Source organism: Quercus robur, chromosome 2, assembly GCF_932294415.1.
Source record: "Quercus robur chromosome 2, dhQueRobu3.1, whole genome shotgun sequence".
In the NCBI taxonomy this organism is placed as follows: Eukaryota; Viridiplantae; Streptophyta; class Magnoliopsida; order Fagales; family Fagaceae; genus Quercus; species Quercus robur.
In genome coordinates, this window is record NC_065535.1 from 81,949,066 (window position 1) to 82,021,154 (window position 72,089).

Genomic DNA, 72,089 nt, shown 5'->3' on the forward strand with positions numbered 1-72,089 from the left:
TTTTATTTCTTTTGGTTGAAGTTCAAATATCGCTTCTTGCCAGCTATCTTTTATTTTTTAATTTTTAATTTTTTTATCTGTATTATTATGTTGCTTGGAAGCAAAAGACTGGTTTAGACGCAAAGGAACACATTGCAAGCTTTTATAAGTTTTAACAACCACATAGCACAAGGCGCGGAGTAGGAATTAGGATCGCAGAATCAAATACGATTAGCAAATATGTACGCGTGATTGATAGGACAATTTCCTTGGCCAAATGGAATATGGAAAGATGCCTAATCCTCTTATTACGTTGCTTCTCATGTACATATATGATGATCTCTCTGACTATTTCGCACCAATATTTCACCTTGTTACATCTTTGTCAGGACCATTGTGGTCTTGTCACAAGTCTTGGGATCTAAGACAATTCACATCTCATTTTTTAAAATTTTGTCAATTTTTGAAAGGAAAAAATAAAATAAAAAATTATTTATTTAAACTACCTACTTTTTAAATATGCCCACACTAGAGAGAATAAAAATCTTAAAAAAATAAAAGAAAAAAAAAATTGATAAAAGATGTTACGATAACTATGATATGAACCAGGATGCTATTGCTAAATGTAAAGATAGTTTAGACTATTCTAGGTGACTAGGTTGGGCCTTTTTCGAACATTAGAAGGAGAAAAGAATTTGAGGACTAATTTTTTGCTTACTTTATCATTATTCATCTTACCCCTTTAAAGTTTAAACACAATTGGAATATAGGCAGATAATAACAATTAAATTTGAAATCAAACCAACTGATAATACCTGTAAGGACCGAGTTTGAATCCCAAACCCAAAGAATGAATAGGCTCGGGCCCAAAATGCCCAAAACAATAAATTTGTAGAGAGTGGGTTAGAAAACTGGGCTAGAATGAGTTGGATGGCAAACAAAATGGATTCAAATGACAAGAGCAGAAAGGTAGATGGATTCCAACTAAAGAAAGTCGTCCTCGGATAGATATGAGGAGATCAATTCTTGTATATTTATCTTAAGTATGGGAAAATAGAGAGAGAAATCTAAAGAGAGACGTTGTAGCAATCAGGAAATAAATATACAAGAACCGATCTCCTCAGATCTGTCCGAGGACGACTTTCTTTAGTTGGAATCCATCTACCTTTCTACTCTTGTCATTTGAATCCATTTTGTTTGCCATCCAACTCATTCTAGCCTAGTTTTCCAACTCACTCTCTACAAATTTATTGTTTTGGGCCTTTTGAGCCCGAGCCTATTCATTCTTTGGGATTGGGATTCAAACTTGGTCCTTACAATACCTATAGGTATTATTAGTTGGTTTGATTTCAAATTGATATATCAATAATCCTATAGCCTAGGCTTTCTTAAGATAGTTCTATTGATGAGAATGCAAATTGTCATATTTTTCTCCCTTAGTGTTTAGTCTTTTATATTTATTTGGTGCCTAAATGTACTCATTATTCTTATATTTTGATTTAGCATACAAATGGAGGCATTAAGTGTAAAACGTAGCTAATTGGGCGATTTTGGACAGCTTTGACATCGCTTCGTAATCTGGGCATAACTCTCTCATCCGGGCATAACTCTCTCATCCGGGCATAACTCTCTCATCCAAGCTCCGATTGAGATTATTCAAGATTCTATGGAACGCTAAGACAAAGCTCTACAACTTTCATGTTTTGAGTTTTGAGAGATACGGGCTGGATCAAGGTCGAAATCGGGCTTGAAGTTGCTGCACCTGCACTGCTGACGTTCTGGAATGTTCCTTTGCCTGCAATTCTAATACGCAGATCTGATGGCGTTTATTTTCAGAAGCTTCCAGATCTGGTGCACGAAATTTCCAGCTGAAAAACACCACTTTCCTAGTTATATTAGGACTTTGTTTTATTTTTAATATTTTTCCTTAATTAGTTAGATTTGGATATTATTATTGAGAATATTTTTAGGAGATTTTGTAGGCTTGGGAAATGGGAAATTAACGTGTCAAAGGGGGAGGAGAAATCAAAATTGGACACACACGCCTCTCTCTCCCCTCTTCTCTGATTTTTTCCTTTGAGTTTTCATCATGGTCCTACTTGGCTAAACTTTTATACTTGGTCGAAGGAAACTAAAGCCTCAGAATCAATAAAACTGTGAGATCTAATTTGTTTTTATTGTTCAATTTATGCTTTGAATATTGGATGTTCTTCTGTGCCTAATTTCATGATTGTCTCGTTTAATTACTAGGAGGCCTACTAGTTTATTGTTCGTTGCAATCTACTGCTAGGTTAGATATCAAATCCGTAATTGTTTGATCTCTCTAACTTGTGAAGCAACCAAGATTTAATGATTTGCTGCGTTAGAAATTATTAGATCTTAGGAAGAATGCTCGACTAAATTAAATGCAACTGCTTGTGTTTATGTTGTTTAGTTTCATCGATCTTTTTAATTCTTAAGGCTGCTACTAGATTAAACCTTTAGCGCTTGTCTTGGGTTGTTTAGTAGTTAGGGTTTATTAGATCGCTTGTTTTCTAATTAACTACGACTAAGGAGAGATAGGAAAATAGTTTCAATGGTGAATATTCAAAGTGTGAATTGATATATACTTGCATCGATGATCAATTGTAAAATTCCGATGGTGGATGTTGACTTAGACCAAGGTTTGTTCTTTTGATTAATTTTGATACTTTAATTTGAATTGTTCTTTAGTTGTTTTTTTTTTTTTCTTAAAATTGTTTTCATTATACTCCACCCCCCCCCCCCTCCTTGTTCACGTAGCATAAAACTAGGCTAGATACTTTCCATGGGAACGATCCTTACTCGCACTACTACATATATTTTTAGGAGTGTAGGTTTTATTTTTAGTTGTCTGCGACAGCACACCATCTATCGCTAAGCCTAAATTCAAATAACAATTCATCCAAATTCAAATAATCTAATTCAAATAATAATTCATCCACCATATCATCCGAGTCATTACGAAAGAAGTTAATATTTTATGGGTATCGGTCGTAACGAGAAAATATAACAAATTAGACATTAAACTAGTATGGTAGTACCAGTACTTCTCTAAAATGTACTGGATAAAATATTAGGTTATATCAACTTGTACCGAGGATATTTCGGATGTTTTAGTTGATATTGGTGTTTTGGTCTGAACAATAAAAAAATTTTAAAAAAATTGTTAAAAAACATGTTATGTAATCTAAATTAGCTATTATATTGGGTTAACGTACTTAGGCTAATATTTAGGCTTATAAAATATGTGGATTTTAAATTTTAAGTTGATAAATATAAAAATTATTTAATTCATACTTATTCAAATAAATACAAACATATATATATAGCGGTAATCTTGAAATATTACCACCGATATCAACCGGTACCAAAATATTTCATTTTCTCTTACTAAACCGCAATAGCCTAAAGTAAAAAATTGACTCCCTTGGTCATAACAAACTAATTATGTAGTAAACGAGTCAATGATTTTTTTATCAATGTGCGGGGTGAAAGCTAGCTGGATGAAGCATAGCTTTTGTATGTTAGCAATAGTTTGGCTAAAAAAATATGATATCAATAATCGGCCCACATTTAGCAGGGTGCCATAGCTTATGCAGTAATGGCACAAATTGTTCAAGAACATGTATGCCATTGTTGATGGTTCATTATCTCAAATTTAAATTTTACATTGGAAAACTTGCTTACCAACTACTACTAGAACAAGAACTTGCTGTAAGGAGAGGCCTTCGTTTTGCTTTGAGTTTCCAAGAAGTAATTTTAGAGAGAGATTCAACTAAGATAACGAAGAAAACTCCATTTGTACAAGTGAACTTTTCCTAAAGTCCCGAGAATCGAGATATTCATGTTTATTATTATAGACCATTATTAATTCTTGAAAAAAATGCAGGCATCAGTTAGTACAAGAATTGGCAGGTTACGACATTTTAGTAACAATTAGCAAAGTACTTTCTTTCTCCCCCTATTCTCTTCAATGCATTGCCTGGACAATCTACAAGTGAGCAAGTCTCTTTTCACATTTGCATTGAAAATCAATACGCAGTTGAGAAACAAGAAGTACATTACTAAACAAGAAGAAACAAAGCAAGAAAGAAGTTATATTTATATTTGAGTTACATAGATCTCATCATTCGACTCATACCTTAGATGACTGGATGGGAAAAAATCCAAAGAATGAAAACACATAGAATCAATACAAGTGGAATAATGTGAATGGCATTCTCTCCTGAGGACTTACGATAGAGAGCAATATCTTTTTTTGTTGCATCAGAAATGGAGTTATACATTGGCAAGTCATTGGAAGTCGCAGCCTTCAAAGGTGGGGAGTCCATAGCAGGAGGCAAAAGGTTGACCAAGAACTCATCCGAAGCTCGAGATGTGCTTGATGACCTGTGCATTATTGAGGAAAAAATATAGAAGGAAGAAGGAAGCAACGCAGCAATGAGAGATATAGAAGAAAAGCCAAGACCTACCTCATCTTATAGGAAGGTCAAGTGGGGAAAAAATTGAGATTTTCTTGTGATCTTTGGAGGATTTTTTTTTAAAGAATCAAAGCCTAAAGTTAAGGAAATACAACCTATCTTGCGGAGCCAATAATGTGTATAGACTAAGGAGAGGATTAAGTGCGTGGGTCTTAGACTTTCCTTGAGTTGACCATTGAATTTATATATATGTTTTGAGCTTGAATGGTAGTACAAGTTAGGCTGTAAGCTTTGATTTGAAGCAGCCTTACAGAGTAGTTAAAGGCGTGCTTGTTCATGTGATGTAGAAGTCTAAAAAAGGAGTTAAGCGTGTTTGGCTAAAAAAGGAATCATCAAAAAATAAATAAATAAATAAATGATTTTATTAATGTGTGTCTTAAAGGCACACATTAATTTTCATTTTTGGAAAAAAAATTTCTTGAGAATTGAAAAAGTGATGATAGTTTTTTCAATTTTCGAGAAAATATTTTCAAAAATAGAAAGCTTAATGTGTGCCATAAGGGCACACATTAACCAGACCCATAAATAAATAAAGGCTGAGTAGGTATGGAGATTGCAAGAGATAGTTATCTATAACAGTAGGCACAAAAGAAGTGTTATTGATTACCCACGATTTATATCAAGTCAAATTGTCAAATAGTTTTTAAGTGTATATATGAATATTTGATACCAGAAAAGAAGGCACTTTTTAATCTGCAGGTCTCCAGTCAATTCCTCTCTCTCTTTTTCCTTTCTTTCTTCTTCTTTTTTTTTTTTTTTTTTAATGCAATGATTTCATTGGAAAATGTGGAAAAGATGGTAGGGAGACCAAAAAGAGCTTTTCCAAACCTAAACTTAAACCTATTTTAAATTGTATGAATTCCATTCCAAACCCATCTCATTTATATTTTAAAAACCCAAATTCATCGGTTTATCTTACCATGAATCGGATCAAACAAATCAGATTAACCTTAAATTGTAGGCCTAAAATATTATTTTACAAAATTTAAGTATTAGTACACACTTTACACTAAATTAGACAACATTTTAAGAGGGAAAGAGAGGAAAACTTACTTATATTAGAAAAGCCCTAGTATTTTTTTTTAAGAAAATTAATAATAGAGATATTTTAGTGATTTAAATATATAATTAAGTCGGGTTCTTACCGTATTAAAAGTAAAAACCAAACACTTCCCAAACCTAGGAGCCTTTCAATATAGTGCTTTAAAAGCACCAAAAATACAAAATAGATCTACAATAACACAAAATCACAACAAAAATCACTCACATCCAATGATGTATTTTGCATTTTCGAATACAACATGCTATAGTAAACTTTCAATCATATATATCCACTATAGTCTGTAACTCATCTATCAAAAAATCATTTTTCATTTATCCCTCTCTCTCTCTCTGTTTGCTTATCATTCTTCCCGTCGATGACGCCAAAGGCCATTACAAGTGAGGTGGAGTAAGCAGCCTCATAGATCTTTGGGAAGGAGTTGATTACGGCGGAAGAGTCAAGATAGGTCACAATGTTGGAAGGTTGCTTGCAGGTCAAGGTGTTAGTAGTCATCAATGCAAGGTGGTGGTGAAAAAGGCTGCAAGATTGATTTTGTATTGTGAACCTTTTCTCTCTCATCAAATCTTGGTTGGGATTGATTTTGTTCTTCTTGTTGTGACTTTTTTTTTTTAGTTTAGTTTGTAGAGAAAATATATAAAAATAATTAATTAAATTATTTTAATATGATATAGTGCAAAATGAAGATGGAATGTAGAGTATGTTGTAAAAGTGGAAATGTAAAATGGATAATCAACTTTTTGAAGAGCTAAAATACTCTTTTTTTTTTGGATGACCAAATAAGAATGCTTTAATGGATTTAAAAATGTGAACCCAGGCCCACCTCAAACCCATTTTAAAAAGGTAAAACTTAAATACAATACATCAGTATTTAGTTACCCTTTTAAATTTTTTGATAAATGTCTACATAAGAAAAGGGTAAAAAAAATTTGAGAAAAAGGACCGATATGAATATTATTAAGATGTTGGTAAATCAATAACAACAAAGTTATCTATACCAAATGGAACAGACTGCATACAAACTAAAAAAATGGGTAAATAATATAAATGGTCTCTATCCTTTACACAATTTTTCAATTTGTTCTCTAACCTTTCAATTTGTTAATTTGGTCTTTAATATTTCAATGTCGTGTTAATTTAGTCTCTGGCTCTCTGCTGTTATCTCTTGAATGAAATTGCTGACATGGCAAACAGTCAAAATAAAAAAAATTAGTCTATTACTACGTCAATAGAAACTGATTTTTTATTTTAGTCGTCAGTCACATAAGCAATTTACATTTAAGAGATAACGGCATAAACTAAATTAACACAATATTAAAAGGTTAGGGACCAAATTGAAATATTATAGACCAAATTAAAATATAGTATAAAAGATAAAGACCAAATACCTATCAATTAATATATTCAGCACACATGGTTAAAACTTACCAGTCTCTTTGTATTTTCTTTTTCTTTTCTTTTTTCTTTTTCCCCCCTGCCTGCGAGAAAACTTAGGTCTCTTTGTATTTTCTTTATCTTTTTCCCCCTGGCTTGCGAGAACCACATCGCATAAGTACTGAAATAAAACTTAGCTCCAGTACGTGTAGGTTGTTTGATGCCTTGTGTGAAGAAGAATTTATGAAACGTTATATCCAATCAAGCTTTGGTCAGCTGAGCGATTTTAAGAAGGAATAGATCCAATAAAGGGTGAATATTCTTGAAGCTTTGGTATCTTCACTCTTGTCCTTTTGCATATTGCAACTCCAATGGTTGAACGCAAACCCAGCTCTTCATCCAAAAACTCCAACCCCTGTAATAAATCGCCATAGAGGCATAAGACTACACCCCAGAAATCTGCAGCCATCGCCCAATCCAACACCATCACCCTTGCCTTTGATCACCACGGCAGTGCTAAGTGGCGCACCACCACTTGCTTCCTCCACGGCACCTTCAGCACCCTCAATCATTGCCCCCTTGGGCTATCAGGTTTCTCTTGGTACAGCAAAAAAAAAAAAAAAAAAAAAAAAAACGGAACAAAAGAAAAAGAAACAGGAGATGGTGTTGTTAACTTCATTTGCTGACATAAGTAATTACACAAGTTGCGGGAGATGCAACTGCAAGTTTCTCCTAGTTTCCATGTGCAAGAGACACTTTATAGTAAAAATAAAAAAATTTTAAAAACTAACATAAAACTAACTGCATTATCGGGGTACTAATTTTACTAAGAGTCTCCCTTTTTCCTCTGAGAAAATAGTAACTGTTGTCACAAGAGCTTGTAAGACTTGCAGCCATGGAAGACAACCATATGTTCACTGTGAATCCAGTATGGCGATTTCTTCCCAACAAAGGTTAGCTGTTGTGCTATAAACATTTGTATACAATTACAAACCCATAATGAGAAGATTGCAGGCTTTGACATAATGCTGTAGAGACAAAATCCTGATGAAGTTGATATCTAACTTATCATTACAAACGCAACATTACAACAAAAAAAGAACATTCCAGAGGAAAAAATGGCTGCCAAACTCCCAGGAACTCAAAAGACATGATAAATAGGACCAGCTAAATCTTAGAAACCATTCAGCACTGAAACATATCTCCTGGAAGTGTTCCTTACATTCAGATTCCAGACACTGGAAACTAGAAAAAATATTGTAGTAACAGAACTACACAGTATCTTCTTATAAAAAAACTACAAAGAAAATCCAAAAGATTGTCATACACGCTCATCTGCAAACAAATCATATATAGATTGTCAGGTTCCAACAAAGAACATTATATTCAGCAAATTATATTATATGCCAAACACATACTAGAGAATTTTGAACCACAAGCTCATGCTCACACACATCCAGAAGCACCCAACCTTTCTCAACAATAATGGGTCTACAACCTATAGAATCAATTTCTGAATTCAGGATGGCTGAATTATTTTCTTAACATTTACTTGTAGTTTCATATGGTCAAGGGGGGGGGGGGGGGGGGGAGAGAGAGAGAATCAGACTAAACCAAACATTTGGGTCAGCTATATTCTTGCATGCAAAAGAGATCATGGCAATATAAACACATTATGTCATGAAACTTGTAACATCAAGGAGGTAATAGATGTACCTTTGATTATGTTAAAACCAAAGTAAGCTATTTATCTTCCTTCTCACTCTATGTAGTACTTCTTATTGAAAGCTGGCAGTACATTGCCAGAACACTGTCTGACCTCACAGCCAAGCTCAACCTCCATGAGTCTATGATTTTCCTTAGAGCGAATCATTAAGAAAGAAAAATTTAAATTATCTCCTTCAGTGACACGAATTGTAGGATTCACAAGGAAAACCTGTCCAATAAACAAGAGGATAGACTTAGAAGATTAATGGAGACTGTAACTAAAGAGGACAAATGCAGCATCATACTGCATTTTCAATGCATGCAATGAACAGGCTGTACATTATGTACTCTGAAGTAAAGCTTTATGAAAAGAAGATACCACAAAATTGTTGGGATCTTTTAAATACCAAATAATGTCCATTATGAAACTTAAAAAATGCATTTGTCCATCATTTGGTTGATAAAGAATGAGCCCTAACATATAGTAAAACACCTGTGAAAGTACAGTATACCATATAGCTCATGATGCATATTTTACTGACTCAAAAGTTTATCTTTTATAGCCTACTACCTGAAAACTAAAAGTAGAGTAGACCATATAACAGTTGAATGTGCAAAGAATGACCCACTAGGGCTTTGTATTGACACCCAAAAAAAAATCCCAAATTTTCCTAAAAGAACTAACTTCATCAAATAATTTTTTTTCATATATTTAAAAAAGAACTAAAATTTAAAGGAAGAAGAATTTTTTTTTTTTTTTTTGCTATTGGTTGCTCATACCTGTTGGCCCCAATGTGTCCCATTATCAAAGCTTGGGGCAGTTGTCAACTCAATCTCTTTCTGAGCTGGGTCCTCCTTCCTTCCCTGGTGCATGACCAAAAGGAGAGAAAACATAGTATTATATTAACCTGCAGATGGTTTGGGGTCCTAGGATGCATAACAAAAAAGGACACTAAAGATCAACTCACCCGAAAATGAACATCAAACCATCCTCCAAAGCCGCAGAACCTTGTGTTCTCTAGAGTTATTGATGATGAAATGTTTGATCTGACTTTCAGGATGTCATCAACAGTGGCAGTTAAACAATCAATTTCCTTTACTAAAGCAGCTGTCCCGATAACTTGATGTGGATGAAGGTTGTTCCACGATGAGGTCTGCAGAAATTTAATGTCATACATTTTAAAATCCACCAAAAAGAATCATATCTTACTCTGACAAAGATGAGCATTGCTTAGATGTCATGCTGCATCCCCAAGTATTAACAGCAACATGATTTATACAGTTCAGATAAGATAGTAATGTTGATTGCTTTTGAAGGATTTGATTCATCATGATTGATGCTTATTAACACCAATTGGTGCTATTAGATAGATCTGATTGCAATTTGAATTGTATTTCCATGTATGATGCAATCTCATTATAATTTTATTTTCTTTCCATGTTTGATATAATTTGGGGACTTTATCTAAAGGGCCCAGTGTTCACTATTGTAAGGAAGCAATTAATCATCAATTAATGAAATGCAAATTCCAAGCAAGCCTAGGTGCCAATTCCTTGGTTCCTATCATGCTTGGTGTTGATTCCTAGGTCCTATCCCTTTGTGTTATTCTTCTTTTGCTTCCCAACAAACACAAGTCTCCATCTCAGAGTTTATGGTCTTGCATAAAGGCTTGGAAGAAACTTTAGCAAGCTATAATAATTCACAATCCAACATACAAAAAGAACCCAAGATCCCATTTGGATGTGTGATTCAGCAAATCCAAATAAAGCCATCAATTTAACCCAAATCTAGAAAAATTATCATTTAAATCAATCATCCATAGAGCAGATAGTTCAATTGTCATAATCTCTAAGTGAAAGAGCAATAGAATAGATTAGAAAGGAAAAACTACACCTTACCACCCTAAACTATACCTCATAATACACTTTGCACTTTATACTTTTCGAATGCACGTTTTGCACCCTAAACTATGGCCCTTGTCACACTATGCACCCCGGTGTTAAGTTTACTATTAACTTGGATAGAAAAATATGGCATCACGTGAAAAAACCTAATTGCCTCTCTTCTCAATCCCTTAAAAACAACGGAGAAATTACACTTTACCACCCTAAATTATACTCGTGATTACACTTTACACCCTAAACTTTGAACTTCCATCCAAGTTAAAAGCAAACATAACATTGGGATGCAAAGTGTAATAAGGGTCATAGTTTAGGGTGAAAATCACGCATTCGAAAATCTTAGGGTGCAAAGTGTAATATGAGATACAGTTTAAGGTGATAAAGTGTAATTTCCCTATATTAGAAAAAAATTGAATGCTTGGGGGGAGGCGGGAGTGTCCAATAATATAGGTATCTTTTGCCTTTGAGTAACTCTGCAAAAGGAGGGTCATGGTAAGTTGACTAACAGCGTAAGATCTAGTAACTATTAGTTTTATTAAGGCGAGTTTAGTCCACATAGACCATCAAATACAACTTTATCCACATTTCACAGTTATGCAACACCATAAGATAGAGAACAGAGAGAGAGAGAGAACCTAGTTGTCAGTTTCTCACAAATGAAAGTTAATAAATAAATAAATAGAGAACTAACCTGCAGATAGTATTTCTTTTGCTCCTCAGAGAAAGGTTTTGTGAGAACACTCATATCAACGCCATAACAAGTTTTTGTCTCGTTTGTGAAATGATGCCAATCATCCATAGCTCCCTCATAGTCACTTATTTTTTTCTCTGACAATCCAGTCCTAATAGGTGCCATCCACATGCGGGCATGACTAGGGTACCTGTGAAATCCCAAATTTTCCAAGGTCAGACAAGAAGTCTCAGAAAAGACCACTTGAAACCATTCAAAAATTAATAGATTCATAGTACTCCCAACAAGGTCAACTAAAACCATGAGCAATAATTCAATCATTTCCATTGTTTAATTCAATTAATTATTTTGGAAAATTCTAAGACAACATACAAGTTATTCCCAACACAAACAAAAGAATAATTCATAAATTGAACCAAAGGGCAAGCAAACAGTATAATAAGAGATTGGCCAAAAGAAAGTCCAGATGGACAAGACAACCATAGCCAATAAATTGTATCACAAGTCTCAATGGCATCATAGCTATGATCTAGCAACTATTGACACGAGTATCCAGTCCCTCAAACACATTTTGACTAATAGAGCAATTCCCCATAATTCGCAAAAGAGGACAAAAGAACATATTTGCATGTACAAATGAAAGTTCAGAAGAGCTTAAGAACTCACCATGGAACTACCTTAATGGTATAAGAAAAGTGTTTGTGTGAATTAAATGTGACAGTTGATAACCAACACCTTATACATGTGAACCATCTTATCTTACAGAAAATAATATCTTCTTGATAATACAAGTCTCACAAGCTTGCTTATTGTGAAACCATGAGTACTCAAAAACAGATGTTCATGTTTGAAATGCTGGTGTCTTGCTAAACTTAAGTGGGGCAAATCATCAAGCTAACTATGATGATAATTGCAGTAGCAGTGCTAGTAGGACAACAACAAAAGATTGGGTAAGGCAGAATTGCAAGTGATTAAACAAAGCAAACAACTATTAAAATGTGTAAACAAATTGCAACAGTTACATGATTCCCGTTGGCTTCAGCCATCGGTCACGCGCACATATCACCGAATCAAACATGGATTCACGAAGAAGAAAGTATCCCATCCACTCTGAGATAATCACATCAACTGCACATTCATGAATACCTATACTTAGACCATTATGATCTTAAATTAAACTATACAGTAACAAGTAATAAGGTCATCACGCTAACCTTTCTCTGGCAATGTAACATCCTCCATAGATCCCTCAATCACTTCAACCACACCTTCCAAGTTATTTGCTTTTACAAGCGCACGCGCATGTTCTGACATCTTAGTTGCTTCCACTGCATAGACCTTTCTCGCACCTGCTTGTGCCGACCAAATTGCGAGAATGCCACTCCCAGTTCCCACATCCAACACAGTCTTTTCCACAAAATTCACCAAATTAATCCCAATTATATCTCAAATACACACACAACAATCAAAACAAGTAACACTTTCAATAATAATAATAAAAACTATTCAGACATTCTATCCCAAAGACTGATTCACAGTGAATAACTAGAACTAATCATAAGAACCCAGATTTCTAAATTCCTTGTCTTGATTGCCAAACAGACACACACATTATTTAATTTGTGCTTTTACTTTGTGTATAGTTTGAATTACATTCAATGCTGATTTAGAATGGGTTAAAACGCTACTAAAGGCATCAACAACACCTAAGTTCCTTAAAAAGGAGGGAAAAAAATTCATTATATTTGGCAAAAGAAAAGCATTAACCCTCAACTTCATAGAAAGTAGAAAACAGAAAACAGGGGGAAAAAAAGAACAAAAACAATAGCTTTCTTCTTCCAAATTGTTTCCCAAATAAAAAAACCTCAACCCCACCATACCAATACTTGTTCAAACCAAGCTCAGCTCATCAATAAGTAAAAAAGCTTCAATCTTTTATGCTGGGTCCAGAACAAAAGTCCCCCAGAAACCAAACAGACCAAAATAAAAGAAAAACAGAAACACATAGAGAGTGGTGGACAAAGATAGCTTACCTTTCCTTTGAAGTGATGCTTGTTTTGGAAGACGGAGTTGTAGTAAGCGTCCATGCGGACACGATCAGAGAGCATCTCCTTTTGGTGGTAGAGAAAAGCGTAGGTACAGAAGTACTGTGCAAAATCCAATTCCTTGTCCACCACAGGCACAGGGGCTCCTCCTCCATTACTGGTTCCGCTTCGGTCCCCCGCCACGACGCCGTTTTGGTAGCTCCCCATGTCACTGCTAAAACACTAGAGGCGCTACCAAAAAAGAGACAGAGACAGAGACAGAAGAAACTTTGGGTTGAGTTTGAATAAATTTGATTTCTTTCTTAGGTTTAGGGCAACATTGGTTGCGGCCACTTGGGCTGCGTTGCTGATGAGTTCAAAAGTTTGTTTTTTTCCAAAAAGATAATAATTCTTGCCATGTCAGCGCCACGTTGGAACTTCAGGTGGTCCACAGATAAGGTAGACCCCACCTTTCAAAAAATTTTGGTCATTTTTTATTTGTTTGTACTGTGTGTGATGTTATTTTTTATTATAGGAGTTTAGTGACTACAATATTTTCAGAACAATTTTACAGTATATCGTAGATGGTAGGTGTAGTTGCACGATTTTCCTGATCCAAATCCTACTGATCAGGCCTTGGCCCAAGGTGCAACACACAATAAATCTTTGTAGAGGATGGGTCAAAGAACTTAGCCTCAGTGAACTTAGCCGGTCTGACGCATGAACAATGTTATTGCATAAACAAAAAACACAAGAATGGATGTCTAACAGAAGATTCTATTTCCTGGGCACAGATCATACATTTTTCGTCCCTCTCTTTGAGGGACTCCACTACATTATATAGGTCTCTCATTCTTATCTGAACCTTACACTTGTTGATTATCTAAGCCCCCACTTGAGCACCTGTCCTATTAGACACCCTTATCACTCCCTTGTGAGTTGCAGTGGCCAAGGTAGCACTATTCAGGGGTCTTTTCCTCATTAATGCGGCCAAGAGGGTGGTTGTGACATATTTAATGTGGTGGTAGCAGCTTTCCATGAGATATTTTGGGTTTTATTCTTTTTTATATGCTTGGAGGATGAACTGCAATGGTTGGGGCGAGCTCTTGATCCGGACTTCGTAATGTCTGAGGAGGAGTTACTCCTCGGACAGGTTTCTTTTACCGCAATTGGGCTTAAATAATGTTTGGGCTATGACTTCTCCTCGGACAGGATTCTTCTCGGGCGGGCCCGTAGTTTAATTAGCCCATTATTTTGGGCCGGACCCCACAATAGCCCCTCAAAACTCCGGTTTTTATTTCCTTCCGAGGAGAAAAGCGGGGTTTTGACGTTAGTGAGGGTGGAAGTAAGGAGGGTTTGGGGCGCGCGTGCGGGCAGTTACTTTGGACGCGCTACAATTTACGAGGCGCGACCATTTACTCTCGGAGGCTTTATGTCCCCTTCATCCAACGGTGAGGCGTGGATCGGACGGCCAGCATTTTTTCTCGAATTTTTAGGCGGGAGCAATCTTTTCTCTCTCCTCCCGGCTATATAAGACGTCAGAGAGATTCAGTTTTCTTTTTATCGGCATCTCATAAACTCCAGAGGATTCCAGAGAACTCCATCGAACTCCAGAGATCTACGAATACTTGCGTCCGTTAAGCCTCCACAGCCGTTTTCGTGAAGCGTCTCCTCCAAGAGAGATTTCCAGGCATCCCATTGGGCGTTTTGTGAAGGTATCAGTAAATTTCGTTCATTTCGCTGTTTCGATTCCCTCCTCGGACTTTACTTTTCTCCTCGGTCTTTATTTTCATTCCTCCAGTTCAGCTCAGATGGGTAGATTCAAAAAACTAGTAAGTACTTCGACCGCTATGGAGGCCTTTAGGGCAAAATACCACATTCCCCCGGGGGTGGGGCTGCAGTACTGTCCTCTTGAAGGAGTATTGACAGATAGAGGCGAGGGAGAAATTGTTATCCCCATGATTGCTTTCATAGAGGGAGGGATGACACTTCCCATGCGTAGGATTACAAGGGAATACCTGTTCAACCATAGGTTGACGCCGCATCAGTGTGCCCCAAACATGTTCAAGATACTAGGCTGTGTAGACGTCCTAGACGAGCGGATGAATCTAGGCCTTACCTGGCACAATGTGGTTTATCTGTACGAGCGTCACCACATCGAGAAAGGAGGGTATTATCTTAAATCCTGATCCGAGGTCGTTAGGTTGATCTCTTGTCTCCCAGTATCCAATAAGACCGTGAAGAAGGATTTCCTTATTGCTTCAAGGGAGTGGAGCAATGGTATTCATTGTCCAACTCGGGCAGGAGTCCTAGGTGCGGCGTGTTTAGGGCCAATCCTTTTCGGGAAAGGGTTTAGTATTGGGGGGTTATTTTTCTCGCTTTCTGTACAATTGGAAAATTTCGTGAACTAATCCCATTCCTTTTGGATGTTTGTAGATAAAGTTCATGTCGCTCCTCGACTAAGCCTCGTGAATGTGCCGGCGTTGAACTACCTTCTAAGGTCGGAAATTTATGCTACTGAGGATGGACAGTTACGTGCAGCTCATCTGGTTCTGGGCTATCAACCTCTAAGCCGCTCTTTCCAAGCTATCGGTCACGCCATAAGAGCTAGCAATCCGAAGTTGGCTAGGATTGACGTGTCTAAGACCGGGTTCCTAGCTCGACGTGATCTTCCACCAGTCGTGCTACCTGGCATTCGAGATCCCTTGCTAGCAGAGCAACTACCTCTGCCAGACGACCCTGACGTTGCCGTTCCGGTTGAAGGGGAAACCGAATCATCTCGTCTTTCCCTTGAGGAAGAGATAGACGAGTTTTATTTTGAGGAGGAGGTTCAGCAAGCCCCCTTAATTGAGCTTTCGGATCCTGAAGGAGAGCAGGATCGACACTCCGCAGCTGGCACTCCCTTAATCATAGCCTGCTCGGACAACCCTTCGGACGAAAAGATAGACCCCATGGCCGGTAAGGGAAAAACTTTACGGGAGTTGATGGCCTCCCGAAGGAAAGGTCAATCATCAAAAAGTCAGTCATCAAAGGGACCAACTCAGTCACAGGCCCAGACCCTTCCTCTTGTGGTCCCTCAGGATCCCTCGGACCATGGCCTCAAGGTTAATCCGGACCTGAAGAAGAAAAGGCCGGTTGACGCTCCTGAGGAGGGTGAGGTGGTTGCCCAGCCGACTAAGCAGCAAAAAACCACCCGAGCACCGAGAAGCAGAAGGGGTGACTCCGTGGAAAGCCGGGATGAGGAGAACCGTGCTGAGGTGCGCGCTACCCCGCGTACATGGAGCCCCAAGCTGGAGCTAGATGGGGTTGCTATCCCCTACAATGCGTCGATCCGAGACTATAACCGGGGCCGAGCAGGGTACGTAGCTGATGCCTTGAAGCAACCCCTACTCCTTCCTCGAGATATGGAGGCCTACAGGCGGTTCTTTCAGCCCGAGATTTTCCTATCCCTCAAAAGGGATCTCGCGATGGTAAGTGACCCTTTTACTATTTTATTAAATTAATTTATTTAACCCTGTTAAATTCTAAACCAATCTTGTTTTGTTCGCAGATTACTCAGCAGGTATTTGTGGCTGAGGAGTTTTGTCATGATAATCGCAGTCGGGCTGAGGCTGAGACCCAGTCTCAGACGGAGATGGAGAAAGCCTTGGGGTCCCTCAAGCACGATCACCTTGAACTCACGGAGAAGTTCAAGGAGTCGGAGAAATGGCGCAAGAGTGCAGAGGCCGATTTAAAAAGTGCCGAGACCCAAGTGGAGGATCAGCGCAAAGAGCTGTACGCGACCCAAATCAACTTTGCCACCGAGAAGCAGGCAGTGCTGGATCTCAAGACTGTCCTACAAAAAGTCGAGGATGAGCTACGGCGGGTCAAAGAGGAGGCTCAGCTGATCCGAGAGGTTGCAGAGGCTGAAAAGAATGCTTCTCGCCAGCTCGGGGTCCAAGAAACAGAGGCCAGGCTATCCGAGGAGATCCCCGAGGTGTGCAGGGACTGCTGCAGCATCTCATGGGCTCGTGCCCTTGATGCTGCAGGAATTCCTGCGGATTCGGCGCTGAGACTGCCCGAGAACATCTTCTATCCTCAGGAGATCCGAGAGAATCCTGATGGCGCTCAAGCGGCTTTGGAGCAGGATCTGGCGGTGCCTGATGCCGTCCCTGTGCTTGTCCTCAGCCAGAGCAAAAAAAAGATCCTCCTCATCAGCCAGAGCAGAAGAAAGATCCTCCTGTTAAGGCTTAGCTTTTAGGCTTTTAATTTTTGTATTCCCCTTTTTTTTTTTGAATGAGAGTCGTCCTGTTTTTGAGTTCTTTTGTAAGGACCTCTCGTTGTATTGACCTCGGAATATTAATATAGAGTGTTTGCTTTGCTTTCTATGGATGTATGCTAGTACCACTCCTTTTTTTTTTTTTTTTTTTTTTTTTTTTTTTTTTAACGTTTGCAACGACATAAATAAATATAAGCGGTCGAGATAAAAAGGATGTTGTGCAACGAATTTGAATGAGGGTTGCAATGGTGCTAGACTGCGCGCACGCCTTAAAATGATTTCCCTTAAGTAATAATTTCCCAAACTGTCATAAGTAATAATTTCCCCTAAGTCTGTGGTCTGAGGAGCCATGCAGGACTTAGGTTCTGTTTAAAACTTGGATAAATTGTCATAAGTAATAATTTCCCCTAAGTCTGTGGTCCGAGGAGCCATGCAGGACTTAGGTTCTGTTTAAAACTATGAATAGTTGCCATAAGTAATAATTTCCCCTAAGTCTGTGGTCCGAGGAGCCATGCAGGACTTAGGTTCTGTTTAAAACTATGAATAGTTGCCATAAGTAATAATTTCCCCTAAGTCTATGGTCCGAGGAGCCATGAAGGACTTAGGTTCTGTTTAAAACTTGGATAAATTGTCATAAGTAATAATTTCCTCTAAGTCTGTGGTCCGAGGAGCCATGCAGGATTTAGGTTCTGTTTAAAACTTGGATAAATTGTCATAAGTAATAATTTTCCCTAAGTCTGTGGTCCAAGGAGCCATGCAGGACTTAGGTTCTGTTTAAAACTATGAATAGTTGCCATAAGTAATAATTTCCCCTAAGTCTGTGGTCCGAGGAGTCATGCAGGACTTAAGTTCTGTTTAAAACTATGAATAGTTGTAAATAGACCGGTGGGCACAGGATAATCACGAAACAAAACATGGGCAAAGCCATTTTCATTAATAATAGTATCTTCTTAGGTTATTTACATTCCATGGTCGATGTACAGTTTTTTCATCCAAATCTTCTAGATAATAAGCGCCTATCCCGGCCACGGATGTGATGCGATACGGTCCTTCCCAATTAGGCCCCAGCTTGCCCCAAGAGGGGTTTTTTGCGCTGCCGAGAATTTTTCTCATTACGAGATCGCTCGGACTTAAAGGTCGCAGTTTAACATTGGCATCATATCCTTGTCTTAGCTTCTGATGATAATAGGCCATATGGATCGTTGCTTTTTCCCTTATTTCCTCGGCTAGGTCTAGACTTCTTCCCAATAACTCGTCGTTACTGTTTGGGGTGAATGAGCTAGACCTCAGTGTGGGAAAGTTGTTCTCGATTGGGAGCACGACCTCAGCCCCATAAGTCATCGAAAAGGGGGTTTCACTGGTTGACTGTCGTGGCGTTGTCCGATAGGTCCATAAGACATGTGGGAGCTCTTCTACCCATCTCCCCTTTGCCTCATCCAGTCTTTTCTTCAGTCCGCTCACTATGACCTTGTTCATGGCCTCGGCCTGCCCATTTCCCTGGGGGTAGGCGGGAGTGGAGTATCGGTTAATGATCCTAAACTCGCGGCAATACTCCCTAAAGTTCTTGCTGTCGAACTGGAGACCGTTGTTCGAGATGAGTGTGTGTGGAGTTCCGAAGCGGGTAATAATGTTCTTCTAGATGAATTTCTAGGCATCCACGTCCCTAATGTTGGCCAAAAGTTCAGCCTCCACCCATTTGGTGAAGTAATCGGTTCCAACTATTATGTATCGCTTGTTTCCCGCAGCTTTGGGGAAGGGACCGACAATATCAAGACCCCATTGTGCAAACGGCCAGGGGCTAGAGAGGGGGTTGAGGACTCCTTCGGGTTGGTGGATATTCGGGGCGAATCTCTGGCACTGATCACACTTCTTGGCGTACTCTTGGGCCTCTCTTTGCATGTTCGGCCACCAATATCCTTGGGTGAGTGCCTTGTGTGCTAGCGACCTTCCTCCGGTGTGACTTCCACAAATCCCCTCATATAACTCTTCAAGTAGAGACTCAGACTCTTCTGGATGTATGCAGAGTAGGTATGGCCCAGAGTAGGAGCGCCGATATAGCTTGTAGTCCTCTGATAGCCAGAACCGAGAAGCATTCCTCCGTACCTTCTCGGCCTCCAACTTTCCCTCTGGTAGGATGTCGTCTTGGAGGAAGTTTTTTATGGGATCCATCCAGCTGGGGCTCTTTCTGATCTGATGGACCTGGGCCGGGTTTCTTCTAATGGGACTTGCTTGGACTAGATCTTCGACAAGGATCATTCGCGGTAGATTATGCGCTGAGGACGTGGCGAGAGTGGCCAGCGAGTCTGCATTGGTGTTTACACTCCTAGAAATGTGCGTCAGATTGAAGGATTCAAAACTCGTCTGTAAGCGTTTAACTTGTCCTAGATACTCTTGCATCCTAGCATCTCTAGCTTCCAGCTCACCCATCACTTGGCCGACGACCAACCTGGAGTCCGAGAATGCTTCTATTACTCTTCCGTCCAATCTTTGAACCATCGTCATCCCTTGAAGTAAGGCTTCGTATTTGGCTTCATTGTTCGTAGCCGAGAACCCGAGCCTCAGTGATTTTTCAATGGCAGCACCGTCCGGTGATATCAAAACTATACCAACTCCAGATCCCCTCTGGTTGGCCGCGCCATCCACGTAGACCTTCCAATGCAAGGTCCCCCCTGCTGAAATTGTACCAACCGATTTTCCATCCATGTTTTTCTTCTCGGTTATTATTTCTATAGAGGGTTCAGCAAACTCCGCGACCAAGTCTGCGAGGACCTAACCTTTGACGGAGGATCTGGGCATATATTTAATATCAAAGGTCCCCAAAAGTGCACTCCACATGGCGATCCTTCCTGTGTAGTCGGCACTTCGAAGCACCACTCGAAAGGGGAGCTGAGTTAGAACAATGATCGTATGCACCTGAAAGTAGTGAGGGAGCTTCTGCGTGGCGTGCACTATCGCCAGAATTGCTTTTTCCAAGGGTAGGTATCACACCTCAGCCTCATGTAATGACTTGCTCACATAGTAAACCGGTCGCTGCACCCCATTATCATCCCGTATCAGTATCAGGCTGACAGCATGGGGGGCTACAGCGGCGTATGCAAACAGTACCTCGTCTGCCTCAGGGCTGGACATGATGGGTGGTCGTGATAGGTATTCCTTAAGCTGCTGGAAGGCCCGAACACAATCCTCCGACCATTCAAACCCTTTCCACTTATTTATCAAGAGGTAGAAAGGTCGACATCGATCCGCTGATCGTGATATGAACCTGTTTAACGCTGCGATCATGCCTGTGAGCTTCTGCACTTCTTTTGGATTCCGAGGAGCATACAGGCTGTTAATTGCTTTGATCTGATCGGGACTTACTTCTATTCCCCTGTGGGTTACCATATACCCCAAGAATTTCCCAGACCCGACCCCGAATGAACATTTAGAAGTATTGAGCCGTAGCTTGTGCTCCCTTAGGACAGCAAAGATTGTTTCGAGGTCTTTCACGTGCTCGGACACCACTTTACTCTTTATGACCATATCATCTATGTAGACCTCAATGATTTTGCCCAGCTGTGGCTCGAACATCCTGGTCATCATCCTTTGGTAGGTTGACCCCACGTTTTTCAGTCCAAACGGCATCACCTTATAGTGATAGTTTCCGACGAGCGTCATGAAAGCTGTCTTCTCCTGGTCTTCTAACGCGAGGGGTATCTGGTGATAGCCCTGGAAGGCGTCCAGGAAACTCATTCGAGGTTGACCCACGGTTGTGTCCAACAATCGGTCGATTCTGGGTAAGGGAAATGGGTCCTTTGGGCACGCCTTGTTCAGGTCCGTGAAGTCCACGCAGACTCTCCACTTCCCTGTCTTCTTCCTTACCACCACCGTGTTTGCCAACCATTCGGGGTAAAAGACCTCTTTGATAGCCCCCGCTTTTTTCAGTTTTGCCACCTCGTCTCTTACGGCACTAGCATGTTCCTTTGAGGGACATCAGGATGGCTGCTTCTTCGGAGTGGAAGAGGGGTTAACATTCAGGTGGTGACAAATAAGGCTAGGATCAACTCCCGGGGCGTCGTAGGCGTTCCATGCAAACACATCGACATTTGCTCTGAGAAATCTGACCAGTTCCTCTTTTTCTTGAGAAGGCAACTTGGAGCCGACCTGAAAAAACTTCTCCGGGTCGCTGTTGACAGCGAATTTATCTAAACTTTCACACCTTATCTCCTCGGCTAGTCCATCGCCTTGCCCTGCTGAGGCGGCTGGTTGCTATAAGCTCTCAGGGGCCAAGGACTCAGCACGGGGCCGATGTAAGATGGCGGCCACCATACACTGCTTGGCCATGGCCTGATCTCCTCGGATCTCTTCTACTTATCCTCTGGATGGGTATTTTACTTTTTGGTGGAGTGTGGAGGATACGGCTTCTAGGGCGTGGATCCATGGCCTGGCAACTATCGCGGTGTAGGGTGAGTAAGCGTCGACCACGATAAAATTTACCTCCACCACCTCCAACCCAGTCTGTATGCGTAGTCGGATCTGCCCCTTTGGCGTAACAATCTTCCCTTCGAAGCTGAGAAGGGGGGAGTCATAAGCTGCCAAATCTTCCGGCTTCAAGTTCAGACCCTTGTATAGATCAGGGTACATTATCTCTACCGCACTTCCTGAGTCTACCAACACCCTTTTCACATCGAAGCCTCTAATTCTTAACGTAACCATTAAGGCATCGTTGTGAGGTTGAATAGTTCATCTCTTATCCTTGTCCGAGAATCCCAGTATCAAAGAGCTTCCCTTTTTTGACCTTTTGGGTTCCCTTTGCCTATCCTCGGAGGGGAGCCGATCAACAGCCAGTACCCTGGGAAGGGGTGGCCTAGTTCTTCCTGGTGCGGCGAGGATGACATGTATCGTTCCGGTGGGGGGTCTTAAGGACACATCCTTTCGAAACTCTTGTATTGCTTGAGCGGGATGACCGTTTGAGGGGTGCAGAAAGTGACGTAACTTCCCTTCTCGGACCAACTGATCTAGGTGATTCCATAGATTCCTGCAATCCTCAGTGATATGCCCATGGTCCTGATGATAGTGGCAGTACAAGTTCTGGTTACGTTTGGAAGGGTCTCCAGCCATCTTTCCCGGCCATCTGAAATAGGGCTCGTGCCTTACTTTCTCCAGCACCTGTTGTACTGGCTTCTTGAATACGGCATTCACTGTCTGCGGGTTGCTCTGTCCAGCCTGTCGCGAAAAATCTCTCCTCGGCTGGCCGTGGTCGTAACGTTCCGACCTAAAATCATTTGCTTTGGGAGGAGTGATCTTCTCCTTTCCCCTTCCTTGCAGCTGATCTTCTTCTACCCTTTTGTACTTGTCGATCCTATCCATCAACTGATGAACGTTGGCAACCGGTTTACCAGTGAAGGATTTCCTTAAGCCATGCTCGGTGGGGAGACCGCTTTTGAATGTGCTGATAGCAACATCATCATGGTTGTCATCTAACTCGTTATGCACCTCCCAATATCTATCCGAATATGCTTTCAGGGTCTCTCCTTCGTGCATGGATAAGGACAATAGCGAACTGAGGGGTCGAGGGACTCTGGTGTTTGTAATAAAGCGGGAGCAAAAGGCCTAAGTGAGCTGCTTGTATGAGCCTATGGAATTGGTCTTCAAGCTGTTGAACCACCTCATCGCCATTGATCCCAAGCTGGATGGGAAGATTTTGCACATTAGGGCTTCATTCTGCGAGTAGATCGCCATTTTTTGGTTAAACTGACTCACGTGCTCTACCGGGTCTGCTCAGCCGTTATAGATGGCGAACGTCGGTTGGTTGAAGTGTCGAGGCAACTTAGCCCCTTCGATTCTATACGTGAAGGGTGAGACCTTGAAACCTGGTCTAGCGCCCTCTTCATAGCATCGTTTCCCGAACCCTTGCTGGATGGGCTCTCATATTTCCGTACAGAGCATGGTTCCCTTTCGTAAGAAAAGGTTTCACTTGGGGGGGTCCTCTACCTCCGTCGGTAACTCGCATCCTCCGCATTAGAGGACTCGTCTGAGCCAGAGGGAGATCGTTTTCGCTGCACACGACGCAACTTCCTTTTCAGGTCATCTATCTCTCGCTGCATGGCCTGATGACTATTTCGCCTCTGGGACACGTGACTACCTGTCTGAGTGTGACTCTGGCTCGTCCAGATAGTATGCACACTTCCCTCACGATTCCTTCTGCCGCCTAGGTTGGCAGGGTTATTTTGCCTTTGGGACTCAACCGGTTGTGTCTGTTGGGAGTTAGCCTGGTGAGGATTCTCCTGGTGTGGACCTAGTTCTGCCATGCTCGACCGTCGTGCTAGCTAATACCCTAGTTCTCCCCACAGACGGCGCCAATTGTAGTTGCACGATTTTCCTGGTCCAAATCCTACTGATCAGGCCTTGGCCCAAGGCGCAACACACAATAAATCTTTGTAGAGGATGGGTCAAAGAACTTAGCCTCAGTGAACTTAGCCGGTTTGACGCATTGACAATGTTATTGCAGAAACAAAAAACACAAGAATGGATGTCTAACAGAAGATTCTATTTCCTGGGCACAGATCATACATTTTTCGTCCCTCTTTTTGAGGGACTCCACTAAATTATATAGGTCTCTCATTCTTATCTGAACCTTACACTTGTTGATCATCTAAGCCCCCACTTGAGCACCTGTCCTATCAGACACCCTTATCACTCCCTTGTGAGTTGCAGTGGTCAAGGTAGCACTGTTCAGGGGTCTTTTCCTCATTAATGCGGCTAAGAGGGTGGTTGTGACACATTTAATGTGGTGGTGGCAGCTTTCCATGAGATATTTTGGGTTTTATTCTTTTTTATATGCTTGGAGGATGAACTGCAATGGTTGGGGCGAGCTCTTGATCCGGACTTCGTAATGTCTGAGGAGGAGTTACTCCTCGGACAGGTTTCTTTTACCGCAATTAGATTTAAATGATGTTTGGGCTATGACTTCTCCTCAGACAGGATTCTTCTCGGACGGGCCCGTAGTTTAATTAGCCCATTATTTTGGGCTGGGCCCCACAGTAAGTATTATAAAAACTCCAAACGGCAGGTTCTTATTGACTGTTAATGGTGATTGTTATGAAATTGTTGCACTTCTCATAAGAATTTAGGGGAGTTTCAAGTTCGACAGTTTTAAACCAATCCCAATAAGGTTGGGAAACCACCCACCATCACACAGTGGAGGAGGTTGGAATGTTTGCAATGGTTTCAATCAGTTCAGTTGAATAGTTGACAATATGTACCCGTTTGGTTCAACTTTTAGAGCCTAAAAGTTGCGTTTTGCAAAACGCTGGCCCAAAAATTGCGTTTGGTAATAACAAAACGCAACTTTGGGTCAAAAGTTGCGTTTTAAAAAACGCCCAAAACGCGCATCAGCCCTTATGCGAAGCATCAGGTCCATTTTCCAAAAGTCCTTGGGCGTTTTGGGGTATCCGTTGGGGTGAGCAGGCAATTACGAAATTACCCTTCAAATGCTCATGTCTTCAGAGATCGCACAGGCACTTCATTTCACTTTGGGTCTCTCTGCTCTGCGCAAGCTCCTTCGTTCCTCTCATCTCTGTGCTGCTACAAGTAACAACTTTCCGCTCGTAAGTCTCTCTTTTCTTTTGTCATCCGTTGGTCGTCTTCTTCCTCTTCTTCTTCTTCTTTCTTCGTCTTCTTCAACGGGCCTTCCTCTGTAATTTTTTTTTTTTTTTTATTTGTCTAATCTGATCTGAGAAATACATTTTGCAAGTAGAGTTTTGATCAAAAAAACCCCAAGCAACACGGATCTGCTACCCAAAGCCACCAGGTACCAACATTGATCTGGAATTTTTTTTTTTTTTTTTACCAAGCTGAAAAAAAGAATTTTCAGATCTTGCATGCTTTGTTCTTGCTAAAGATATATTTGTTCTCTTGCCGGGTACTGAAAAAGCTTTATGGGTACATGCTTCGTAATTTATTTATTTTTTATTTGTGTTTTTGTGGATGCTCTGTCTCATGCGATATCTGATTTGGGTATTTTATTAGTATGATTTGGGTATTTTAGAAATATAAAGAATGAGAAGGAAAGAAGAATTTTCAGAAGAAATATAAATATTTTTGATACTGGTTGATATGGTTCGTTGTGTATGTGACATTGTGGAATATTGGCTTTGTTGGTTGCTACATGGTGAAGTGCTGATGGGGTGTTGATTGGAAATGGATGGTAGAGATGTTGTTGTTGCTGGATGCATAATATTTTTATTTATTAGTTATTAGCATGAACTGAAATTAGTTTTGTGTAAATTTTAGTTTTTGTTTTTATCCTTTTTGGGTCTAACTTGTGATTGGTTTTAAGGAATCTTTCTAATTTTGGTCCTTGAATTTAACATAAACTAGTAAGGTTTTTTACTAAATTTGATATTTCGTATTCATTAATGGCCGTATAGGAAAGGTAATGGAGCCAAGGAGGTTGTACAGAGTAATCACGAAGTAAAAGTCTATAATGGTGTGGACAAATATTACAAATTGTAATAAAATGATAAGAATTAACCTCTTGGACAATAGCCTTGCACTAGTATTATTTCATAGTGCCTTGCAAACTAAAATGAAATAATTATAGTCAGTAACTTAAGACAACTCCCTTTTTTTGTTAGTAATTATAGATGGATGATGATGAAGAAGAGGACCCGCACACAGTGCAGCAGCTGGTCTAGCTGCTGCACTGTGTGCAGCTTGGGCTGCTGCACTGGGTTGCACACAGTGCAGCAGCTAGACTAGCTGCTGCACCTGTGTGCAACCCAGTGCAGCAGCCCAAGCTGCACTGGCTGCTGCACTGTGTGCAGCTTGGGCTGCTGCACTGGGTTGCACACAGTGCAGCAGCTAGACTAGCTGCTGCACCTGTGTGCAGCCCAGTGCAGCAGCCCAAGCTGCACTAGCTGCTGCACTGTGTGCAGCTTGGGCTGCACACTGCACTGGCAGCTAGTCCAAGCTGCAACATGGATGATTATAATTCTATTTTTTGCATTCTATTTTTTGCATTCCCGGCTGGAATTCTATTTTTTGCATTTCTTATGGTTGGTTAACTTTATAGATGGGTAAAAAGACTACTTCCAACTCTGAGGTAAAAAAGGCTAGAGCAGACTGGGATATTAATCCAACGTGGACAACTACCTTTTGTAACATTTGTGTGGAACAAATTCAAGCCGGGAATAGAACAAAAGGTGCTGGCTTTAGTACCAAAGGTTGGGTCAATTTGGTGACCAAATTTTGTAATGAGACCGGTCTAAACTATGATAAGGACCAATTAAAAAGTAGGTGGGATGTATTGAAAGGTGACTGGAGAGTGTGGGAAAGATTGAAGAATCTTGACACAGGTTTAGGTTGGGATGCAGAGAAGGGAACGATTGCTGCTCCTGATGAATGGTGGGACCTAAAGTTGAAGGTGAGTTGAGTATTTTATTAATATGTAGTTAGTTGAAGATAGTTTTTTTTATATTATTGTTATATGAGTGAAATTACAATTACATATTGTAGGAATTACCCAAAGCCAAAAAGTTTCGAGAGAAAGGTCCACAGAATCTAGAACAACTTGATATAATGTTTAGAGATGTTGCAGCAACTGGGGTAGCTGCATGGACCCCTTCTTCAAATTCACTCCCTCCAACAATGCCAGAAGAGGGTGCTGGTGATTCAGATGGTAGCTCCGAATTTAAGGATAACCAATGTGACATGAGTTTAGACATTGATAGTTTGCAGCAAGGACAAACTAGTCAATCACGTAGTTCAGGACAAAAGCGAACTAGTGTATCAATACCCTCACAGAAGAAAAAGAAGAAGATAGGAGGAGCTGCAATGTTGGACGATCGTATGTGTCAATTAATAACTGCATGTCAAAATAGGTCTGAAGGTACTTCTCGAGAGTCACCAAGTTCAGTTGATAATGTTATGACGATTGTGAGAGCACTTCCTGGAGTGGAAAGTTCGTTCGTGGTTCAAGCTTCCTATATCTTACTAAAAAAGTCACGTAGGGAGATGTTCCTAACTTTTAAGGACCCAGAGGTACAGCTAGAGTGGCTACAAGGAATGATTTATAACCAAAAGAAGTGAACAACTTTATGTTGTATTAACTTTAAACTAAGTTAGCTATGTTGTATTAGCTATATTGTATTAACTTTAAACTAAGTTATGTGACATTTAGTATTAGCTTTGGACTAATATGTGTAATGTAAACACATTTGAAATTTTCATTACAATGTTATGTACTTGATATTTTAAATTGTCTTGGTATGTTTTGAATTGTCTTGATGTTCTGATTATTATGTTGATCTATATTAAAATAGTATTAGCAAGGGTTGACTATTTGTTACTTTGTTGTGTAGCTTAAACCAATATGGATGATTATAATGGTACTCATGAGAGTGGCCATTTTATGGAACTATTAATGGATGGAGATTACAGAAATTACTGTGATGATTTTGATGATGGTGATTATAACAATGTTGACAATAATGATAATGGTGATAACAATGATGATGATGATGGTGAGAGTAGTGACAGTGATGATGACAGTGATAGTGATTCTGATGATGATGATAGTAATGATGATTCTGATGAAGAGTTTTACCAGCTTGTGGCAATTACTTGTGAAGCAGTTGTGACATATTTCAATAAGTACATTAATAAGACTCCTTGTTATGATTCTGAACAAACAGGGTGGGTTTGGGTGAGACGTTGTATGGAAGGTAATGAGAAATTGTGTTACAATATGTTTAGAATGAAAAAGGAGGTGTTTCATAATTTGTGTCAAGTTTTACAACATGATTATGGACTTGAACATACAAGGAATATAAGGTTAGAAGAGTCAGTGGCAATCTGTTTACTGATACTTGGTCATGGAACATGTAACCGAATGGTTCAAGAAATATTTCAGCATTCAGGTGAAACCATAAGTAGGCATTTTGAGAAGATGATAACTCTGTTGGGTGCTCGCTTTGCAGCTGCATATGTAAAGCCTTCGAATCCAACTTTTAGTGAAGTTCCAACCAAAATACAAGACCATCCAATTTATTGGCCACCTTTCAAAGTATGTGTACTATTGTATATTTGAATAAGTACTATTGTATAATACAATGCATGTGGAACTGAAAACTATTAATGTTTTTATTAGGATTGCATCGGTGCGATTGATGGCACACATGTGATGGCGGTTGTACCTACTGAGAAGTCCATTCCGTACTTTGGAAGAAAGGGATATCCAACCCAAAATGTGATGGCTGCATGTGACTTTGATATGTTATTCACATTTGTTTTGCCTGGATGGGAAGGTGCAGCACACAACACCTCTATTTTTCTTGATACTATTCGTAAACAAAGTAACAACTTTCCGCACCCACCACCAGGTTTGTGCCATGGTTAATCAATTCTTCATTATAATGACATATTGTGTGTGTGTTAATACAATTGAATTTTCTTTTCTAGGAAAATATTATGTAGTTGATTCTGGATACCCAATGATGAAAGGCTATTTGGCACCATACAAGGGGATATCATACCATCTTCAGGAATTTCGAAGGAGAGGTGGAAGCCCTAGAACTAGACATGAAAAATTTAATCATGCTCACTCATCTCTTCGATGTACGATTGAGCGCACTTTTGGTGTGTGGAAGAATAAATGGAGAATTATCATAAACATGCCATCTTTTCCATTCCATATCCAAATACTTATTGTATCTGCTACTATGGCTCTTCATAATTTTGTTAGACTAAATGATAGGGATGATATGGGCTTTATAAACGCCACTCAAGATTCAATTTCTAGAAGAGAACATAATAGTGAAGCAGGTAGCAGTTATGAGCAGAATTCAGGAACTTTAACAGACCCTGCGATGGTGGTTCTTCGTGATTCCATTGCTAATTCCATTTGGGAGGATAATAATTAGTAGTTGTCTTTTCTTTTTTTTAATATTATGTAGTACAATTTAAACTTGGGTTATTGGTATGTATTTTATCATATTTTTTTACATTTTTATGTAGTACAATTTAATCTTGGATTATTGGTGTATATTTTATCTTTTTACATTTTTATTTTGTGCTTCATGATGATGAAAATTATTTAGATTTAATAATATTGATAAGAAGTCAATAATGGTAATAACAAATAATTATGACACTAAAAAAGAAAAATTACCTAAACATTATTAAAATAATACCAATTATATATATTATTATTATTTTTTTTAGTAAGTATATGAAATAGTTGATTTAAGTATGAAATAAACTCCTTATATATACATTGTCCTTTTTGGTAATTTACCCTTCAAACTGCAACTTTTATAGTGCTAGCCAAACACTCAGCTTTTTCAAAAAGCACTTTTTAACAGTTTTTACCAAACACTCAGCTTTTTGAAAAATCACTTTTTCATTATGCACTTTTTGAAAACTCAACTTTTTAAAAAAGTTCAACTTTTGAAAGTCGAACCAAACTCACCCTATATTGGATCTGCCTAAGGGTGAGTTTGGTTCAGTTTTTTGAAAAAAGTGCATAATGAAAAAGTTGAGTTTTCAAAAAGTGCATAATGAAAAAGCGTTTTTTCAAAAAGCTGAGTATTTGGTAAAAGTTGTTAAAAAGTGCTTTTTGAAAAAGCTGAGTGTTTGGCTAGCACTTATAAAAGTGACAGTTTGAAAGGTAAATTACCAAAAAGGACAATGTATATATAAGAGAGTTTATTTCATACTTAAATCAATATTGTGAAATTATTTTTTTCTCACCAATATTAGCTAATAATAACCTACCACTTAAGATTTATTATGAAAGTATTGTGAAAATATTGTGATAAAAATTGATACTGATTTTAATTTTAACGTGCTATTAAAATTATGTTTTTCTCTTTCTAAAAAAATTATTTTTTTCTCACCAATATTAGCTAATAATAACCTACCACTTAAAATTTATTGTAAAAATATTGTGAAAATATTGTGATAAAAATTAATACTAATTTTAATTTTAACATACTATTAAAATTATTTTTTTCTCTTTATAAAAAAATTATTTTTTTCTCACCAATATTAGCTAATAATAACCGACCCCTTAAAATTTATTGTGAAAAAATTGTGATAATATTTCATTATTCTTTTTTTCCTTTTTTTTTTTCACTCTTTTTTTATCCTCTACACGACATTTCTTTCTTCTTCTTTTTTTTCCCACTAAATTTCTCCTCCACACATGTACCCGTTTTGTTTTCTTTTTTAATCCTTCTTTCCTCCTTTCTTTATTCCTTCCCTGCCATTCCTCCAAACACCAGAACATTCTCCTTCTTCGTCTCTTTTTTTTTTTTTTTTCCTTTCTCCCTTTTTTAATCCTTCTTTCCTCCTTTCTTTATTCCTTCCCTGCCATTCCTCCAAACACCAGAACATTCTCCTTCTTCATCTTTTTTTTTTTCCCTTTTCTCTTAGCACTTCGTTTGTTGGTTCTTGGCGGAATCGATAGCATCCCACTCAGGTTCTGGCGATGTAGAATCCATCGGAGTGCGCGACGAAGATGAGGCGGTGGAGTTCGGAGACGGCGAGTGGCTGAGAGGGAAGGGCTTAGAGATCGAAAATGGGGTCGGAGTCGGAGTCAGAGTCAGAGTCGTCCGGGTTTGATTGGGAGGGGTTCGCCGATTTGATCGAACCCAGAGCTCGGTATTTTTGACGCTTTGGCTTCGATTTTGTCCTGTAATTCTCTATCATTTTGCTATATTTTGATTTTTTTTTTTTTTTTGTTTTGCATTTTGAGGAATCCTAATTTGCAAGGAATTTTTTTTTTTTTCCTTAGCTGGTTTGGAAATTTGTTATAGATTTTTTTGTGTTTGGATTTGGAAATTTGTTGGGGGAGCAGAGAGATGATTTGGGAATTTGTTATAGATTTTTTTGTGTTTGGATTTGGAAATTTGTTGGGAGAGTAGAGAGATGAGATGAGAGCTGATGATTTATCAAGGGTAATTTGGTTATTTTTGGAAGAGCCCAACGGATCAAAATCAAAACGCGCATGAGCTTTTTGTTTATGGACCTTCAGAGCTCCATAAACTCAAACGCGCGTTTCTTCACAAATATAAAACGCACCTTTTTCCAAAAAGTTGCGTTTATTACTTACCAAACACTATTTTCGGGCTGGCTTTTTTGAAAACACGCGTTTTGAGCTGAAAACGCTGAAACAAACGGGCACTAATGCTTTGTTTGATTCATGGATGGAAAAAGTGGGGGAAAGAAAATGGTGGGTAATAGAAAAGTGAGAAAATAGAACATGTAGTTTGGTTGAGTGGATGAAAAACTCTTTTATTTCATTGAAAGGAAAAATAAGAGAATATAAAATATTGTTTGTTTAAATTTAATCACGTGCCCAATGCCTCTATTACATTAAAAAAAAAAAAAAAATTTAAAAGATAAAAAAAATTAAAAAAAAAAAAAAAGAAACACCTACCCCTCTAGGCTCTAGGTTTTTTAAAAACATAAACAAAACAACAATAATTCTAAAAGGAGGAGATAGGATAAGGTGGGTAATTTTCCATCAAGACCCCTCTCCTCCCCCATTTTCTCCCCAAATCAAGGGATAGGAATTTAGTGAGCCCAATGAGAAAACAATCAAGCCCAACCTTTTTCCCTCCCTTTCCTCCTTCTAACCAAACAATCTTCTCACCTAAAATCCCTCCTATGTTCTTTCCTCATTTTCCATCCCCCTCAAATCACCCTAGCCAATTGGGGTAAAAGAGAGGAGGGAAATAATTGAGAAGAGAACCAAGCATCAATCATCAAGCTATGTTTGGATTGGAAGGAATAGGAGGGAAGAGAAAAGATATTGAGGGAAGGGATTTCTTTTCCTTTGTTTCGTTGCATGAGGGAAGAGAAAAGAAGAAAAATTGGATTTAAAATATTTCCATGGGGCCTAGTTCTTGCTATCAACCCAAATTGGGCGGAAAGAGAGAGAAATATGAGAGGACTTTTGACTTTTATATCATAAATTACCGATATGCCCCTCATAATTTAAAAGTGTGTTATTATGTGATTTTTTCAAAGGCTACAAATGTAAAAACACACTTTTCATTTCTATTAAACCAAACAAAAGAAAGATAAAATTCTCAAATTTGCTTCTTTCCTTTTTTTTTCCTAAATCCAAGCACACCAAATGGAAATATTTTCTTCTCTCTCTCCATTTTCTTTCCCTTCCATTCCTCTTTTCATTTCTCTCCCTTCCTCATTTACAACCAAACATAGTGTCAATGTCAAGGAAAGGCTGATGAGGTGAAAAGTGAAAAAAAAAAAGGGTAACAGGAGTACTTTCCCATTTTATGTACATGTGTTTCACAATTTCTCCTCCTAAATTATAAAATTGAATAATGTCCCCTTTTAATTATTGAAAATGATTAAATACCCCCTATTATTAGTTGACATCTGAACACAACTTAATCTTTTGATTCTTGTAATCTATATATATAATAATAGGTGAAGTTAAGAGAAACTCAAATTAGAATTCCAAATTAGAGTTCCAATTTTGAGCCATGTATCCTAAATTATTTATTCTTAAAGAGTTTTATTTCTTAATTTTAGAATAAAACGTAGGACAATATCATAAATATTCATCCAAGTGAGTTATTAAGTATAAAAACCAAAGAGTCTAGAATAAATGAATCTTAAAAAAAAAAAAAAAAGTGCTTCACAATAATTTTAAAATATATATATATATGGACAATTTACATTTTATACCTAATAATATCCTTACAAAAAATTTTAAAGATTTAACAAAATATAAAAATGACTATTAATAGTATTTAAATTATATATATAGGAATTATATTATATATCTTATTGTATATTTTTAAGTGTTTTCATGCATATGCATGGGGTTACAAGCTAGTATTATATAATGAAATTATCACAATACTCTTGGGAGTTAAATTGCAAATGACTCATTTGTTTTGGTTGATTGACTTTAGGGTTTTGGAATATTGGAATTTTAGATATAAATTTTTGACAGACATATTATATTTAGCATAGTAAGTTTTTGTGAAAATGTCCAACCAAGTCACAATTAGACATGACAAAATGGGTCAGAAAATTCTGAGCCGACCCGACTCGAAAAAACCTAACCCGAACCCGATTTTTTTTACCCGAAGCAAAAACGGGTTGACCCGTGACCCGACTCAATTTTTTTGCAACTCAACCTGACCCGACTTGGATAACCCATGACCTAACCCATTAAAAAAAATTCGTTAAAAAAATATTTAGACTACGTCTTGATACTAGGTGCATAAAGCACAAAGCACCAAACTATAGTTGTCAAATTGTAAATTGATTTTTGATTTTTCTGTATCGTGTATCGTATTAAATCTTGTATCATAAGTTACACAAACATGTAATAAAATTATAAAACAATTATAAATATACATATATAAAAAGTATATTTATTATAAATTCAAAATATATTCAACTAATGACCAATTTAATCATTACTTATGTAATAAAATTTAACAAAGCTAACTAAATAAATCAAATTAACTTATATTTATAACATGACCATTCAAATTGATTAAACTTAGAAGTAATACATGATATATGAACCAAAAGAATAATATCTTTTCATCATCTTGGTTAATCAACTCTGTACGGACCAATAAAGTTTGCGGCCCAAGCCCACTTAGAGTAACGGGTCATAGCCTTCAAACTTAGCCCTAAGTCAATAAAATTTGTAAGAGATGGGAAAGAACAACAACAATGAGCTCTGCCTGAGGACAATTATGGGGAAGAATCAGATTTGTATTCAAATATAAATGAGTATCAAGCTTCATACAAAGACCCCCAAGGAGGCAGGATTCATGTAGAAAGTGATATTGTTCCCCTCTCTCTTTCAATGCACTCCTCTCTATTTCTCTTTTTCTCTCTGCTTTCTCCTATCCATCTTCCCAATGCCCCTTTCCTTTCATTTTATAGCACTCTTCCATCGCATCCTCACTATCCATTTCTAACTAACCCCCCTCCTTTTCCGACACTTGTTACCTTTCACCTCTAAAGAAGATGGTGGCAGAGACCTGCTTAGCTGTGACCTATACTGTTCAGATCATTTCCTCATTAATGCAGCTGATAAAGCTATTGTCTTCCAATTAATGCGAATGCAACAGGCTACACCAGGCCTAAAGCTTCCCTACTGCCCACTGTCTTCCACTCTTTTCTGACCCTAACTTCCCTTAGAATGCCTCGGAGTACCATGACTCGTTTCCTCCCCTCCTTGGGTGACTTCTTCCCTTGGGCCCGTGGCTTACAGCATCTTCGCGTCATTGTTGCGACCCTTTAGCTTCCTCCTCGGTCCTCGGGCCAACATTGCTATCCTTTAACTTCCTCCTCAGTCCTCGGGCCAATATGGCAACCCTTCAACTTCATCCTCGGTCCTTGGGTACCCACAAACTCCTTCTAAGTCAATGTTATCATTATGTTCAGCATCTTACAAAATTATTTTTTCATAAACACTTTCTTCATTATTATCAACATATACTTTTTTTTTGTTTTTTTTTATTCTAATAATTTTTCTTTTTCTTTTTTCTTTGCATTCTATCTTTTTAGACTCATAATAATAATAAAAAAATAAAAAATAATAATTATATTTTCATTTAATACATTATTAATAGTATAGGAAATAAATTTGCACATATGAAAGTGAGTGTTATGAGTATAGTCTAAATTTTGTAGAAGTGTGAGATGGAAGGAAAAAAACTCAAGGACTTGCTATTTTATTATACTCAATTAAGTTCCCTAATAATTTTGTGTTAAAAAAGTCTAACAACTTGTTTAAACCAAATAAAATCACAAATTTTAACCCAAAAAAAAAACCCTTTTTAAACCCACATGTCTATGTATCGTACGATATGTACGATTCACCAATACAATACAATTCATACGATACGCACCTATGTATCGGACGATTCATGAGCACTTACGAGACACCTTTACAATATGAAACTTTTTGTATACGATACGATACTGACAACAGACAAGACAAGACAATAGCTTCACATTCAATTTGACTATTTGAGCTTCACAACCAACAAGAGCTTCACAAATATGAGAGAATGAGACAAGACAAGACAACCATTAAAAAAAAAAAATTATAAATCTCATTTTATTTCACTAGCTAACTAGCTGTAGTCCAAAGGCACAAACGTGAAACGTGACAAATCACAAAGGCCAAAGCTTCCTCAGTTCCTCTACTCTTGCACCTCTACCCTTCTTTTCACACTTTCACACTATGAGAGACCGGGAAAATTAGGCCTCTAAAAAAAGAGAGATTTTTTAGTGCTTTTTAGGGCACCTCTCTTTTTGGGTAAGTGGTGTAGAGTCGCCATTTATTTTTATTTTTAATACAAAAAATAAGAAAAACTAAATATAAATACATGACTAAATTGTTCCTTTATCATTGATTGAATAAAAAATTACATATTTGAAAAATTGATAAGCTTTGGGTCCTAGTTACAATCTAACCAAAATAAAACAAAGATAGGTTAGATCTACCTATCCAAAAGACCTAAATTCGAAGGTTAGGTTACGGAATGGGAATGTGTTAGGCACCCATTCCGCCCAGACAAAGTCTGGTCTTCTAGACTTTTGTGACCTATATACCCCTTTTTTGCATGCTATGATTGATATGTTGTACATGTGAACAAAACTAAATCACACAAATTTATTTATGAATGCATCCTCTTTTTTGTTAAAAAATTCAAATCTGTTGTTGTGAGTAAAAAAAATTGATTTTGGTTTAGAAAAAAAATCAGATCTGTTTTTATTCTGTAAAAAAAAAAAAAAGATGTTTTTTGGAGAGAAAATTCAGATCTGTTTTTTTAATGAGAAAATTTAGTTTTGTAGAAACTCAAAAGAATCAGATCTGTTTTTGAAAACTAAAAAAAAAAAATTGGTTTTTGATTTGTATCAGATCTGTTTTGTAAAAAAAAAAAAAAAAGATTTGTAAATTAAAAAAATCAAATCTATTTTTATATGTTCAAAATATGAAAGAGATTTTTTGAGAAGAGGATTTCATTCATGAAATAAATTTATGCTACATGAATTAAATAAAACAAACGCAACCATTCATGATCTTTTTCTTTATTTCAAAATTAATCAAATTTGTTTCTAAGGAAGATACAAATCAGTTTTTGATTTAAGAAAAATTCAGATTTGCACCTAAGGAAGATGCAGATCGTTTTTTATTTGAAAGAAAATTCAGATATGCATCTAATGAAGATGCAGATCCGTTTTTATTTGAAGAAAAATTCAAATCTACATCTAATGAAGATGCAAATCCATTTTTATTTGAAGAAAAATTCAGATCTACATCTAATAAAAATACATATCTGTTTTATTTTAAAGAAAAAGAATTGTCAATGTGTAGATTTTTGAAAATAAGAAAGAGATCACAACAATACTAGAAGAATTAAGGACATGTTTTGACACAATAAATTAACAATTCATGATATGAGTACTTGAAATAACTAAACTAAAAAAAAAACATACGTCATCACCATGAGAGAAGCTTAAAGAAAAGAAAAGGGTATTGAAAACAACCTCTTGCATTGAGCACTTCTTGTTCTTGAGAGGAAATTTTAGGGTTCAAACAAATTTATTCAATTATCTTTGAAACCTAAAAACCCTAATTTAAGAGAAAATACTAGAAAAGGGGAGTGAGAAATTTGAGAGTGTCCAAAGGTGTCTCTCCTTGAGCGTAAAAGAATGTCTAAGAGGGGTCTGAATGTTGGGAGGCATCTCCTATTTATAGAGGTGTTAATTGCTTAGAAAATAAGCTAGGTTTGCTTAAAAATTAAGTCCAATCAGCTTAAAAAATAAGAAAAAAAACGTATGGGGGAAAATCCTTTAAAAAAAAGGAGATTTGGATAAAAGTAATCTAATTTTTCATATCAAAACTATCTCAACAACTTTGCCAAAAATAGCCTAGTCTGAATTTTGAGTTCTACTAGGCCAAAAGTGCCTTGGAACTTGAATTTGAAATCTATTACTTGATTAGCACGTTTTTGAAGTGTTTTCCAACCCTAAGACTATATTTGGACGAATTTCAGAGTTATTTTCACGATAAACCTCATTCCAAAGTGATAATTATGACTTTTAAAATAATTATTTTGAATATAATTATCCCAAAAGCCTAATTATCCACAATCTTTAAATATTATCAACTTATTTGTTTTAATCCTATGCAACAAATCTTACTTTAAGAAAAATACTCCACCATTAGAATCTCAAGATCATTTTTATGATATGCAATGAATGAATTAATGCATGTAATGTAGTCATGATTTTTGGGGTACATAGATGGTCACTCTAGTTGTCTTCCTTGATTAAATCATGGGTGCAAAATCGAGTGTCTACACACACATTTCACACTTTTTCAGTTTCACACAAAGCTTGCGCCTCTACCTCTACCTCTACCTCTACCCTTTCAGCTTTTCTCCGCCTTTGACTATGCCTTTACTCTTTTCTTTTATCTTCTCTTCTTAGTTCTTTCAGTCCTTAAATCTTCAAACCAATCTTTCTCTTTCTCGGCATATATGCTCCACACTCCACTGCTCTGCTTTCTCACTTCTCTGTTTTGGTGGTCTTTAAAGCTGATTAAGTTGGTCTTGCTAGCTACTATTGGGTGGCCTTTCTATATACTGGTGCAGGACAATGAATTGTACAGTCAATATTCAGATTAGCTGACTTTATTGACTTTTGCATCATTAGTAAAGTTGATTAAGATGGTTTGCTAGTTTACTTGTTTTGTTTGTTTTAAGATCTATCTCTTTTTGAAGCTGTAAACTTGTAATTATATGCATTTTGATAGTGAACTATTAACATTAGAGACTTTTTCCATCATGAATTTATGACTATAAATAATTTTTGTCATGCTTAAAATTGTCAAAATTGAAAGGATATTAACAAGTGGCATTAAGTGCAATTCATTTCCTTAATTGATTTTATTCATTCTCTCTAAATAGGTTGTTATTGATTTGTTTTTGTAATTGAAATAAGAAAAAGCTTGTTTGAAAAATACCGGTCAACTCGACCTGCCCCGTGACCCAATTGACTCATTTAAAAATGACCCGTTTTGACTCGCAACCCGATTGACCTGTTTAAAAATGACCCGTTTTGCCACGTCTAGTCTCACAATAGTATTATGGTGCATTCTTAAGAAATTGGTGTAATCACAATAGCATAATAGTTCATAACGGTTTGTTTTTTTGTGGACGTGAAAATGCCATATTCAAGTAACAGACTTGCCCAAGGGGTGCCAGGGCCCTTACCCCACCCAAGTTCCCGAGTTAAAAAAATAAAAAAAAATAAAAAATATTCAAATTCAAATTCAAAATTTTATAACTCTAAACTCAATACTTTTTTTTAATAATGAAAAGTAACTTTTAACCTTCCTAATGTAGTCAAGAATAAACAAATTTGAACATCTATAATCTATAATTTATAATACATATAAAATCAAAGACGTTTGACCTTCGATTGGCCTCAAAATATTGTGCCACATAAGAATTTGAGGTCTTACCATTTTACACGTAATTATTTTAATATGTATATCTTTTAATCAGTTCAAATTATATTATATTCTTAAACTCTTCATTAGAATCTTGCCAAATCATTTTAAAAAAATGTTAGAATATATAGTTTCATCTATAAACACAATCATAACATCTTCTCCAAAAAAGAAAATCATGACAAATATTTAATGCTAGAATATATAGTTTTGTATACAAATACAATTGTAATAAATGTTTATTAATAATTATTGTAGGGATAAAGGACCCAAATATGAGTATTGGGCCGTGAGTCGTGTTTGAGGACATCAACTAGTCCGAGGACAAGTAATAATGACGGAGGTCTACAGGACAATGGTTTGTGGAAGGAGTTTGGTTATGAGGAATTGGAAGTATTGTCCGAGGAGAAGTACCTCCTCAGCTAAACAAAGTAGAGGTTATAAGTCTGACTTTTCATAAAAAATAAGGCAATAGACGATCATACTGGCAAGGAGAAGCATTAGGTGGGGATAAGACAAAAAAGAGTTGGGAAATATCTTAAAAGAAAGCTGGTACTACCACATTGAATGCTCTGCAGCTAACCTCCTAGTCGAATTAATGTGGAGGTGATACCTAAATAGTAACGTTCAACCTTACAGTTACCCACAAAGACTTCAAGAAGGTGCTAATGGGACAAGTATCAAAACCAGCAATCTAATCTATACGTGGAGGGGGGAGATGAAGTAAGAAAGGAGAATATAAAAAAGAAAGATCCCACTGCAAAGGGATCATCAGATAATTGGTAGAAAAATCACTATACGCTCAAGAACTGTAGTTTTGTACAAGTCTAAGAGAAATATATATAAGAACAACCTTACTCGGACTTGACTGAGGAGGACTTTTCTTGTCCAAACCATTCGTTTATGCTTTCCAGTAACAACTAACCTATTATGATTATTGTCCACCCCACTTATTGGAAGTTCAGTTTCAAATCCATTCTCTACAAATTCATTATTTTGGGCTCTTTGGGCCATTGACCTTACTTTTGGGTTTTGGAAGCAAAACGTATCCTTACAATTATCATAAATATCAACTTTTATATTCTAATAAAATTAAAAAAGAAAAAAAATCATATTATATTAAATTTTCTCATGCAATGCACAATTACCAACTAGTGAAATATTATAGCAATATCTCCTAATCAATGTGCCAAATTTTATATGTTGTCTTTAAAAGAAAATTACAAAACCATATACCTTTTGAGGTCGTTTACAACTAACACTAATATTGATACTTTTAAGTTAAAATGAAATAAACAAGTCATAAAATGTCTTTAGAAAATCAAGGCATAGATAGAACATTTTAAAATTTTGAGAATACAATCATATAAGTTAATTTAATTTTTTCATTTTACTTTTAAGTATTCAAATAGATATTTGAAATATCTTACATTTAGATTAATCTTTTAACTTCATATGTTAATGACCATTTATTTGTTATTTGTTATTTATTTATTTGAAATATATTTTTATAGTCACTTAATTTGTGAAGAAGCTTAAATGTAAGTATGTAACAATATTATACTAACTCTAATACTAGGCTAGAAAAAAAAATTAAAACAAAACACGAAAAATACATATTATAACTTACTTGAGCTTACATTTACATTATATTTTTTATGTTAATCAAATATTTTGTTTAATAAATTAAATAATTTTTTATTCTATTAATAAATATTTTTTGAAATTTTGTTTTCAATTTTTTCTCTAATATAATTTCCCTCTTCCCAACCAAAAATCTAGCTTTGTCAATGGTAAAAGGTATAAGCCGAAAATAATAATAATAATAATAATTGTAGGGATAAAGGGCGTAAATATGAGTATTGGGTCGTAAGCTGTGTCCGAGGACATCAAGTAGTCTAATGACAAGTAATAATGACGGAGGTCTATAGGACAATGGTTCGTGGAAGGAGTTTGGTTATGAGGAATTGGAAGTGTTGTCTGAGGAGAAGTGCCTCCTCGGCTAAACAAAGTAGAGGTCATAAGTTCGACCTTTCATAAAAAAATAAGGCAACAAATGATCATATTGACAAGGAGAAGCATTAAATGGGGATAAGACAAAAAAGAGTTGGGAAATATTTGAGAAGAAAGCTATAACTACCATATTGAATGCTCTACAACTAACCTCCTGACCGCATTAATGTGGAGGTGATTACCTGAACAGTAACATTCAGCCTTACAGCTACCCACAAAGATTTCAAGAAGGTGCTGATAGGACAAGTATCAAAACCAGCAATCTAATCTACACGTGGAGAGCAGAGATGAAGTAAGGAAGGAGAATATAAAGAAGAAAGATCCCACTGCAAAGGGATCATCATATAATTGGTAGAAAAATCACTGTATGCTCAAAAACAGTAGTTTTGTATAAGTCTAAGAGAAATATATATATATATATATATATAAACAACCTTCCTCAAACTTGACCGAGGAGGACTTTTCTTTTCCAAACTATTCGTTTACGCTTTCCAATAACAAGTTAACAACTAACTTATTGTGATTATTGTCCACCTCAATCATTGAAAGTTCAGTTTCCAACTCACTCTCTACAAATTCATTGTTTTGAGTTTTTTAGGCCATTGACCTTGCTTTTGGGTTTTGGGAGCAAAACGATTCCTTACAATAATAATAATAATAATAATAATAATAATTGTGGGGACCAGTTAATTAGGAAGTATTGTTAAAGTAGTATTAATTGGGCCTATGGCCCAATCCGAGGATGTTAGACCATCTGAGGAGGTCCAAATAAGGTCATAAGGGGAATGAAATGGAGGGAGGAGTAGAGACAAAGTGAGATAGGGCCCCATAACCGTCCGAGGACAAAAACCTTCTCGGCAACATGTGTTCGAGGTGAATCTGAGTGCATTATCATCGCAGACTTACTTCGGGGTTACATCATAACTAAGGGTAGGATATTGGACCAGGGACAAGAATAAAAAGGTAGATAAATATCTTCAAAGGTTGTTACCTCCGCATTAATTCCCTCTCAACCAACTCTTTGGCCACATTAATGTGGAAGTGATGCATGAACAGTGATGAAGCAGCCTTACAGCTAATGGTTGATTGTTCTAGGAAGTGTTGGATGGGACAGGAAGGAATCCCCCGAATCTAACCTACACGTGTGTGGTAAGGATGACACCAAGATTGCAGTATATAACATGGAAGAATGCACTGAGAGAGGGGGGGGGGGGGGAAACTCCTGTACAATTTTATTTTGAAGAAAACCATATGAAACAAACAATTGAAGCTATGGCAAAGATAGATTGCTGATGGTACTTGCATCAAACCGTCTTGAAACGTTAAATCTAATTATTTTTCTTCTAGGATAGATCTAGTTCTTTTACCCACTCTCTACAAATTTATTATTTGGGCCGTTAGCGTTTAAGCCCAACCCCGTTTTGGGACCAATACAATTTCAGTCCTTACAATAATAATTTAAAGTCCTTCTCAAGCTAAACTAAAAACAATATTCACGGATGAGAATTTAGGAAGTACTTTTGATAAATAAAAACAAAATGGATTCTTTAAATGACATGATTTGGAAATGTTGGGTTATTTACAATTCTCTCCTTAATTATTGGGTCATTTGCACTTTTTTTCCTTTAACTATTGAATCATTTACGATTCTCCTCTCAAGGGTATTTTAGTAATTTCATTGTGGAATATTTTAGAAATCAAAAGATTTAGTCATGTGTTAACATGTTTTTTTTTTTTTGAAAGGAGTCATGTGTTAACATGTTAATTAGCAGTATTTCATTTCAACAGTTAAGGGGAGATATTACTTAATTTTATTGTTTAGGGAGAGATTTGTGAATTATCCCATAAATAAAGGTTTTTTCCAAAGAAAATCGATTTACTTTTAATCAAAATGACTAAGTTTATATTACGTTCTTCTTCTTTCTTTTTAAACTATTTTTTCTTAAATAATGTGCACATATAACATGCTTAATTTTGATATAAAAAAATCAAATGACAAATTTTTTTTAAAATATATATATATATATATATATAAATCCCCACAAACTATGTCATTTTAAGTTATTTTCTTATTATTATTGTTTATACCAGTTAGTAATTCATGTAATGCACGGGAATGACGTAATATAATTTTTCCTCTTATTCATTTTTTTGTTTAATTATGAAATTTGATCATTATGGTAGTTAAGAATAAATATTTATTATAATTGTATTTGTATATAGAAATATATATTATAGCCTTAGGTATTTATTATGATTGTATTTGTATATGGAATATACATGTGGTTACACGATTTTCCTGGCCCAACTTGAGTTGATTAGGCCCTGGCCCAAAGCGCAACCCACAATAATTATTTGTAGAGGATGGGTCAAAGAACTTGGCCTCAGTGAACTTGTTCGGTCTTATGCATGGGCAGTATGGTTTGCAAAAGGAAAATAGAAAAAACACCAGAATGGATCTTTCTCAAGTCTGATTTTATTTCTTTTTTGTTCCTGATACAGTTCTCCCGTCCCCTTCTTTGAGGGACTCCACTACATTATATATTTTTCTTCTTTTCATCCCAGCCTTACACCTGTTAATCATCCAAGCATCCACTCGAGCACCTGTCCCATCAGGCGCCCTCATCAGACCCTTTGTGAGTTGCAGAGGCCAAGGCGGTACTGTTCAGGAGTCTTTTCCTCATTAATGCGGCCAAGAGGGTGGTTGGGGCGCAATTAATGTGGTGGTAGCCTTCCGTGAGATATTTTGAATTTAATTCGTTTTATATGTTAGGAAGACGAGCTGAAATGGCTGGGGCAAGTTTCTCGTCTGGGCTTCGCGATGTCCGAGGAGGAGTTACTCCTCGGACAGGTTTCCTTGACGCTATTGGGGTTGAATAGCGCTTCATATGAGGCTTTTCGTTGGACAGGACGCTCCTCGGACGGGCCTGAGCTTGGAATAGCCCATCATTTTTGGGCCGGGCCCCACAATAGCCCCTCAAAACTCCGGTTTTTACCTCCCTCCGAGGGGAAAGGCGGGGTTTTGATGTTTGTGAGTGGAGGGAAATAAGGAGATCGTGGGGCGTGCGTGCGGACCGTTACTTTTGACGCGCTACAATTTACGAGACGTGGCCATTAACTTCTGGAGGCGTTATGTTCCCTTCATCCAACGGCTTGGCGTGGATCGAACGGCCATCGTTTCTTCCCGTATTTCTAGGCAGGGATGATCTTTTCTCTCTCCTCCCGGCTATATAAGACGCCAGAGGGGTTCAGTTCCTTCTTTCATCTGCATTTCGCAAACCTCAAAGGACTCCAGAGAACTCCATCGAATCCCAGAGATATACGAACACTTGCGTCCGTTACGCCGCCGTAGCCGTTCTTGTGAAGCACTTCGTCCAAGAGAGATTCCCAGGCGTCCCCTTGAGCGTTTTGTGAAGGTACCAGTACATTTCGCCTTTCTCTCCGTTTCAATTCCCTCCTCGGACTCTACTTTTCTTTTCAGTCTTTACTTTCATTTCCTCAGTTTAGTTCAGATGGGTAGATTCGAAAAATTAGTAAAAACTCCTGCCGCTATGGAAGCCTTTAGGGCTAAATACCACATTCCCCCGAGGGTTGGGCTGCGGCACTGTCCTCTTGAAGGAATATTGACCGATAGAGTTGAGGGAGAAGTCGTTATCCCCATGATTGCTTTCATAGAGGGAGGGATGACACTTCCCATGCGTAGGATCACAAGGGAATACCTGTTCAACCATAGGTTGACGCCGTATCAGTGTGCCCCAAATATGTTCAAGATACTAGGCTGTGTAGATGTCTTAGACGAGCGGATGAATCTAGGCCTTACTTGGCACGATGTGGCTTATCTGTACGAGTGTCACCGCCTCGGGGATGACGGGTATTATCTTAAATCCCGGAACGAGGACGTTAGGTTGATCTCTTGTCTTCCAGTTTCCAATAAGACCGTGAAGAATGACTTCCTCATTGCTTCTGGGGAGTGGTTCGACGGTATTCATTGTCCAACTCGGGCAGGAAACCCAGGTGCGGCACTTTTAGGATTGGTCCTTTTTGGGAAAGGATTTAGTGTTGAGGGGTTACTTTTCTTGCTTTCTTTGTAATTGGAAAATTTCATGATCTAACCTCACTTTTCTTGATTTGTTTGCAGACAAAATTCACGTTGCTCCTCGGCTAAGCCTTGTGAACGTGCCAGCGCTAAACTATCTTCTCAGGTCGGAGATTTTCACTACCGGGGACGGACAGTTGCGTGCGGCCCATCTGGTTTTGGGCTATCAACCTCTGAGCAGCGCTTTCCAGGCAATCGGTCATGCTATAAGGGTTGGCAGTCCGAGGCTGGCTAGAATTGACGTGTCCCAGGACGGATTCCTAGCTGACCACGATTTGCCACCAGTGGTGTTGCCAGGTGTCAGAAATCCTTACTTGGCAGAGCAGCTACCTCCGGTAAACGAGCCTGGTGCTGCTGTTTTGGTTGAAGAAGGAGCTGAATCATCTCGTCTTTCCCTTGAGGAAGAAATAGACAAGTTTTACTTCGAGGAGGAAATTCAGCAAAACCCCCTGGTGGAGCTTTCTAATCCCGAAGCAGAGCAGGACCAACATTCCGCGGTTGGTGTTCCCTCAATCGTTATCTGCTTGGACGATACTTCAGACGAAGAGGTAGAGCCCATGGCAGGAAAGGGAAAGTCTCTAAAGGAGCTGATGACCTCTCGGGGAAAAGGTCAGTCATCAAAGGTTCAACCATCGAAGGGACCAAGTCCATCAAAGGTCAAAACCCTTCCCCCTGTGGTCCCCCAGGGCGTCTCGGACCCTGGCCTTAAGGTTAATCCGGACCTGAAGAAGAAGAGGCCGGTTGACACTCCTGAGGAGGGTGAGATGGTTGCCCAGCCGACCAAGCAAAAGACCACGCGGGCGCCAAGGAGCAGAAGGGGTAACTCCTCGGAGAGCCGGGATGAGGAGAACCTTGCTGACGTTCGCGCCTCCCCTCGTGTATGGAACCCCAAGCTGGAGCTGGATGGGGTTGCCATCTCCTACAATGCTTCGGTCCGAGAGTATAACCGAGGCCGGGCAGGGTACGTGGCGGATGCCTTAGAGCAACCCTTACTCCTTCCTCGGGACATGGAGGCCTATAGGCGATGCACTCAGCTCGAGCTCTTCCTATCCCTAAAAAGGGATCTCGCGTTGGTAAGTAATCCTTTTACTGTTCTATTGATTTTCCTATCTTGTTAGATTTCTGTAACACTGTTGTTTCGTTCGCAGATTACCCAACAGGTGTTCGTGGTTGAGGAGTTTTGCCGCAATAGCCGAAGTAGGGTCGAGGCTGAGACCCAGGCTCGGGCAGAGATGGAGAAAGCCTTGGGGTCTCTCAAGCACGAGCACCTTAAACTCACGGACGACTTTAAGGTGTCGGAGAACTGGCGCAAAAGTGCAGAGGCTGGTTTAAAGAGTGCTGAGACCCAGGCGGAGGACCAGCGCAAAGAGCTGTACACGACGCAGCTTGACCTCACCACCGAGAGGCAAGTAGTGCGGGATCTCAGGAATGCCCTGCAAAAGGTAGAGGATGAGCTGAGGCTGGTAAAGGAGGAGGCCCAGCTGATCCAAGAGGCCACAGAGGCTGAGAAGAATGCTGCTCGCCAGCTCGGGGCCGAAGAGACGGAGGCCAGGCTGTCTGAGGAGATCCCTGAGGTGTGCAGAGAGTACTGCGACCTTTCATGGGCTCATGCTCTCGACGCTGCAGGAGTTCCTGCGGATTCGGCCCTAAGACTGCCTGAGAGCATCTTCTATCCTCCGGAGATCCGGGCTAACCCTGATGAAGCCCAAGTCGCTTCGGAGCAAGACCTGGCGGTGCCTGATGCCGTCCTTGTGTCTAATGTGGCTAAGGATCCTGCCACAGACTCTACCATTGAGGTTCCTCCTCCTCAGCCCGAGCAGAAAGAAGATTCTCCCGCTACGGCTTAGCCCTTTTTTTTTTTTTTTTTTTTTTTTTTTTTTTTAAAATGAGAGTTGTCTTGTTTTTTCATTCTTTTGTAAGGACCTCTCTTTTTAATGTACTCGGAATATTAATATAAAATGTTCGTCTTGCTTACTATGAATGTATGTCAATACCGCTCTTTTTTAAACATTTGCAACGAGGTAGATACAGGCAAACGGTCAAAATGAAAATGGGTTTTTGGGTTACGCGTTTGAGGGTCGCGATGGTGCTAGACTGTGCGCATGTATTAAAAGTGATTTCCTTTAAGTAATAATCTCCCAATCTATCACAAGTAATAATCTCCCCAAAAGTCTATGGTCCGAGGAGCCAGGCAGGACTTAGGTTCTGCTTAAAACTATGAATTGTCATGAGTAATAATTTCCCCTAAAGTCTGTGGTCCAAGGAGCCATGCAGGACTTAGGTTCTGTTTAAAACTATGAGCTGTCATGAGTAATAACTTCCCCAAAAGTCTGTGGTCCGAGGATCCATGCAGGACTTTGGTTTTGTTTAAAACTTATAAATAGTTGGCTTAAATAATAATTTCCCCCAAGTCTGTGGTCCGAGGAGCCATGCAGGACTTGGGTTCTATTTAAAACTATGAGCTGTCATGAGTAATAATTTCCCCAAAAGTCTGTGGTCCGAGGATCCATGCAGGACTTTGGTTTTGTTTAAAACTTATAAATAGTTGGCTTAAATAATAATTTCCCCCAAGTCTGTGGTCCGAGAAGCCATGCAGGACTTGGGTTCCGTTTAAAACTTATAAACAATCGGCTTAAGTATTAATTTCCCCCAAGTCTGTGGTCCGAGGAGCCATGCAGGACTTGGGTTCTATTTAAAACTTATAAACAATCGGCTTAAGTATTAATTTCCCCCAAGTCTGTGGTCCGAGGAGCCATGCAGGACTTGGGTTCTATTTAAAACTTATAAATAATTGTAATGTAGACTGGCAAGCGGCAAATAGTCATAAAAGCAAACGTATGCTAAGCCATTCTTATTAATAATAATACCTCCTGAGGTTATTTACATTCCATGGTCGAGGTACAGCTTTTTCATCCAAATCTTCTAGGTAGTAGGCGCCTATTCCGGCCACGGATGTGACACGGTATGGTCCCTCTCAATTGGGCCCCAACTTGCCCCAAGAGGGGTTCTTTGCGCTGCCGAGAATCTTCCTCATCACGAGATCACCTGGACCCAGAGGCCGCAATTTGACGTTAGCATCATACCCTTGTCTTAACTTCTGGTGATAATAGGCCATGTGAATCGTGGCCTTTTCCCTTCTTTCCTCGGCTAGGTCCAGACTTCTTCCTAGCAACTCATCGTTATCACTTGGGGTAAACGAACTAGACCTCAACGTGGGGAAATTGTTCTCGATCGGAAGCATAGCCTCGGCCCCGTAAGTCATTGAGAAGGGGGTCTCACCGGTTGAACGCCGCGGCGTTGTCCGATAGGTCCATAAGACGTGCGGTAGTTCTTCTACCCATCTCCCCTTTGACTCATCCAATATTTTCTTCAATCCGTTCACTATGACCTTGTTTACGGCCTCGACTTGCCCATTTCCTTGGGGGTATGCGGGGGTGGAATATCGATTAATGATCCCAAACTCACGGCAATACTCCCTAAAATTCTTGCTGTCAAACTGAAGACCATTGTCGGAAATGAGTGTTCTCGGAGTTCCAAAGCGGGTGATAATGTTCTTCCAGATGAATTTCTGGGCGTCCACGTCCCTGATGTTGGCCAAAGGCTCAGCCTCCACCCATTTAGTGAAGTAATCGGTTCCGACTATTATGTATCGCTTGTTCCCCGCAACCTTGGGGAAAGGTCCGACAATATCAAGACCCCATTGCGCGAACGGCCATAGACTGGAGAGTGGGTTGAGAACCCCTCCGGGTTGGTGGATATTTGGGGCGAATCTTTGGCACTGATCGCACTTCTTAGCGTATTCCTGGGCTTGTCTCTGCATGTTCGGCCACCAGTATCCTTGGGTGAGTGCCCTGTGCGCCAGCGATCTTCCTCCGGTGTGACTTCCACATACTCCCTCATGCAACTCTTCAAGAAGAGACTCGGACTCTTCTGGATGTACGCAGAGCAGGTACGGTCCAGAGTAGGAGCGCCGATAAAGTTTGCAGTCCTCTGATAGCAAAAAACGAGGAGCATTTCTACGTATCTTCTCGGCTTCTAGTCTTTCTTCCGGTAGGATCTCATCTTGGAGGAAATTCCTTAGGGGGTCCATCCAACTGGGGCTCTGTCTTATCTGATGGACTTGGGTCGGGTTTCCATTGATGGGACTGGCCTTAACTAGATCTTCGACTAGGATCACTCGTGGCAAATTACGTGCCGAGGACGTGGCAAGAGTGGCCAGCGAGTTTGCATGAGTGTTTACGCTCCTGGAGATGTGCGTTAAACTGAAGGATTCAAAGCTCTCCTGTAGCCGTTTGACTTGTCCCAGATACTCTTGCATCCTAGTATCTCGAGCTTCCAGCTCTCCCATCACTTGTCCGACCACTAATCTGGAGTCCGAGAAGGCTTCTATTACTCTTCCACCCAACCTTTGAACCATTGCCATTCCTTGAAGTAAGGCTTCGTATTCGGCTTCATTGTTCGTAGCCGAGAATTCGAGTCTTAATGACTTTTCAATGACAGCGCCGTCTGGCGATATTAAAACTATCCCAACTCCTGATCCTCTCTGGTTGGCCGCGCCATCCACGTAGACCTTCCAATGCATGGTTTCCCCGGCCGAAATCGTGCCAACCAGTTTTCCGCCCAGGTCTTTCTTCTCGGTCATCGTTTCTATAGAGGGCTCAGCAAACTCTGCTACCAAGTCCGCGAGGACCTGTCCTTTGACGGAGGGTCTGGGCATATATTTAATATCAAAAGCCCCCAGAAGAGCACTCCACATGGCGATCCTTCCTGTGTAGTTAGCACTTCGAAGCACGGCTCGAAGTGGAAGCTGAGTCAGGACGATGACCGTGTGCGCCTGAAAGTAATGAGGAAGCTTCCAGGTTGCATGCACTATCGCCAAAATTGCCTTCTCTAAGGGTAGGTATCGCACCTCGGCTTCATGTAGTGACTTGCTCACATAGTACACCGGTCGCTGCACCCCATTATCATCCCGTATTAATACCAGGCTTACGGCGTGGGGAGCTACGGCGATGTAGGCAAACAGCACCTCGTCTGCCTCCGGACTGGACATGATGGGTGGTCGGGACAGGTAGTCCTTAAGCTGCTGGAAAGCCTGAACGCAATCCTCCGACCATTTAAACTCTTTCCACTTGTTTATCAGGAGGTAAAAAGGCCGACATCGATCCGCCAATCGTGATATGAACCGGCTTAATGCCGCAATCATGCCAGTGAGCTTCTGCACTTCCTTCGGGTTCCGAGGAGTCTGTAGACTGTTAATGGCTTTGATTTGGTCAGGACTTACTTCTATTCCTCTATGGGTGACCATGTACCCTAGGAATTTCCCAGACCCGACCTCGAATGAACATTTGGAGGCATTCAGCCGCAACCGGTGCTCCCTTAAGATAGCGAAGACTGTTCCAAGGTCTTGCACGTGCTCGGACACCCTTTTACTCTTCACAACCATATCGTCTATATACACCTCAATGATCTTGCCCAGTTGCGGCTCGAACATCCGAGTCATCATCCTTTGGTAGGTTGGGCCCGCGTTCTTTAGCCCGAATGGCATCACCTTATAATGATAATTTCCGATGGGCGTCATGAAAGCCGTTTTCTCTTGGTCCTCTAGCGCAAGGGGTATCTGATGATAGCCCTGGAAGGCGTCCAGGAAGCTCATTCGAGGGTGTCCCACGGTTGCATCCACCAATCGATCAATTTTGGGTAGGGGGAATGGGTCCTTGGGGCACGCCTTGTTCAGGTCCGTGAAGTCCACGCAGACCCTCCACTTCCCCGTCTTTTTCCTTACCACCACTGTGTTCGCCAACCATTCAGGATAAAAGACCTCTTTGATAGCCCCTGCTCTTTTCAACTTGGCCACTTCGTCTCTTACGGCACCAGCGTGTTTCTTTGAAGGGCGTCGGGGTGGTTGCTTCCTCGGAGTGGAAGAGGGGTTGACGTTCAGGTGGTGGCAGATGAGGCTGGGATCAACTCCAGGGGCATCGTAGGCGTCCCAAGCGAATACGTCGACATTTTCTCTGAGAAATCTGACCAGTTCCTCCTTTTCCTGAGAGGGCAATTCCGAGCCGACCTGAAAGAACTTCTCCGGGTCATTGCTGACAGCAACCTTATCTAAACCTTCACACCTTATCTCCTCGGCCAGCCCCTCGTCTTGCTTTGCCGAGGAGGCTGGTTGCTATAAGCTCTTTGGGGCCGAGGTCTCGACCAAGGGCCGATGTAAAATGGCGGCCACCACACACATCCTGGCCACGGCCTGATCTCCTCGGATCTCTTCCACTCGTCCTCTGGATGGGTATTTCACTTTCTGGTGAAGTGTGGAGGTCACGGCCTCTAGGCTGTGGATCCATGGCCTTGCGACTATCGCGGTGTAGGGTGAATAAGCGTCGACCACGATGAAATTCACCTCCACCACTTCCGCCCCAGTCTGTACGGGCAGTCGGATTTGCCCCTTTGGCGTTACAAGCTTCCCCTCGAAGCTGAGGAGGGGGGAGTCATAAGCTGTCAAGTCTTCTGGCTTCAGATTCAGCCCCTTGTATAGGTCGGGGTACATTATCTCCACCGCATTTCCAGAGTCTACTAATACCCTTTTCACGTCGAAGCCCCCAATCCGCAAGGTGACCACCAAGGCGTCATCGTGAGGTTGAATTGTTCCTCCCTTATCCTCATCCGAGAATCCCAGTATCAAAGAGCTTCCCTTTTTTATCCTTTTGGGTTCCCTTTGTCTGCCCTCGGAGGGAAGGTGGTCCACGGCTAATACCCTGGGGATGGGTGGCCCAGTTCTTCCTGGTGCAGCGAGGATGACATGTATCGTCCCGGTGGGGGGTCTTAAAGACACGTCCCTTCGAGGTTCTTGTGTCGCTTGGCCGGGATGGCCGCTCGATGGGTGCAGCAGGTGACATAGCTTTCCTTCTCGGACTAATTGATTCAGGTGATTCCACAAATTCCTGCAGTCCTCAGTAGTATGCCCGTGGTCCTGATGATATTGGCAATACAAGTTCTGATTACGATTGGCAGGGTTTCCAGCCATCTTTCCCGGCCATCTGAAATAGGGTTCATCCCTTACTTTCTCCAGTACTTGTTGTACCGGCTCTCTGAATACGGCATTCACTGTTTGCGGGGTGCTCTGCCCAGCCTGTCGCGGAAAATCTCTCCTCGGCTGACCAGGATTGTGACGTTCCATTCTGAAATCATTTGCTTTAAAGGGGATGACCTTCTCCTTTCCCTTCCCTTGCAGCTGATCCTCCTCCACTCTTTTGTACTTGTCGATCCTATCCATCAGCTGTTGGACGTCAGTAACTGGTTTCCCGGTGAGGGATTTCCTTAAGCCATGCCCGGTGGGGAGGCCGCTTGTGAACGTGCTTATAGCAACGTTATCATGGTTGTCATCTAAATCGTTATACACCTCCCAATACCTATCCGAGTACGCTTTCAGGGTTTCTCCTTCGTGCATGGATAAGGACAGCAGCGAACTGAGAGGTCGAGGGACTCTGGTGTTTGTAATGAAACGGGAGCAAAAAACTTGAGTGAGCTGCTTGTAGGAGCCTACGGAGTTTGTCTTCAGCCTGTTGAACCATCTCATTGCCATCGATCCCAAGCTAGAGGGGAAGATTTTGCACATCAGGGCCTCGTTTTGCGAGTAAATTGCCATCTTTTGATTAAACTGACTCACGTGCTCCACCGGGTCTGCTTTGCCGTGATAAATGGCGAACGCCGGTTGGTTGAAGCGTCTTGGCATCTTAGCCCCTTCGATTCTATTCGTGAAGGGTGATCTTGAGACCTGATCCAACGCCTTCTTCATGGCGTCGCTCCCCGAACCTTTGCTGGACGGGCGCTCATACTTCCGTACAGGGCGTGGTTCCTTTTCGTAAGAAAAGGTTTCGCTTGGGGGGGTCCTTGACCTTCGTCTGTAACTCACGTCTTCTGGATTAGAAGACTCGCCTGAGTCAGAGGGAGATCGTCTTCGCTGCGCACGTCGTAACTTCCTTTTTAGGTCATCTATCTCTCGCTGCATGGCCTGGTGACTATTTCGCCTCTGAGACACGTGACTTCCTATCTGAGTGTGACTCTGGCTCGTCCGGGTGGTATGCACACTCCCCTCACGATTCCCTCTGCCGCCTGGGTTGGTTGGGTTATTTTGCCTCTGGGACTCGGCAGGTCGTGTTCGTTGGGAGTTAGCTTGGTGAGGATCCTCCTGGTGTGGATCTAGTTCTTCCATGCTCGACTGTTGCACTAGCTGATGCCCTAGCTCTTCCCACAGACGGCGCCAATTGTGGTTACACGATTTTCCTGGCCCAACTTGTGTTGATTAGGCCCTGGCCCAAAGCGCAACCCACAATAATTATTTGTAGAGGATGGGTCAAAGAACTTGGCCTCAGTGAACTTGTTCGGTCTTATGCATGGGCAGTATGGTTTGCAAAAGGAAAATAGAAAAAACACCAGAATGGATCTTTCTCAAGCCTGATTTTATTTCTTTTTTGTTCCTGATACAGTTCTCCCGTCCCCTTCTTTGAGGGACTCCACTACATTATATATTTTTCTTCTTTTCATCCCAGCCTTACACCTGTTAATCATCCAAGCATCCACTCGAGCACTTGTCCCATCAGACGCCCTCATCAGACCCTTTGTGAGTTGCAGAGGCCAAGGCGGTACTGTTCAGGAGTCTTTTCCTCATTAATGCGGCCAAGAGGGTGGTTGGGGCGCAATTAATGTGGTGGTAGCCTTCCGTGAGATATTTTGAATTTAATTCGTTTTATATGTTGGGAAGACGAGCTGAAATGGCTGGGGCAAGTTTCTCGTCTGGGCTTCGCGATGTCCGAGGAGGAGTTACTCCTCGGACAGGTTTCCTTGACGCTATTGGGGTTGAATAGCGCTTCATATGAGGCTTTTCGTTGGACAGGACGCTCCTCGGACGGGCCTGAGCTTGGAATAGCCCATCATTTTTGGGCCGGGCCCCACAATACATTCTTTCTTTTTCTTTTTCTTTGAGAGAGATTTTCTTTTTCTTTTTCTTTTTCTTTTTAAGAAAAGAAATATACATTCTTCTATTATAAATATAGAATAGAATTTAAATTCAGTTCAATTAAAAAATATATAGCAGAATATTATAAGCTTATGTGCCACAATATTACGAGGTCAATTAAAAAAAATAATTCAATTATATATATAGATTATAGATTATAGATAATAATATTATGCATTTTTTCCTCAAAAAAAAAAAATTATGCATTTATATAATATTAACGGTCACTTTGATCATCGTTGGATTTTCACTAACACTTCTAACATCGAGTTGATACTTTGGATTTTTTAAAAAGCACCTACAGCTAAATTGAAAATGATATGAATTTAAGATTAAAATAAAACAAGAGAGGAAAAATGACCTTGATGATCAATTGCCACTCCTTGTTTCCATCCTTATTTATAGCTTCGAAAGCATACCCACTTCTTTTAGTCTTCTTGATGATCAATTGCCACTCCTTGTTATCAATTTTTATTTTCACTAATAGTATGCCTGTGTGATACACAAATTAACTAAACTTCATATGTAAAATATATTTTTTAAAAAGGTCATAAATATTGGTGAAACGAATAATAATAAAATAAATAACAAAATAAAAAATTACCATAAGTTATATGATAGGAGGTAATCATGTAAATTTTTTTTATTAAAGCTAAAAAAATTATGGAAGATGAATAGAATAATTTAAAATAAATAAAGAAACTTAGTTTCTTTTAAAGATTGAAATAGTAATTTTAAACTTATTAGAAGTACAGTAGTATCATTTAGAGTAGAATTAACTTGCCAAGAGCCTTGTAGTTGTAGGGTTTAGAAGAGAAAGAGTTTGACCTGCACGGTTAGCAGCATACGCAGAATATTGTAACTATATATCTCAAAAAATCAAATAAAAAAGAGTAAAATTAACTTAATAATTTTAATGTATTTATAGTTTGATGAGCATTCTTTATTATACGTGTGACATAAGAAGAAGAGAATATTCACTTATCACAGCCATGATTTCTAAGACACCAGTCTATGATTTTTATTAATGATAAGTTACTGAAATGAACATCTATACCGTGCTTATAAGTTTGAATTGAAAAGCAAAAGACAAGGAATGGATTTGTTCAGTTAGGCCCAGAGGTTGGTATGTTCTACACTACTACAGCCAAATATGTTTTCGTATACTTCAATTTTAGATGGTGATTGCCCCTAATATATAAATAAACGTTTGGTTAGTCAACTATTTTGAATTGGCTTGGTCATTCTGAAGACAGCAGAACTTCAATTTATTTTTAATTAAATGGTATGACGTAGAGTATGTTTGTCTATTTAGCACCAACTTATTTGACAAATATTCTTATATACAAAGTAAAATAAATAAATAATTTTTTTTAAAAGTCGTACATTTTGTACATTAAATTTTTTTTTTTTAAGTTAAATGCTAAATAAAAAAGGAAAATGTTAACCAATGTCTCCAAGGACATTGGTTTAGGAATTATTTTTAAAAACATTTTATTAGAAAAATAATAAAATAATAAATGTTATTGACAATTTTTTATATTTTTTATAAAAATAGTGTCAAAATTTACCAATAAAAAAAAAATATACAACTAGAAACGTTGGTGTGTCGCTAAAATCTATAGAAATAAATATAGATAGCCACCGTTCCATCTTAAGTTGCATACTAAGAGTGCGTTTGAATACAGTTTTTAACATTGTTTTTTTTACAGCTTTTTAAAAACTTTTTTTTTTCCTGAATTTTCTTAAATTTTCAAATATTTTCAAGGTACAAATATACTTTAGCATTCTTTCAACAAAAATGTTTAGCAAAAAGTTAGATAAACTGTTTCCAGTTAACTCAATTGGTAAAGTTTTTTTGTTCTCGAATAAGAGATCCAAAGTTTTATCATTGTTTACTAAAAAAATCAATTGGTTTCTTGATCTGATGATAAATCAGGAGCCAAAGCCATTAGACTTTATTTCTCTTTATAGCATGAAAAATGAAGAGTTCCCTTCTTTCTATATTTGATAAAATTATAGTAATTTTTATAACAAAATTTGCCAATTTTAGTGGAAGGGTAGTAGTATTAGTGGAGAAAATTGTTTGCTACCAAGGCTTTGTCAGCAACTGACTACAGCGGTGGAAGTAACCACTTTCACACACCGACACTCACGCGCATTCATTTAAATGGTCCGTTTTCTTTTTTCTTTTTTTTTTTTAATTTCATTTTTCTAGCCTTCAACGTTGATAGTTTTATCTTATATTCCCAACTAAGTCCATTATGGATGTTTCCTCAAAAAAAAAAAAAAAGTCCATTATTTGTCTTGACAGCTGTAATTAGCCAAATTATGTCCCAGACTTCCAGTTCTTGCAAAAAGGATAAAAATGAGAGACGAGATCTGAAATTTGTTTTGTTTTATTTTTTCTGCGTGTGGGTTTTTTTTTTTTTTTTTTTAATGAAAAAAGGGTAATTTGCACTTTCAATCGAAGAGAAATATCATAATGTTAAAAAGGGTAAGAGCAACATCATTTATTGTAACTCAAGTTGTTACAACTACAACTTGGCAACTTTTAGATGATTAATGAATATAGTTCTCAAACAACTTACTACTACATTTTATCTAAGTTTGTCTTTGGGATGTTTTTGAAGTTCTTAATCACAAGCATTCACTTAATAATCGGTAAACATTCATCATATGAATGCATTGGCCTCCTTTGGAATGAGTTGTAGAATGAAAATGCAATAGGTTTGTGAAAGATTTGAGCTTTGAAACAGAGTAACTTGCTTAGTAATGGTAGTTTTCAAAGCCTAAATTGTTGAACGGTGAGGAGTGAGCATAAACTTGCAAATATAACGTTTTGTGCACTAGAAAAATGTGTGAATTTATGAACTCTAATGTGCTTAATTAGTCACACTCAGGCATTAAGTATAAGTAGATTTTGGCTTTGTTGATTTTGTTTTTATTTTTGGATGGATTTGGCCTTTCTAATTGAATATTTGAATATGTCGATATTATGTGCTAGTTTCAAGTTTCAGCCATTGGTGCTTGGTCTCTTCCATCTCATACTATTCAATTTCAATGCACGATATCCGTGATCATTTGGTGTTTGCTTCTACCTCTCCAATTTAATATTCAATTACTCACATCGCAGACTTAGTCTTACTTTGAGGAAATCAATGTTGAAATCCTCACTTTTTTTCCACCATGTAAGCAAATGAAATCGTTGAAAATTAAGCCATATCTTGTGATTATTATAAAGGCGACAACAACATAGCTTTGGTTGTCACAGCTAGTTTTTGCCTTTGACTTGGTTTATAGCTTTATACCACAAATTAAGGTGGATTGAAATAAGTTGGAGTGGGTGATGAGTCCTTTTAGTTTTACGATAATGGTAAACGACTAGGTCAGATTATAATTTCTTTTACCAATAGGCATATCCATAGTCTAATTATATATATTTTACTGCAGCAGGCAAAAGTTAGAATGGACACTGAGGATAATTTAATAATTTAATCCATAAGAATGTTTAATACAATCTTTTTCAACTGTGAAACAGAATGACCTTGATATATATGTTGCTTTTCTAAGTTTGACAGAGCACTATATCTACAGATAAATTATATGTGAGAATAGCTACGAATCTAGAGAAGATTTCCTGTTCTCTGCAAAATTGGAAATCAAATCTAAAAAAAAAAAAAAAAAAGTTAAAACTAATGAATAAAATGTGAGGGGCAGGGGCCTCGTTACCTTTTAGCAAAGTTAAGGTCTTAAGGTCATAACTTCTTCTGCAACTTGCTAAAGTGGCAAGTTTTGATTGGATGAAAATTAATTTTACATGGATTTGTCACTGACGCCACTTTATTATGTACCAGTTACAACATGCCACCTTAATAGTTGTGAAAAAGTCATGAAATTTTTTTGTGTCACTAGATGTATTATTAAGAAAATAAGACAGAAATTAGGTGAACTTCTTGGTAGTTTCTTTTGATATGTATAGCAGATAACACTGCCTCAACAGGTCAACATTTGCTAGTTTGAAGATGAAAAATGGTTGTCACATTAAGTTTACATCTGAGTATTAGAAATATTGATTAAATCATTTGATTCTTATTTCTTAGTTCTTACCTTAAAAACAAACAACTACATGAATGTCATACCTGCCCTTCTCTAGCAAAATCCAAATTCTCTTCAGAGAAGAAACCTACAAGAAAGAAAACCATTTGCTTCCCATTTTGTCTATGAGATAACAATATGGAGCTTTGATGGAAGACAAGAAAGCAAATATCGTTGCTGTTACAACAGTGATCTCCCTCATCATTCTTATCATTGTTGCTCGTGTCCTTCTCAAACTTTCCAAGGCTTTCTTTCTCATTTGTGGAGCAGGTATAGCAGTGATCCTTGCTGTCTTTGCATACCTAGTAATCAGGAGACAATACAATCGAAGGAGACAGTTGTTGGAATCAAAACTGGTATCTGAAGGAAGAGAGCTTCGTATTGAGTACAGTTTTCTCAGGAAAGTTGCTGGAGTTCCAACAAAGTTTAGATACAAGGAGCTAGAGGAAGCAACAGACAATTTCCATTCATTGTTAGGCCAAGGAGCTTCTGCAACAGTTTTCAAAGGAATACTAAATGATGGGACTGCTGTTGCAGTGAAGAGGATTAATGGAGAGGAGCGCGGGGAGAAGGAGTTTAGATCAGAAGTTGCGGCCATTGCAAGTGTGCAACATGTAAATCTACTGCACCTTCTTGGCTATTGTTGTGTTCCTGGGGAACCTCGCTTCCTTGTTTATGAGTTTATACCAAATGGTTCATTGGATTGTTGGATTTTCCCCAGAAGGGGAAGGCACAACCGGCGTGGGGGGTGCTTGTCTTGGGACTTAAGGTATAGAGTTGCCATTGATGTTGCTAAAGCACTGTCTTACTTGCATCATGACTGCCGTTCAAGGGTCTTACACCTTGATGTCAAGCCAGAAAATATACTTCTTGATGAGAATTATAGAGCAATTGTTGGAGATTTTGGTCTCTCAAAGCTTATGGGAAAAGATGAGAGTAGAGTTGTCACAAATATCCGGGGGACTAAAGGTTACTTGGCCCCAGAGTGGCTATTGGAGCAAGGAATATCTGAGAAATGTGATATCTATAGCTATGGCATGGTTCTTCTAGAGATGATTGGAGGTCGGAGAAATATTTGCTTGGTAGAAAATGGTAAGGACAAGTCTGAAAGGAAATGGATATATTTCCCAAAAATTGTGAACGAAAAATTGGGGGAAGGGAAGCTTATGGAAGTTGTTGATCCAAGGCTAGTACATGGTGGAGGCATTGATGAGGGGGAGGTAAGAAGATTGGTTTATGTAGCCTTGTGGTGCATACAAGAGAGGGCTAGAATGAGGCCTAGCATGGCTCGTGTAGTTGAGATGCTTGAAGGTCGAGTGGCTGTGGATGCGCCCCCTGATTCCAAAATGATCGTTGTTGATTTATTGTCAATGGATCATGAAGAGCAGCCAGATGGCCGTGACAGGCCAAAGGTTGCTGCAATAGCACCAATCCTAGTAGATAGTAGTTGTCCTACCACATCTACATGCTCTTTTGCCATGTCAGTTCTATCTCCACGGTAAGCTCCAAGAACAGCAAAGCTTACTCCATCAGGAATCTTAACTTGATCGATTCAATTAAAAATTAAGGTATCATCTTTTACTTTGAAGTTCAATTTTTTTCCTTGGCAAATGCTTACACAGAGTATGAACATATTTCCCTAGTTTGTACACAATAAACTTAAATAGATTATCTGCATTAGTGTATCTTTCGTTCTCGTAGCAAATGTACTGACTCGAAATTGAGAATTGGAACTAATTAATCTGTTTCACATTTTTTATAGGATAATCTTTAAGAACATCATTACATTAGAAAACTAGTTTTGGGTTGGTATATGCAAGTAAATGAAGGCTGAGAGCCCCAAATGAGTTTTGAAAATTAGGCATTCGAGAACAACACTCACGTGCTTAACCATCACACTTGGGGGCACATTCTACCAAGTGACTTTGTAATTCTTGACAATATGAGCTTGATGTCTTTTAAATGAGTGGACCACCCATTGTAATTTGTAATACTAAATTTTCAATGATTCCAGGACTCTTTATTATTATTATTATTTTTGTGGGTTGATTTTCTGCACATATTACTTATCGGGTTCTCTCTTAGGAAGAGCTATTATCTGTAACCTTGAACTTGTCTCTTGACTGATGGTTTTAATATTTCTCATTTGGTGGCTTTAATATTCAACAAAAAGAATTGTATTTTAAATTTTTTTGAAGTCTTTGATTGGAGGACTTTGACTATTGAAAAAAACAAGTTCGAAGTAAATTTCAGTCTACTTGCGGAGATGGGACAATTTATAAAATTTCAGTCTACCATTCCAACCCACATTAAGATTATATACATATGTATAATATGGGGTTCTTTCCTTTTTATTTTCTCATCTACCAACCGGAGCATCATGGGACAGCAGGGAAAGAATGACTTATAGCCTTATAGGTAATCAGATTTTAGAACAGAGTTACTCATAAACCGAAGGCTGACCTTTAATAAAACTTTTTTGGTCCAAGTTGCACAAAGTTTTGACTTGGTTTGGAATTATGTATGGAATCTGCAACTGCATGCATAGATGCGTTTATCTGTCACTATTTGTTAATGCTTTCGGATTCCATGCTCTACCCACTTATTTTCAACACGGTTTCAAAAAAAAAAAATATATATATATATATATATTCTGACAAATTCCTCTTGTGATGTGTATTGTTGAACTTAAAGCAATTCTGCCAAAAAAAAAAAAATGAAAAAGAAAACTATATATATATATATATACACAAACATGCAATTATTGTTAATTTTCAAGTTGACCTTTATCTTTTTGCCGAGTGAGTGATGGATCAGAAGTGCAAAAGCCATATTTTTGCACACGTTCGACTTAGTACGCACCTACCTTCCTACACCATGTACCTCCTCCACAAACTACAGTAGAATTTGCAAAATAATACATTAATTTGAATATCAGTTATTTAAATTGGCACTACTTTTTTTATTAAAAAAAAAAACTAGATTCTCAAATTATTTCAAAACATTGCCAATTTAAATAATAATTATTAAAATAATATTATCTTACAAATTTTGCCCACAAACAAACAACATAGATTAATCATGAAAGAAAACCATGCCACAAAAAACTCAGGCCCTCGGGAATCAATGACACCTAATGTTTAGGTCAACCCAACCACTATCGATTGCTTTACTTTCATGGTGGTACCAACTTTGGCCAAATTTGCATCGACAGCCTTAACAGTGATATGCACTGGAAGTTCATTCAGTTGGAAACAAGTAATGTAACATCAATCCAGCCAGGCAGCCATACTAGCAATAATGAAAAGGGGTGAGAATGAAGGGATGGGACTTCAATTGTCAATTCAAACTGGAATTTAATGTTAATTAAATATAGAATAAAGAGAAACTCTACAAACTTCTCATATATTTCTATATTAAGTATGAATTTTGAAAATATAACTATTAAATTACATGTTCTTATTATATTCTTCATGCGTGTAAAATTTCAAGAAGATTAAAGATCAATTACTATCTCATCAAACAAATGTTAAAGTTTCAAATTTTTATGATCTAAAATTGTGTATAAAAAATAAGTTTATCGATCGAATAGTAAATAATATCCAATTTGAACGAAATTTAATATGCATGTTAAGAACATATAAAACATGAAATTTAACGGTTAGATTTTCAAAATTCACAGAAAAAGAAGAAGATATATGAGAAGTTTGAAAAGTTTCTCTCCAAATTAATTTGGAGAGAAACTTTGTTCAAAAAACAAAAAAATGAATCGCTAATTTTTTAAGATAATAGGTTGTGATTAGTGTATGACTTTGATATATACCTACTACTAATATTATTTCTTTAAAAAAAATTGTCAAAAGAGAGATGGTGGCATTAATGTGAGGGTCCACACGAGCCAAATACAATGATGATTTAAATCACTATTATTATTATTATTATTATTATTAATAAAAGATGAATTCAAGTTACACCTGGTGTAACTCTTATAAACTTACACATTTTTTACACCGTAGATTTCTAAGAGATTTAACGGTTAAAAAAATACCATTAACTACTATTGTTTTTCACCTTATTACCTAATTAATACTAGCATTCTCTCTCTCCTTATTTATTGCTTTTCACCAAATAATATTTTCTTCAACACAATCTAACAAAAAAAAAAAATTGAAAAATAATCTCATAATCATTGATTTCACAAAACTACCAATAACAAGAGTCATCATTCCCACCTACCATGGAAACATGGCAAAAGTTGTGGAAGGTCATCGTAGGTTTGTATACCCACCATGATGAGGTGGGCTTTAATTTTATTCAATGGCAAAACAGCTAAACTATTGCATTTCTGAAAGATCTTGAAGATTTTTATGATTTGCAGGTATCTTGGGTTTAAAAAAAGGCATAAATGCACTTTTAGTCCCTACATTTTGACTTTTTTCTATTTTAATCCCTACATTTTATTTTTATCACTTTTAGTCCCTAAACCAATTAACGCGAGTCATTTAAGTTCTTGAAGCACCATTCCGTCACCAAACTAACAGGGAAATTGACGGATCAATAAAATAATAATAAAAATTCACTATAGCACTAACACATTAGCATTTAAATTTAAAAAATTAATTTATAATAAAAAAACAAAAACAAAAAATCACATAAATTGAGATCTAAAAGTGCCTTGAACAAGAACAATAAGAACACAAATCTAGATTTAAGAACAAGAACATTTTCCTTTATTTTGAACCATTGAATAAAAATAAACAAGAAGATGAACCCAGATCACAGGAACATAAGAAGATGAACCCAGATCACAAGAACACGAACCTAGATCATAAGAACACAAGAAGATGAACCCAACAAAAATCAATTGTAAATGAAATAAAAAATGGGTGCTGTGTTCTTCCACAAAAATCAAAACCTAAACCATCAAACCCAATGACCACCACCATAATCCGCCACACTAACCCATATCCATCTCAGTGTCTTAACATGAGTCTCTCGTCACTGGCACTCGACTCGAACCCTATCAGGGTCCCACAAATCCCTTTCTTGGGTGCTTGCCACCACCACCTCAGACCCATTATTCTCCCTCGCCACCCAAACCTCATCGTTTGCTCCTTAGCCTCAACCTCTGCATCTCTGAGCGTAGCCGAATCGAGCACAACCCAAAGAACCAACCGGATCGAGTCTTTGAGTCAAGTATCAGGAGTGTTGGGCTGTCAGTGGGGAGACAAAGGCAAAGGCAAACTGGTCGACATCTTGGCCCATCACTTTGACATCGTTGCTCGTTGCCAGGTACACTTTTTCCCAGATCTACTCGCCGTTGGTCAATGAGGGAGAAACCGAACATCGCCAACCACATCTTAGCCTCTCTCTCTCTCTCTCTCTCTAAACCTAGATCATTCTCTCTCTCTATAAACCTAGATCATCTTTTATTCTCTCTTCTCTCCTTTCTAGTCAGCCCCCAAGCGATTCCCTCATCCACTGCAATTCTTAGAAGTTGGTTGAAGTTGTTGATAAAATGATAGTCGTCGATTTTGGTCCTAGATCTCTCTCTCTCTCTAAACCCATATCGTTCTTGTGATCTGGTTCATGTTCTTGTCAATTCATGTGATTTTTTGTTGGAGTTTGGCACTATGACTGAGTTTGGCACTGTGTCTGAGTTTAGTGTTTATTGATGATTTTGTGCTTGGTTGACAAGAAAATTTAAGAAAAATTGAGAAAGTTACTACAAGTTTTTTTTCTTAATCTTCAAATCATAATTCATGTGATTTTTTGTTTTTAATTTTTTTATTTAGTTAAAATTAATAAATTAATTTTTTAAATTTATATGCTAATGTGGCAGACTAGCAGTGCTATAGTGAATTTTTATTATTATTTTATTGATCCATTAGTTTCCCCATTAGTTTGGTGACAGAATGATGTTTCAAGGACTTAAATGTCCCACGTTAATTGGTTTAGGGACTAAAAGTGGTAAAAATAAAATGTAGGGACTAAAATGGAAAAAAGTCAAAATGTAGGGACTAAAAGTGCATTTACGCCTTAAAAAAACCATCCTACTAGATCGCAAAAGTCTTGTACTGTTACTAGATATGCATCACAATAGAACACTTTCATGGAATGAGTTTGTAGTTGCTGTTGCATTGGTTCATGAGAAAAGAATGGGATAGCTAACTCATCGTAGGGTTATTGTGGATAAGCCAAAGGAGGAAGATTATTTCTATGCAAACTCACAGGAGTGCCTTTGTAAGGGAACAAATTGTGACTTGCTAGGGCATGGGAACTCAAGAAAAACAAAGTGACTACAAGCGAACAACTCTACATCATCGTTGATAATGTTCCATTGAATTTTTCTATGGTAATTTGGTGGACAAGATTTGGTCTCAATCGTTATTAATTTTTTTGTTTATATATTTATTGGTTCTTCTTCTAGTTGATGTTTTTAGTGGTTTTGATATATATATATATATATATATTTTTTTTGATAGTCAACTTGTGCATAATTTCATTAACTTGGGCAACTACCCAAACATCTTACATCAAATTCAATTTGAGTCTCAATAACTGGGGGAGTATCCTCCACCCATATTACACTCTCAGATATAAGTTTGGCATTTCTTGCCATCAAATGTGCTGTTTGGTTACAATTTCTTCGAACATGGGTCACTTTCCATGCAGAGAAGTTTAAGGACCATTGTCTTGCTCCTGCAATAATGTTTTGAATTGAGCTTGGAGGAGATGTATGGCCTGCAAGGGCTGACATAACCTTCTGAGCATCTCCTTCAATGATGATGTGTCTGAGTCCAAGATCCTTTGCTAGCATGACTCCTTCTTCCACAGCCTTTGCTTCTACTTCCAGCGCGCCCAAGGGCAGTTCTAACTTTTTGCTCATGGCCCCCATTATCTGACCCTTATCATTCCTGATCACAACTCCAACACCACAACTATTGATCTCCTTGACTACTGCTTTGTCGACATTAACCTTGTACCAACCGAACAAAGGGGGGTCCAGTAAGGTCTCCTAGATTTGGATTCCTGGCTCGTAGTGGTGTTTAAATTATGGAATTCCTCAACAAGATTTTCTGCCTCCCCTGCTATTGCCTTTGTTGGTTTACCCCTACCTTCATACTTGATTGAGGTCCTGTTTTTCCAAAGGCACCAAGCCGTGGTAGCAAAGATTTCCCAATCCACCTCACTTCGAATATCCCTCAACCTCCAAACCACATCAATAAAGTCACGCTGGGGGTTCTGAAACTTTGGGAGGTTGAGCCTAGTTTCCTTCCAAACATCAACCGCAAACATGCAATCCCAAAGAATGTGACCCGAAGATTCAAATTTACCTCAAAACGCACATTTATCCTCTGTGGCCACTTTTTTGAGTTTGAGGTTGTAATTTGTTGGGAGGATACTTTTACATGCCCTCCACATAAATTTTTTTACTCTATTTTGACACTGCATGCCCCAAATGGACCTCCACAGCTCTCTCATCTTTTTTCTGTTTGATGCACTTCCCTTGTCAGCTTTATGATTGCCTTCTAGCAGCCATTTACAAGCTACATGATAAGCACTTCTTACCGTGAAGTTTCCATTCTGAGTCCAAGCCCATACTTGCGTGTCATCCGGGAGGCAGGGGCTGATTGGAATGCTTAGTATTGTCTCCACGTCATGAGCGATGAAAATTTCCTTCATCGTGGTGATATCCCAACCACCTGTTTCGGAGTTTATTGTTAGAAATTTGCCCATTATGAATTGTTCAGAGATTCTAAATGTTTTTTTTTTTTTTTTTTAAGAAGGCAGAGATTCTAAATGTTGGATAGAGTTGGGATTATTTTTCAATTTTTTTTTGTAAGATTGTGTTGAAGAAAATATTATATGGTGGAAAGCATTAAATAAGGAGAGAGAGAAAGAGAGAGAGAATGCTAGTATTAATTAGGTATTAAAGTGGAAAATAATAGCATTTAATGATGTTTTTTTAACTGTTAGATCTCTTAAAAAACTATGGTGTAAAAAAAGTATAAGTTTATAAGAGTTACACCAGATGTAACTTGAACCCATCTCTCTCTCTCTCTCTCTCTCTCTCTCTCTCTCTCTCTCTCTCTCTCTCTCTCTCTCTCTCTCTCTCTCTCTATATATATATATATATATATATATATCAATATTAGTATACATGGTGGAAAAAAAGTTGTCAACTTTTGTTGTAATTTATTGTTGTTTAAAACATGGAAAATGATGAGTTCTAGTAATTTTAATTGGTAAAATTTCTGATGGTTGAATAAGAGATTTAGAATTTAATCCTCACTTTCGCTAAAAATCAATTGGTGTAAAAAAAGTATAAGTTTATAAGAGTTACACCAGATGTAACTTGAACCCATCTCTCTCTCTCTATTAGTATACATGGTGGAAAAAAAGTTGTCAACTTTTGTTGTGATTTATTGTTGTTTAAAACAAGGAAAATGGTGAGTTCTAGTTATTTTAATTGGTAAAATTTATGATGGTTGAATAAGAGATTTAGAATTTAATCCTCGCCTTCACTAAAAATTAATTGGTGTCTTGATTTGATAATACAAAACACAATTATTAGAAAGTAACACCATAAGTTGAAATTTTATTAAAAAAAATTATGGACAAGAACAATTCTTTTATTTTTGGGTGGACTAAAAATGAACAAGGACAATCTAGTTATGGATATTATAAACTCGTTAACTAAATTTGTAACATGATGATCTTTCATCTACTCAAGGATGTGATTAGTGATCTACAAAAGCTTCCAAAAAAAAAAAAAAAAGTGATCTACAAGATCGATACAGGATAAGGACCTAATCCTCTAAAAATTACCATCTATGGTTTGCTTTGGCTAATGATTCAAAAATTTCACTCAACCCCTTTAAATCACCTGAAAATAATTCTTTAATTCTAGTCTCTATCTTTTCGTTTTCAAATTAATTTTCACTTATTATTGAATGCCAATTTTTGGGACCTAGGAACATAAATTTGCTAATTTTAATGTTTCATTTGTTTCAAGTAAAATTTTTTACAAAAGACATTTTTAGTAAAATATCTTCAGGTATTTAATGTGGAAAAATTATTGAATACTCCGGGAATACCATAAATGCGTATTCCTCCCTCTCACATGAATTGTGAGTTTTACCATAAATTTAATTAGTAGGATCCACAGTTATGTGAGAGGAGAGGATACACATTTATGGTACTCTGAGAGTACTCAATAATTACCCCTTAATGTGACATGTAAATTTTTTTTAAGCACAAACCAACACATTGGTGGCTTAGCTAATAGAGTTGTCAATTTGACCTGCCACCTATTATCGACAGTCAATGCCAGTAGTCGGTCCATCAACTCCGACCACCAGACCATTAGCACCAATGATCGAATCACCAATTCCGGCCCTAAGGCATCAACATTGGTGTTCGGTGATCGGATTGCCAACACTGATTGCCAGACAGGTAGCCTAACTCATCAGACTGACAACCTAGCCATCAGATAAAGGGAGAGCCATTGTGTGTTTTTGTAAAATGTCTTACCAAATTTTTAAAGGTAAAACGTTTTACAAAGAATTATATGGTCAATGAAAAATATTTTTAGGTTTGACCAATTTTTACAATGAAACAACACACAGTAAAATGTTGGAAATGTTTTTCACAAAACATTTTCCCAAAATGAATAGAGTGTAAACGTCAGCTCTCGCATCAAGTGAATAATCGATGAACCATTTTACCTATTCAATTTAGTAAATTTGGCCAAAGGTCTGATAACATTTTTTTTTAAGAATAAAAAACCTTTTAACTTAGTGGCATTGTCTTCTCTTATTTAGTCATTTACAAGGAAAGCCATGATTCAAATCCCCTTTTCCATCGTTGTAACTATCAAATTATCCATAAAAAAAAAAAAAAAAAAAAATCAATAAATTTGCAACCAATTTAATTTCTTTGCCAATTGGCCCACTAGCAATAAGAACATATATAGTTGCCCATGGAGCATAGTTTTCCAATTAGATTAAGCTAAGAACCTACCTAAGGTTTCAATGAATGACATTTTATGCAATAGTTGCTTTAACAAATTATGGAGCGTGAGACTAAAGCCATAGAAGAACAACGAGAAATTGAATTGGAAAGCTGTAAGGAATATCTGCCTCGTGAATCTTGCAAATTGATCTTAGCACTATACCTACAAGTTCTACCTAATAAAGAGTGTCTGTCATTCAGTTTTGCTGAAAAAGAAGATGAAATTATTCATTCCTATGGAAAGAGCCCCCCTCTCACAATTGGAATGGGATTCACCATGAGTCCCATACAGGAGTTTACACCTATTGTGGGGGGGGGGGGGGGGTTCCCTCCTGTTAGAGATATATATTAGACATATATTAGCCTAATGTAATAGGCCCAAGCCCAGTCCTACTTGTACTAGTAGTCTAGGGTTTAGTCGTCTATATATACTCATGTTAGGGTTCATTGTAACACAGGTTATTGTACTATACTCTTATACACAATTAAGATGTAGCCCTTAAGGGATTCCTTCATGGATGTAGGCTGACAAGGCTGAACCACGTAACCCTCGTGTTCTCGATGTTCCTATTCTATGCTTCTTTTTCTGCATTCATTCTAGCATATACAACATGGTATAACACTTCACGTTGCTAATATTAATAATATTTATTTTAACATGGTATCAAAGCCAAACTTCAATCTTGGCATCAAACAAACATCTCTAGCAAGCAAAGAAGATTCTCACGTGCACACCATCATCAGAAGTCACACACGCTTGTCTGTTGCATTTAGACTCCACGGCATCTCGCAACCGCCATGGCTCACTGCTGTGTCTAGATCCTCAAGTCCAAGCAATCTGTGCCTCTCCCTATCAGATCTGTGCATATCAAGCCTTCGCCTGATGAAACCAACAAGACATAAGTGCTCTACGGCATATCGTGAACAAAACCCAGGAATCCGACCTCCAACGGCAGCCGCACGCGCCACCACGCACGACCAATGGCTCCAGGAACTCTCACACGCGCCGCGGAAGGTTCTCGACTCACAGCTTGGATCTCAAACACATGCGCTGCCAAGACGACCTTGTCGTCCCCCGATTTACCTGGCCTGAGAATCTGGTGATCGTACGAACTCACACGCGCCGCCCGGGTATCTGTCTCGCCACCATGCGTCTGTAACGCCTTCACGCGCCGAAGAACTGTTGCTGATGTCATCTGACGTCACCGGATGACGTCACTGATCCACGTCAGCATGCCACACATGCTCTAGTCCACGTCATTAGACACGTCAGCAGTGTCGCCTCGTCAGCACCACGTCACCTAGCTGACTGTTGACCCGGCCGACCCGACTCGGACCACCCAGATCTGACCCGTGAGCACTGATTGTTGACTTTGACCTTGGACCAGTTGACTTTGACTTTTTGCGTTGACCCTTGACCAAAAATCAAAATTTCCGACAGGGCCTATTTTGCTCAGTTTTTTGCGTAGATTCCAATTTCGACCTCTGTTTCTTCATTTGAAGCTCTAAAATTGGTCAATTGGCACATTCTTCATTGTGGTTTCTTCAAAGGCATTCTTCAAGGTATCTCCAAGTGACCTTCTCATATTTATCCAACCTCAAGCCTTCATCGAGTTTCCGCCTTGAGTTTGAGGGAGGGTGTTAGAGATATATATTAGACATATATTAGCCCAATGTAATAGGCCCAAGCCCAGTCCTACTTGTACTAGTAGTCTAGGATTTAGTCGCCTATATATACTCATGTTAGGGTTCATTGTAACACAGGTTATTGTACTACACTCTTATACACAATAAAGATGTAGCCCTTAAGGGATTCATCCGTGGATGTAGACCGACAAGGCTGAACCACGTAACCCTCGTGTTCTTGATGTTCCTATTCTATGCTTCTTTTTCCGCATCTACTCTAGCATACACAACATGGTATAACACTTCACGTTGCTAATATTAATAATATTTATTTTAACACCTCCTATAGGAGAGTAATTTATTCGGAGTGTCATTGCGAACCCAGAGGGGAAGTAGATTTCACAAAGATTTGTATTAGTGTATGAGTAAATTAACATCAGCTAGTTATTCTAACCTTTTTGTTATACGCTTTCCAAAGAACTCCACCTCCCACACAGATTTTTTTTTTCCTTTATTTTATTTTATTTTGTTCTTTGCGGATCTTCCTCCACAGCATTTTTGAGAAAAAGCATATATTTGGAGAGGTTTGACTCCAAAGTGTCTCTACTAATAAAAATTCGTTTGATTTGGTTATATTTAAGAACACAGTTTCTCTCCATGTAATTTACCGGTTAGATTTTCAAAATTCATACTCAATAAACTTTGTTCTTGTTTTTTGGGTTTGGAGTCCAATTATGGGTATAAACATTATTAACTTATTAACCTTTTATTTTTTTTCTTTGCAGAGCATGGTTTTGAAATTTGAATTGGGCTTAATGCATAGCTCAATTACTCTTATGCGCTAGACTTACAAGTTCTTTTTAAATACTCTTGAAATATGATAAATGGTACTTCTATTTATTAAATTAATGAACCATAAATGTGAAAAAAATATGCACCATTCCACTTTACTAGGAAAACTTGTCACGTCTATTGAGTCCAGTGCAAAATTCAGTGAACACTGAACTCTTAATCAAATTTTGAATAGTCATCTCAAAAAAAAAAAAAAAAAATTGGATAGGTTCATTCATCCAAAAAAAAACAGGTGTTTTAAAAATGTAAGAAGGGTATGATAGTCGTAACTTCTCGGAGAGGGGTTGGGTGGGGGACCCCCTTCCTTGCTACTAACTTCTCGCAACCAGAACCCGTTGTGTCTGAACCACTGAGACTGAAATTCTGTATCCTCAAACTTATTTTCAACACGTGGCACACGATAATTGCATAGATCTAACGCGTCAAAAATCAACGGTCTATAATTATGATAAGAGTAAAAGTCATTCACACATGGTTTGAGTTTGAAACATGGTAGAAATCCTCGAAAACAATCCGTACAGGGCAGTGACCGTGACCAAAGCACGAAAACGACAAAACACAAACAAAATATGATATCAGAAAATAGAGAAAGTTGAGAGAACACAGAAACACACGCTCAGACACAGAGAGAGAGAGAGTGAGGTCCTCGTGGTACCTCGGAATCTTCACAGCGATTGAGGTTGGTGTTATTTTGCTACAACCCTAGAAACCCATTTTCAATTTCTTCTTAATTCTTCAAATTTGTTTCCATTTCCGCCTTGTGATTCCATGTTTCCAATCATAAAGCTTCAATCTTGGAATTCAAAGAGTTGAATTATTGGGTTTTTATTATCTCTTTATATTTTGAGGATTTCTTTTTTACTATTGATATCTGGGTTTTGGTGGGGGTGTTAAGCCATGATATTAAGCGAGTTTGAGCTAGAAATTTTATATAAATTAATGGGATTTGTTTTAATATGGAATTGAAGTTGTCAAATTGAATGGTAATCTCAAAGGGTCCAGGTGATCTCTCAGGCAATGGTCTTGGCATTTGGTTCAAGCGGCTACGTAGAAGTCTTTCAATCGTAATTTGACTTATGTTATGTGGGTTTCATTTAGCATTTGGGGAAACTGTAATCCCCTATTGATGTCATTGCTGCTGCGTGTCTTCTACTTTTCTTTGATTGTGAATTTTCCAATTCTTGAAAATGATGCGGGACGTGCATTTTTGTGTCTGTTGAATAGTCTCTGAATAGATTTTTTTTTTTTTTTTTTTTTTTTTTTTTTGAGTGTTAAGTGAGATACCGGTTAGTAAGCATTTTGGAAATGTTTTTCCTTGCTTTCTCAAGCTATCATCAAGGAAAATTTTTCCTTTTGATACTGC

General features: G+C 38.3%; 5 protein-coding genes across 6 annotated transcripts in view; 4 read left to right on the plus strand and 1 right to left on the minus strand.

Moving 5' to 3' along the window:
- Window positions 1–7,960: 7,960 nt before the first annotated feature.
- LOC126715329 (protein arginine N-methyltransferase PRMT10) lies at window positions 7,961–13,557 on the minus strand. 2 transcript variants are annotated; one of them, XR_007651846.1, is made up of 9 exons: window positions 13,249–13,557; window positions 12,430–12,622; window positions 12,238–12,343; window positions 11,216–11,405; window positions 9,591–9,776; window positions 9,403–9,486; window positions 8,632–8,851; window positions 8,334–8,413; window positions 7,961–8,250 (listed from the first exon to the last, which is right to left on the minus strand). XR_007651846.1 is itself a non-coding variant. In XM_050415887.1 (8 exons), exons 1-7 carry the CDS (start codon window positions 13,465–13,467, stop codon window positions 8,675–8,677), a joined length of 1,155 nt encoding a protein of 384 aa, XP_050271844.1. In that variant the 5' UTR covers window positions 13,468–13,556; the 3' UTR covers window positions 7,961–8,250; window positions 8,632–8,674. The 2 variants fall into 2 exon arrangements, 1 of the variants encoding a protein (XP_050271844.1); XM_050415887.1 differs by lacking the exon at window positions 8,334–8,413 and having other exon boundaries at window positions 13,249–13,556.
- An 11,644-nt stretch (window positions 13,558–25,201) lies between these two features.
- LOC126715330 (L10-interacting MYB domain-containing protein-like) lies at window positions 25,202–27,708 on the plus strand. Its single transcript, XM_050415888.1, has 3 exons — window positions 25,202–25,289; window positions 26,553–26,903; window positions 26,996–27,708. The coding sequence occupies exons 2-3, from the start codon at window positions 26,553–26,555 to the stop codon at window positions 27,566–27,568; spliced, it is 924 nt and encodes a 307-aa protein (XP_050271845.1). The 5' UTR covers window positions 25,202–25,289; the 3' UTR covers window positions 27,569–27,708.
- Window positions 27,709–28,571: 863 nt separating this feature from the next.
- Window positions 28,572–29,522, plus strand: LOC126715331 (protein ALP1-like). Its single transcript, XM_050415890.1, has 2 exons — window positions 28,572–28,860; window positions 28,940–29,522. Exons 1-2 carry the CDS (start codon window positions 28,662–28,664, stop codon window positions 29,398–29,400), a joined length of 660 nt encoding a protein of 219 aa, XP_050271847.1. The 5' UTR covers window positions 28,572–28,661; the 3' UTR covers window positions 29,401–29,522.
- Window positions 29,523–58,133: 28,611 nt separating this feature from the next.
- LOC126715332 (probable receptor-like protein kinase At5g20050) lies at window positions 58,134–59,988 on the plus strand. The gene has a single exon (XM_050415891.1). It carries the CDS (start codon window positions 58,381–58,383, stop codon window positions 59,731–59,733), a length of 1,353 nt encoding a protein of 450 aa, XP_050271848.1. The 5' UTR covers window positions 58,134–58,380; the 3' UTR covers window positions 59,734–59,988.
- Window positions 59,989–71,238: 11,250 nt separating this feature from the next.
- Window positions 71,239–72,089, plus strand: part of LOC126715333 (uncharacterized) — a 6,684-nt gene continuing 5,833 nt past the window's right edge. Inside the window, exon 1 of the mRNA XM_050415892.1 lies at window positions 71,239–71,405. The gene's annotated coding sequence lies outside the window, so the exon portion shown is untranslated. The remainder of the gene's footprint in view (window positions 71,406–72,089) is intronic.

Coding starts and splice junctions, on each gene's coding strand:
- LOC126715332 (XM_050415891.1), top strand. CDS start 58,381: ATGGAAGACAAGAAAGCAAATATCGTTGCTGTTACAACAGTGATCTCC.
- LOC126715330 (XM_050415888.1), top strand. CDS start 26,553: ATGGGTAAAAAGACTACTTCCAACTCTGAGGTAAAAAAGGCTAGAGCA. Junction 26,904..26,995: donor GGTGGGACCTAAAGTTGAAG/GTGAGTTGAGTA, acceptor TACATATTGTAG/GAATTACCCAAAGCCAAAAA.
- LOC126715331 (XM_050415890.1), top strand. CDS start 28,662: ATGGCGGTTGTACCTACTGAGAAGTCCATTCCGTACTTTGGAAGAAAG. Junction 28,861..28,939: donor CTTTCCGCACCCACCACCAG/GTTTGTGCCATG, acceptor TTTCTTTTCTAG/GAAAATATTATGTAGTTGAT.
- LOC126715329 (XM_050415887.1), bottom strand. CDS start 13,467: ATGGGGAGCTACCAAAACGGCGTCGTGGCGGGGGACCGAAGCGGAACC. Junction 9,777..11,215: donor AAAAGAAATACTATCTGCAG/GTTAGTTCTCTA, acceptor AAATTTCTGCAG/ACCTCATCGTGGAACAACCT. Junction 9,487..9,590: donor GGTTTGATGTTCATTTTCGG/GTGAGTTGATCT, acceptor GTCATGCACCAG/GGAAGGAAGGAGGACCCAGC.